The sequence below is a fragment of the Helianthus annuus genome, chromosome 14, assembly GCF_002127325.2.
Source record: "Helianthus annuus cultivar XRQ/B chromosome 14, HanXRQr2.0-SUNRISE, whole genome shotgun sequence".
In the NCBI taxonomy this organism is placed as follows: domain Eukaryota; kingdom Viridiplantae; phylum Streptophyta; class Magnoliopsida; order Asterales; family Asteraceae; genus Helianthus; species Helianthus annuus.
This window is the reverse complement of record NC_035446.2, coordinates 76,726,691-76,798,779: the sequence shown is the minus strand read 5'-3', so window position 1 is coordinate 76,798,779 and position 72,089 is coordinate 76,726,691. Positions and strand designations below refer to the sequence as shown.

Below are 72,089 nucleotides of genomic sequence, written 5' to 3'. Positions count from 1 at the left end.
TTGCTGATTGTGGCTCGAGCATCCTCGGATGAATGGTTCCCTGAGCTTGAATCGCGCCATCCTTTCTTAAATTTCCTCCCGCCACTTGAGCCTAAATCTGAGGGCCGGTTATGTGGTGGTGGCGGCCTTTTGGTGGTGAGATTCTTTTCTATTTATGCGTGGACCTTAGCCGCCGCCATCACTTTTTCCCAATTCTTCGGGAGTCCTTCTGTCCCAGACAGGACTTTTTATCATATCGTAGCACCTGACTGCATACTTAAATTGGGTGTGAATCAGCTGTTCATGAACGTCCCCAATCTCGATTACCTCCTTGTTATAGCGAGTAATGAAGTCTTCCAGACTTTCATCATCATGACGCCAGATGTTCATCACATCCGAAGTGTCGCGGATGGATCGTCTTTGCTGGCTGAAATGAACCAGAAACTTCTCGCACAGATCTATCCATGACGTGATTTTCCCAATGGGCAAGTTGTCAAACTATATTCTTGCAGCGCCAGTAAGGGTCTGAATGAAGAGGTGGCACCACAGTGGTAGGGTCCACCCACCTACCAGCCCTGCGCTTGTAAAGACTCGTAGATGATCGTCAGGGTCTGTCATTCCGTTGAACTTACCTTCAGAAGACGGAAGCTTTTCTTTCTCTAGCGGAGCAAGAGCGATTTCACTTATAAATTTTGAATTCTCCGCCGCTTCAGCAGGACGATAGATCAGATCATAGTTGTGCTCAGCCTCTGGATTGTAAACCGCGCGTGGTCTACACTTGTTGTAATTTGGTTGTATCCGAGTAAATACACTGGAACTTTCTCCTTCACGGTAAGTTCGATCATATTCACTGGTGTGGGAATTTCGCTAAGAACCCAACCTGGTGTGAACTGAAGGTCTCCTATGAGGGTGTGACTCGTCTCGATACTCTCTTCGGCGATTTTCTGACTGAGTATACTCATATCTTGAAGGAGATCTAGAGTAAACCTCCGTATCTTCGAGCTGAACTCGGGATGGACCAGCATGTTGAGAAACATGAGGTACCGATGGTGTCCTAGCATGGGATACAGGCCTCCGTGATTGTGTTTGGGGGCAGCTTGTGCACACAACTGTGTATACACAGCATTCAACGCCCCCTGTGATCTGACATACCAGGAAATTGGAGTTTCTCCTGGGGGCAAAATTGAGCTTATGGAGACCTATGGCTGTACCCCTGGGGTAATAGGTTCATTTGGATGATTGTTAGCAAACTGTGCTTCATTGTCATCCGAGGCTTCTTCTACAATACCCTCAACTTGGGTATTGTTAACGAAGTTTGGCCGAGGGCCGTTTTGACGATGAGTTGAAGTTTCCTCCATTTCTGAATGGAATCAACAGAATGAATCGAAAACGAGAAAAACGGATGAAACAGAAAGAACGGTGGGAGCCAATGAAGAAACGCTAGATAAATGACCGAAATCAAATTATCTAGGGGTTAGGTTCTGCATAAAAGGGGTGGTTCTCTCTCGCTCGATTTGAAGGGACAGATCTTCTTCTCCGGTAAACGCTGCAAAGCAGAACACCGTTAGCCTCGTCAAGGGGAGAAGGGAGGTTCTTTCCTTGACCCGACTCCGGCATGAGAATAAGTATGTGTTTATGAAGAAGAAGAAGTGTTGACGAAGTGTGTGTAACTTGAAGTTCATACCTGAATTATTCTCATATTTATAGCCGGTAATTTGGGCGGGAAAACTCGTTGTTGAAATATTAATGGAAGATGCTAACCCCGTAAGCAGTTATTCTCCTTCCGTTAATTCTCTAGATTGGATTGTGATAGCACACGGATCGCGATTTTAATCGAGGGCTGGGGAGTTGCCACGTGGAAAGTGGGCAAGTGGAGGTTTCTCTCCAATTCCATGCCATCACCGTGATTTCTAGGGAGAACAGGGTGATGACACGTGGCTCAGACGGTTGTAACCATCTGGTGGTGCATGATTGAGTCTTCTAGAAGATTATTGCCATAATCCAGTGTGACTCCTTACTGTGTGGTATCAGCTTAGTAAATAATATCCAAGTCTGGGTATTATTTAAGCGGATGTTTTTGCTGGGATTTTCATCCCTTTGCTATAGAGAAGTGGCACAAGGATTTATGCATTTTCCTTTTAGCGCGCATGTATTGTCTGTCGCCTTTCTTCTAGACTCTTTGTGGGGCCAGTGCGCAGCCGCGCAAGGCCTAAAGAGGGTTGAAAGACGAGGTAGTGTCATGGTCTTAAGTACTTGATATGAGGTTTTTGGGACCTTACCCTTTCAATCCTGGTGCTGATAAGATATACCATGTCCCTCGTACATCCTATTGGTGGCCTGGTATGAAGAAAGACATCGCCACCTTTGTTTTAAAATGTCTCACTTGCTCGAAAGTCAAGGCTTAGCATCAGTGTCCTTCTAGTTTACTTGAACAACCCGAAATCCCTGTTTAGAAATGGGATAGCATTGCTATGGACTTCATAACCAAAGTCCCTCGCACGCCTTCTGGTCATGATAGCATTTGGGTAATCTTTGACCGTTTGACCAAATCCGCTCACTTCCTCCCCATTCGTGAGGATTTCAAAGTTGAGAAACTAGCTCGAATCTACATAGATGAAATCATATGTTGTCATGGTATACCCATTGACATCATCTCTGACCGTGATGGTCGTTTCACGTCTCGCCTTTGGCAAACATTCCAAACCGCTATGGGTCCTCACTTTCAGTACGGCTTTTCATCAAACGGATGGACAGACTGAACGTACTATCCATACCCTAGAGGACATGCTTCGCTCTTGTGTTATCGACTTTGGTGGTAATTGGGATGTACATTTACCTTTGATTTAGTTCTCGTACAACAACAGCTATCACTCCAGTATTCAAATGGTTCCTTTTGAGGCATTATACGGTCGCAAGTGCTGATCTCCTATTTGTTGGCATGAGATTGGTGACGCTCAAATTACTGGCCCTGAGCTTATTCAAGAGACGACGGATAAGATTCTCCAAATCCGCGACAACCTCCTCAAGGCTAGAAATAGACAAAAGAGCTACGCCGGTAAAAGACGCAAACCATTAGAGTTTAAAATAAATACATACTACTGACCACGGGACTCGAACCCGGGTCACCAGTTCCACCATACATGCGCTCAACCACTAGGGTGTGGCCTTCACATTGAACAAAATCCAGCCCTTAAAACCCTTATACACTCGTTTCAATGGCCTGATCAGCACGACCAGACCCCTTTTCAGCACGCGTTTTAGCGGGATTTTTGAGTTTATTTGAGTTTTAAACCATGTTTTAGCATTTATTATCCAACCACAACCTAACCTAACTGTTCCCTATAAAACCCAAGCATAATCCAAGCATTTTACACTTTGCAAATCATCAAAAACACTCTCAAATCTTCCTCTAATCAGCTGTTAATCACAAGTTCCAGCAGAATCATACCAAGTTACAAAAGTATGCATAACTCTCTCATTTCTTAACCTTTTCACTTGATTCTTTTTCCCACTTGCTTGGAACAACCTTAGGAACATTTCCAGAGGTTTTCCATGGAAAACCAAGCTCTGGAATGTCACCAAAAGCCTCCAAAGTGGACTGTTCGTTTCTGTTTTTCATCTAAACTTGTTATTCTTAGTTGAACTTGAGTTTAACTCATCTCAAACCTATGTCCTTATGCTTATAACCTCATCTATGGTTAGTTAGGCTTAAAAACAAGGTTGAGACATGTTAAATTAGGGGTTAAAACCTCACAAACTTTCTGTTTTGTTTAAGGGTTTAACCCACAAGTGATGTTCAAGCCTAAGGTTTGATGATTGTGTGATTTAGGATTAGCTTGGGCTATCCTACTTGAAGCAAGTAATCCACTATATTTTGCACGTATTAATCTACCCTGGTCACACATAATCACCTATCACTCAAAGTCCGCGAGTTCGAGAATAGCGATTGCGATTAGCGAGTACACAGCAAGTAGCATAGCATAAGCGGGTAACATAGCTTGCGATTATCCACGAGTAGCAACGATTTGTTGGTGTTTTCAGATAGATGCGCAGTGCGAATTATGTGTGTCGAAAAGCGAATAACCACCAAAATTCGAAACACATAAACAAATAAAATCATATAAAACACATTGATACGCGCAAAATGCAACATATAAATTATATCAAATATGGCATAAAACTAACCCTTTTTTAGTACTAATGTTGGAAAAAGTGTGCTTTTGTCTTCCTTTTGTATTTTCAGGATTAAATGAGCTCAAATGAACAAAAGAAGCAAAAATACAACTAAATCTAACATAAATACAAGAAAGGAACAAACGTGGCATGCCCGACCTCCCGACAGCATCTTCCCAAAGCAAAACAAGAAGACAGAAGACTGAACACGCCCCGTGCTCAGTGAGCACAGGGGTGTGCCCAAGTGTCAGCAAAAAAGACAAAGTGATAGAAGCTTCTACTGCCCACCACGGGGCCGTGCTCAGCGAAAGAAGCAAAAGTGGATTGCCCGACCCCTCGACAGCATCCTCCCAAACAAAACAAAGGAAGCAGAAGACTGAACACGCCTCGTGCTCAGCGAGCACGGGGCCGTGCCCAAGAAGCAGCAGAAAAGACAAACTAATAGAAGCTTCTATTGCCCACCATGGGTCGTGCCCAGCGGACACGGGGGCGTGGTCAGAGTACTGCAGGCGCATTTATTGTAATTGCGAATTACAATTAATGAAGAAAGAGAGTGTCAGACGGCCACGGGTCCGTGCCCAGCGGGCACGCGGCCGTGCTCAGGCTTCTGTTCACCCTGTAAATAGGAGTGCTTGGAGCCATTTCAACTCATCCCTTGGCACACCACCTCTCTCACACTTCACCCACCACCCACCACCATCACAACACCATCATCCACCACCATCATCCATTGTCCATCATAGAGTTTGTAAGTCGTCTCGGGATCCAAGATTGATCGTAAGAGTTCTTGCCAATCAAAGGCCATGTTTGCCTAAGTCTCTTACATCACTTGGTGAAGACAAGTATCTAGTGTAATACTTTTTATTTTTAATCTTTTGCACTTTTTATTTGGTTTTGTATTAATGACTTTAATAACTAGTTTCTTATGTTGAAGGTGATTCTTCCTTATCGTTTGTCCGTGGTGTCTTGACATTATTTTACTGTCTATATAAAATAAAAGATTTTCACCATTCATATCTCCACGGTCTATATGGAGGTATGTTGGCTACCTGGTCGGGGGGTAAGGGAACGGTTTGGTAAGAGTCTTGCCCTTGTTCAGCGTTTAGAGGTCCTGCAAGGGACCTGGGTCGAATTTAGTAGGATCTCCTTCAATACCCAAAGGTATTGGATGGCGGGGATCCAAAGTCTTTGACCCCCTCATAAGTTAAACTACTATTAATACTATAACCCGGCTATTTAGGACTGTATCCCTGCTGACTCAGACTACTTAGTTGAGGGTAACGTCACCTTCAAAAGAGGGGCCTACCATAATTTGCATTAATAACTTAATTAATTATCTTTCAATAATCCGACCCTTTAGGATTGTATCCTTGCTGACTCAAACTACTGGGTTGAGGGTAACGTCACCTTCAAAAGAGGGGCCTACTACAATAACTAAGATAATCTCTTAAATAAGTGCAAAAGTGCGAAAATAATCAAAGGTTACACTATACACGAGTCGGATCCAAGTGATTCATCTTGTCTATCTGTTTTATTTTTATTTTTATTTTTATTTTTCAGCATTTAGTTAGTTTTATTTTCTTAGTTTTAAAATCTTTTCTAACATTTTGATTTGATTAGACGTTGAGGATAAACCGGTACTAAAAGCTCTTGTGTCCTTGGACGACCTCGGTATCTTACCAACACTATACTACGTCCACGATGGGTGCACTTGCCCATATGTGTGTGTAGTGTTAGTAAATATCGTGTTTTATAAATTTAAAACTTGGCTAAAAAGTGTAAAAAGGGCTTAAAATATATACCTAAAACATATACACACTAGCACGCATCACACATAAAATCCACCTAAAAGCGACAAATATCAGAGTCAGCTGTTGCGGGCTCAGAATCGAAACACATAAAAATCAGCGATTGCGAACTTGAAATCGAGGATAGATTGTCTAAGGCTTTCGTTGAAACAAGTCTACCAAGCCAAGGTGATTCAACTATTCACAAGGACTTTTAGGTACACACTTTGGCCTTCTGGATTGTGCTCTCGCCTCGATTTGGACAAACGACACGCATCCTTCTAGTTACAGCGTGACTTCAAGTCGTTGTAGTCCGTTGAGACTTTGGTGAGAATTTTGTAAAACCAAAATAGAGCACGGAACAAGTCATCAAGATTCGGGTTTCACCCTTGGCTTAACAACTTCGTTCCTGTTTTGATAAAAAAAATAGAGAGGGAAATTTGCGTCGAAGTGCGGGTTTCACTCCTGATTCAACGCAAATTCTCCTGTTTATAGATAAATGATGCGAGTCGAACAAGCGATTCAGATGAGAGTTTGCGGTTTTCACACCTAATCTAGACCTGACCACTCATTCATTTTCGAAGAGTAGTGTGTAGTGATAGTGTAGTGTTCAGCGGGTGCGAGCGAGAATAGCAAGTAAGCTTATGCGGAACCCCTACTGGGTTCGCACAAGTTGGTCTGTTGGTACTTAAACTATAGACTAGGTCGTTTCTAAGACATCGGCCCGGACTAGGTCGAGTCTTGCCTAATTCCCTATAGTTATGGCTCTAATACCAGTCTGTCACACCCCAACCGATGGCAGAATCATCGGGGCGCGGCACTGAGCGAAACAGATTGACCAAGAGAAATTCCATAACAACTACTTTACCGGATAGTTAATATTATGTCCCATACCATAACCCATTAAGTCAAATAATTATTACAGACATCGATATCTCAAAGTCAAATAACATGTTCCGACAACTCAGATATAAATAAATAAATTGTCTTTGTTTCTAGACTCTCATACTTGATTTCCATGAAAGCAAGCAACATCCTACCATCTCAAACACCTATCACATACGTTAAAGTAAAGTCAATACACATAGTGTAAAGGTGAGCATACAAGTTTAATAGTATAATAGAGTTCGAAATCGTTTACGCATAACCAGCATGTAACATGTAACAAAGTGAAAGCTAGTAGGTTATCGATAGAGAAATATGCACAGACGTGACTACGAGTTGTAGAATGCGCAACACATATCCCCACTGGGACACATGAAGTAAAGCCCTTAACAACCCCTGTCCACGACAGGTGCTGAGTCCAAACTATAGTGCTATCGTTGCTAAGGTGTCAGGCAACCATCACTGTGTAAACATAACATACAAGCATTCATCGAATAACACGTAACATGCAATATACGGTCAGGGTATAAATATTGTTTGCGTTGTGTGATCGATTATGATTTGAATATAGATAACGTATGTAACACCCAAAAGGGCGTAAAGCAAAAGGGGATCGAGTATACTCACAGATAGCGTTTAACAAGTAAACACTCTCTTGGATTGAAGGGAGCGCTTGAGAGATTAGCCGGAATAGTTGACGATAGCATAAGCGAAGAACGGCGTTTAAAACGGTGCAAAGGAACCAAGTGTCGAACGGTAATCCGATCGGATGGCAATCCGATCGGATGGTCATTCGATCGGATGTCAATCTGTTCGGATGGTCATCCGATCGGATGGCCATTCGATTGGATTGACATTCGTTTGGTAAGGATGTGTTTGTGTATGATGGCTTTGAAGTTTTCCATGTAGCATTTTGGAAACAGAGAAGTATCTCTACCTTTCAGGTCGTTCGATCGAATGGTAGTTCGATCGAATGGCGATCCGTTCGGCGAGGTATTTCTTAGAGAACAAGTTCACAGCAGGATTATCATCCAATCGGATGGTCTACCGATCGGGTGGCAATCCGTTAGATCTGATTATACATTGAACATGTTGAAAATTGTTAAGTGTTGAGACCATGTGCAATCCGATCGGATTGCGGTTCGATCGGATGGCAATCCGATCGGACGGCAATCCGTCCCGCAACCTTATCGTGTTGCTAACTTGAAAATTCGTTAAGTTTTGCGGTTTGCTCGAGACGATATGACAACGTGCTAAACGACAGAAACCCCATCAGGACCCAAGTGTTCCGATGGAACAGGAATCACCCAAGTCCGATCAGTCAACTGTTCGAGACGGTTGTTCATGTTTAACACTTTAACCCGAAATCAGTTGTCTCTTAGATAGAATTCAGATCTTGGACCAACACATCACTAAGAAAGAGTAGAAGATCAGAACAAGCTCCGATTCTATCGGTTTTGAGTGCATTAAGTGTAAAAGAGTTGAAAGAAAGCTGGAAAACCATCTTTTAATGCTTTTAATCATGGAAATATTCAGATCTATGTGAGAATCATGTTTAATCATGTGGAAGTCCTTCAGATCTGAGTTGTTCTTGGTGGAATGAGGCCAAAACTTGAAGTTCATAAGAACTCCATCATGAGATCACCCTAGATCACCTCAAATCCACTGATTTCATGGATAAAAGTTAAGATTCAAAGGTGAAAAAGATGAAGAAAGGTGTGTAGATCATAGAAGTACAAGATTTAGGTTGAAAACTTACAAGAATCGCGAGAAATCGAGAGAAATGAGTGCTTGAGCGAGCTGGTCGAGTGATGAAGCTGTCACATCACAAATGATGTGACAGGAGGGTATTTATAGGGTTTCCAAAAGAGGAAAGTGCACAAGGGTCGGATTGGCCACCAATCGGATGACGCCTCGATCAGATGGCAATCCGATCGGATGGCGCCTCGATCGGTTGGCCATTCGATCCAGGTGTCTCGCGTGTTGAGTTTTGTCGTTTCGATTTGCGTGTTGAGCGTTGCGATGCTTTTCGAGTGAGCGATGCGATAGATTAATAATATCCACACCAATACTATATCTAACATACAATCATCATAAATAACTTGCGTTCAGTGTCTGCGATTTGATTGCGATTGCGTTTCGATTAATCACCACAAACATAAACATAATTAAACATGCACAAGTAACACATAAATAACACACACATAAAACGATATCCAGAACGCATAATTCGGGTTGCGAATGCGATTGCAATGCGATAAGCGATAAAGCGATAAACAAGCGATAAACCTCGATTATTAATAGATACTCCACATAATACAACTAAAGCAAATAAAATAAAGATTCGATTACAAGCCAAAGAGGTCAATTCAGTAATTAAGCAAGGAGTGACAGATAGCAATTAGCAATCTTTTCTTCCTTTGACTTAAATCTTGACTTTGACTTTGACTTTCGTAACACTAGGTGTTGCAGCCTCCCCTACTTAAGGGAATTTCGTCCCTAAATGAGCCCTTGGCCGTAACAAACAACTGCCGGGTACTTCGACTTCATGTCGCTTTCGAGTTCCCAGGTGAACTCTGCGCCACGTTTGCCTTCCCAGCGAACCTTCACAATGGGAATACGTGAGCGCCTGAGCTTCTTGGTTTCTCGGTCCATGATCTCGACAGACTTCTCCACGAAGTGTAATGTTTCGTCCACTTGTAGATCCTCAAGAGGAACTTGTAAATCATGCTCAGCCAGACACTTTCTGAGGTTCGAAACATGAAAAGTCGGGTGGACGTTACTAAGTTCCTCCGGTAGTTCGAGTCTGTAGGCCACTTTTCCGATCCTTTCCAGAATCTTAAAGGGTCCAACATATCGAGGCGCGAGCTTTCCTTTCATGCCGAATCTGACTACACCCTTCCAAGGTGATACCTTTAGGAGTACGTGGTCACCAACGTCAAATTCAAGGGGCTTGCGTAGTCTAGCGGCGTAACTTTTCTGACGACTCCGGGCTTTCAGCAGATTGTCTCGAATTTGGAGGATTTTGTCAGTCGTTTCTTGCAATAGCTCAGGACCGGTTATTTGTGAGTCTCCGATCTCGTGCCATACAATACGCGATCGATATTTTCTTCCATTTAATGCCTCAAACGGTGCCATTTGAATGCTGGAATGATAACTGTTATTGTATGAGAATTCGACTAAAGGTAAGTATGCGTCCCAATTACCACCGAAATCTATGACACACAAGCGAAGCATGTCTTCAAGGGTATGAATCGTTCTCTCAGTTTGACCGTCGGTTTGGGGATGGAAAGCGGTACTTAGATTAAGCGAAGTACCAAGAGCAGATTGAAATGTTTCCCAAAGATGCGAGGTAAACCGACCATCGCGGTCAGAGATGATGTCGGGAGGCATCCCATGTCGACAAATGATCTCGTCGGTGTAGATTCGGGCTAATTTTTCTACCTTATAGTCTTCCCGTATCGGCAGAAAATGAACAGATTTGGTCAAACGGTCAACGACAACCCAGATGCTATCGTGACTTGATGGCGTGCGCGGAAGTTTTGTTATGAAGTCCATAGCTATACTCTCCCATTTCCCATAGGGATCTCGGGTCGGACGAGTAAGCCAGAGGGTCTTTGGTGCTCGGCCTTGACTTTCAAGCAAGTCATGCACTTCGAAACATAGAGACCGATATCTTTCTTCATGCCCGGCCACCAGTATTTGTAGCGAAGGTTCTGGTACATTTTGTCGGCACCGGGAGGAATAGAATATCGGGATTTGTGGGCTTCGTCCATCAAGATCTGTCGTAGGTCGGTGCGCTTGGGAATCCAAATCCGATCCAGATAATGGAATATCCCATTCGACTTATTCACTAATTGGGCTCCATCGTTGAGAATCCTTTCCTTCTTCAAAGTTCGTTCGGTAGAACAAGCATGTTGGGCTTCACGGATAAGAGCTTCGGGATTATGTTGCGCTTGGATATCACGAATGCTATGCAAATAGCTTCGTCGGCTTAGCGCGTCGGCAACGACATTTGCTTTGCCAGGATGATAACGAATCTCACAGTCGTAATCGTTTACAAGTTCCACCCATCGGCGTTGGCACATATTCAGTTCTTTTTTGCTGAGGATGTGTTGCAGGCTCTTATGATCTGTGAAGATCGTACACTTGGTACCATAAAGGTAGTATCGCCAAATCTTCAACGCAAAAACAATTGTGCCTAGCTCGAGGTCATGGGTTGTATAGTTCTTCTCGTGGATCTTGAGCTGACGAGATGCGTAAGCGATAACCTTGTCTCGTTGCATGAGAACACAATCAAGACCAAGGTTCGAGGCATCACAATAGACAATGAAGTCATCGTTTTCGTCGGGTAAAGAGAGAACGGGATCATTGCAGAGCATATGCTTGAGAGTTTGAAAGGCAGTCTCTTGTTTAGTTCCTCAAACAAAAGGCTTGTCTTTATGCGTGAGAGAAGTAAGCGGCACAGAGATTTTAGAGCATCCTTCGATAAATCAGCGATAATAGCCCGCTAGTCCGAGAAAAGAGCGGACTTCAGACGGGCTCTTAGGTGTAACCCAACTCTTAACAGCTTCGATCTTCGCGGGGTCGATGTGAATACCTTGACTATTGACAATATGACCGAGGAATTGAACCTCCTCCAGCCAAAATTCACACTTAGAGAACTTGGATAGAGTCAATTCCCTTGGAGCAATTCGAGAACCAAACGAAGATGTTGCGCGTGTTCGGTTTTCGACTTTGAATAGATCAGGATATCATCGATGAACACGATGACGAAGCGGTCGAGAAAAGGTTTACACACGCGATTCATCAGATCCATGAAAACCGCGGGTGCGTTGGTTAAACCAAAAGGCATAACAACGAACTCATAGTGGCCGTAACGAGTGCGAAAAGCGGTTTTCGGAATATCTTCCTCCTGAATGCGTAATTGGTGATAGCCTGAACGTAGATCGATCTTGGAGAAACACGTAGCACCTTGTAACTGGTCAAACAAATCATCGATTCGAGGCAGGGGACAGCGATTCTTGATTGTCAGCTTATTTAACTCCCTGTAGTCGATGCACATCCAGAACGACCCGTCCTTCTTTTTGACGAAAAGAACTGGTGCACCCCAAGGAGAGGTGCTAGGGCGAATGAAGCCTTTATCAAGAAATTCCTGGAGCTGACTCGAGAGTTCGCGTATTTCAGACGGAGCGAGTCGGTAAGGAGCTCTAGCAACAGGATTGGCTCCAGGAATGAGGTCGATACTAAAGTCGATATCACGACTCGGAGGTAATCCCGGTAACTCATCAGGAAAGACGTTAGGAAAATCATGAACTACAAGCCTTGTCTATTTCCTTCTCTTTCTTTTCCTTCCCCGCTACTACAATGTTAGCCAAGAAAGCTCTGTATTCCTTGCGGAGATACTTGCTAGCTTGGGTACATGACATGAGTCTAAGACCTTTCGAAGGAATTTCACCATACGCACAAAGTTGATCACCATTGGCGAGCGAGAAACGAATCATCTTATCAAAGCAAACAACTTCAGCATGGTTTTCGCGAAGAAAGTCCATGCCTACTATGACGTCAAAACTACCGAGCTGCATCAGAATAAGGTCGATAGGAAAGACGTGATTGTTGAGTTCGAGAGTACAATCACGAAGAACAGAATTGATAGCGACGGTTCTTCCGGTGGCAACTTCAACATCGAACGTCGAGGGGAGACGGGCGCGCTTACGATTGAGGAGCTTTTCGAATTCAAACGATACAAAACAGTTATCGGCTCCAGTATCAAATAAACACGAAGCATATATACCATTCACAAGGAACGTACCATTGACCATGTTGTTGTCTGCTTGAGCCTGGCGGATATTGATGTTGAAAGTACGTCCGCGGGCTGCTGGTTGCTGCTGCTGTTGCTGTTGCTGGGGCTGCTGATGTTGTGGCTCTTGCTTCACCACTCGATTCGGGCACATGTTTGCGAAGTGGTTGGGATCACCACATGCAAAGCAAGCTCTGGCATGGATCGCGGGTGCAAGAGCTGCTTGTTGGCCTTGAGGAGCAAGAAGTAGAGCTTGTTGAGCAGGAGCTTGACCTTGAGCTTGAGCTGGAGCTTGACGTGGACATGTACGGCAGTTGGCGGTGAAATAGCCATACATGTTGTAGTGCACACAGTATCTGCATTCGATTCCCATTGGGTGGTGATAAGTATAAGTAGGGCAACCGGGTGAGGACCAGTGTACGCACGCTTAGTCGGCGGTGCGTTGGTAACATGTGCCACTACTTGGCGGTGTTGAGGCTGCGGTTGAGCAGGGACAGCTTGTAGAGGAGCGGCAGCGGTGATAGCGCAATTCTTGCTACTGTTGTTGTTGTTCTTCCTCTTGTGACGCGAGGACTTTGAAGACTGCGGAGCGGCGGCGGTTTCAGCGGTTGGAACGGCGGTAGCTTGGTGCAGATTTTTGGAGGCTTTATCCCAGTAACCAAACTTGACTCGCTTGTCGTTGATCTCAGCAGCGAGTAAGTAGGTTTCCTCAATTGTTGTCGTCTTTGCAGCTTGAACGAAATCAGCCACGCAATCCGGAAGAGCGCGGATATACTTCTTGAGGGTGATTCCGGGCGTAGTAACCTGGCCTGGATACATTATGCTTAGCTGCTTGAAGCGAGCAGTCAAACCAGCGTTGTCACCATTCTTCTGCTTGATATGCCAGAACTCGTCCTCCAGCTTTTGGCGCTCGTGGGGAGGGCAGAACTCTTGCATCATACCGTCCTTCAACTCATCCCACATTAGTCCGTAAGCTGCATCATTTCCGCGTTTGTTTCTCTCGGCCGTCCACCAATCTAGAGCTCGGTATTGGAAGACTCCAGTGGCGTTAAGAGTACGGAGATTATCAGGACAGCCACTCTGAAGCAGGGTGACTTCGATCGAATCAAACCATTGGAACATGGTCGTATGCCCATCTTCGCCGGTAACCACTTTCGGCGCATGCTTTGAACTGCTTAAAGCTAAAAGCAGACTTTGACGAATCAGTCCTGGACTCTTCAGAAGACTTGCTACCATTCTCATTCAGTTCGCTAACAATCTGCGGTATGACTTTTGCCATTTGTTTAGCGACGAGAGCAGCAATGTGTTTGTCTTCATGGTTTCAGCGTGCAGATCGGGAATGAAAGGATCCAAATGACGACATTGTCTCCAATAGACATCGCCACAGGACTCAACACTATATAATCGAATCTCACCTCACACGTACTACTATTACTAAAGCTCAGGAACACATCGAAGCACATAAGCCAAAAGAACACGTAAGCACGTATAATCACAGAAGCACATAAGCACATGGCCCACGTAAGCACAAAAGCAAGTAATCCACTATATTTTGCACGTATTAATCTACCCTCGTCACACATAATCACCTATCACTCAAAGTCCGTGAGTTCGAGAATAGCAATTGCGATTAGCGAGTACATAGTGAGCAGCATAGCATAAGCGGGTAACATAGCTTGCGATTATCCACGAGTAGCAACGATTTGTTGGCGTTTTGAGATAGATGCGCAGTGCGAATTGTGTGTGTCGAAAAGCGAATAACCACCAAAATTCGAAACACATAAACAAATAAAATCATATAAAAAACATAAAATCCACCTAAAAGCGACAAATATCAGAGTCAACAGTTACGGGCTCAGAATCGGAACACATAAAAATCAGTGATTGCGAACTTGAAATCGAGGATAGATTGTCTAAGGCTTTCTTTGAAACACGTCTACCAAGCCAAGGTGATTCGACTATTCACAAGGACTTTTCGGTACACACTTTGGCCTTCTGGACTGTGCTCTAGCCTCGATTTGGGCGAACGGCACGCATCCTTCCAGTTATAGCGTGACTTCAAGTCATTGGAGTCTGTCGAGACTTTGGTGAGAATTTTGTAAAACCAAAATAGAGCACGGAACAAGTCATCAAGATTCGGGTTTCACCCCTGACTTAACAACTTCATTCCTGTTTTGATAAAAAATAGAGGGGGAAATTTGCGTCGAAGTGCGGATTTCACTCCTGATTCAACGCAAATTCTCCTATTTATAGATAAATAATGCAAGTCGAACAAGCGATTCAGACGAGAGTTTGCGGTTTTCACACCTAATCTCAACCTGACCACTCGTTCATTTTCGAAGAGTAGTGTGTAGTGATAGTGTAGTGTTCAGCGGGTGCGAGCGAGAATAGCAAGTAAGCTCATGCGGAACCCCTACTGGGTTCGCACAAGTTGGTCTGTTGGTACTTAAACTATAGACTAGGTCATTTCTAAGACATCGCCCTAGACTAGGTCGAGTCTTGCCTAATTCCCTATAGTTATGGCTCTGATACCAATCTGTCACACCCCAACCGATGGCGGAATCATCGGGGTGCGGCACTGAGCGAAACAGATTGACCAAGAGAAATTCCATAACAACTACTTTACCGGATAGTTAATATTATGTCCCATACCATAACCCATCAAGTCAAATAATTATTACAGACATCGGTATCTCAAAGTCAACTAACATGTTCCGACAACTCAGATTTAAATAAATAAATTGTCTTTGTTTCTAGACTCTCCTACTTCATTTCCATGAAAGCAAGCAACATCCTACCATCTCAAACACCTGTCACATACGTTAAAATAAAGTCAATACACATAGTGTAAAGGTAAGCATACAAGTTTAATAGTATAATAGAGTTCGAAATCGTTTACGCATAACCAGCATGTAACATGTAACAAAGTGAAAGCTAGTAGGTTATCGACAGAGAAATATACACAGACGTGACTACGAGTTGTAGAATGCGCAACACATATCCCCACTGGGACACATGAAGTAAGGCCCTTAACAACCCCTGTCCACGACAGATGCTGAGTCCAAACTATAGTGCTATCGTTGCTAAGGTGTTAGGCAACAATCACTGTGTTAACATAACATACAAGCATTCATCGAATAACACGTAACATGCAATAACGGTCAGCGTATAAATAGTGTTTGCATTGTGTGATCGATTGTGATTTGAATATAGATAACGTATGTAACACCCAAAAGTGCGTAAAGCAAAAAGGGATCGAGTATACTCATATATAGCGTTTAACAAGTAAACTCTCTCTGGGATTGAAGGGGGCGCTTGAGAGATTATCCTGAAGAGTTAACGATAGCATAAGGGAAGAACGGTGCGTAAAACGGTGCAAAGGAACCAAGTGTCGAACGGTAATCCGATCGGATGGCAATCCGATCGGATGGTCATTCGATCGGATGGTCATTCGATCGGATGTCAATCCGTTCGGATGGTCATCCGATCGGATAGCCATTCGATTGGATTGACATTCGTTTGATAAGGATGTGTTTGTGTATGATGGCTTTGAAGTTTTCGTTGTAGCATTTTTGAAACAGAGAAGTACCTCTACCTTTCAGGTCGTTCGATCGAACGGCGGTTCGATCGAATGGCGATCCGTTCGGCAAGGTATTTCTCAGAGAACAAGTTCACAGCAGGATTATCATCCAATCAGATGGTCTACCAATCGGGTGGCAATCCGTTAGATCTGATTATACATTGAACATGTTGAAAATTGTTAACTGTTGAGACCAAGTGCAATCCGATCGGATTGCGGTTCGATTGGATGGCAATCCGATCGGACGGCAATCCGTCCCGCGACCTGATCGTGTTGGTAACTTGAAAATTCGTTAAGTTTTGCGGTTTACTCGAGACGATATGACAGCGTGCTAACAACAGAAACCCTGTCAGGACCCAAGTGTTTCGATTGAACAGGAATCACCCAAGTCCGATCAGTCAACTATTCGAGACGGTTGTTCATGTTTAACCTGAAATCAGTTGTCTCTTGGATAGAATTCAGATCTTGGACCAACACATCACTAAGAAAGAGTAGAAGATCAGAATAAGCTCCGATTCTATCGGTTTTGAGGGCATTGAGTGTAAAAGAGTTGAAAGAAAGTTGGAAAACCATCTTTCAATCCTTTTAATCATGGAAATGTTCAGATCTATGTGAGAATCATGTTTAATTATGTGGAAATCCTTCAGATCTGAGTTGTTCTTGGTGGAATGAGGCCAAAACTTGAAGTTCATAAGAACTCCATGATGACATCACCCTAGAACACCTCAAAACCACGGATTTCACGGTTAAAAGTTAAGATTCAAAGGTGAAAAAGATGGCAACCCGATCGGATGGCCACTCGATCGGTTGGCCATTCGATCCAGGTGTCCGGCGTGTTGAGTTTTATCGTTTCGATTCGCGTGTTGAGCGTTGCGTTGCGATGCGTTTCGAGCGAGTAATGCGATAGATTAATAATATCCACCCCAGTACTATATCTAACATACAATCATCATAAATAACTTGCGTTCAGCGTCTGCGATTTGATTGCGATTGAGTTGCGATTGCGTTTCGATTAATCACCACAAACATAAACATAATTAAACATGCACAAGTAACACATAAATAACACACACGTAAAACGATATCCAAAACGCATAATTCGGGTTGCGAATGCGATTGCGATGCGATAAGCGATAAAGCGATAAAACTCGATTATTAATAGATACTCCACATAATACAACTAAAGCAAATAAAATAAAGATTCGATTACAAGTCAAAGAGGACAATGCAGTAATTAAGCAAGGAGTGACAGATCGCAATTAACAATATTTTCTTCCTTTGACTTCAATCTTGACTTTGACTTTCGTAACACGGGGTGTTACAATTGTTCGTCTCGTTCTGATGTTTCCGCTATCGGTTGGGGTGTGACAGTGAATATGTGATTCTAATTAATTAGGATATATATTTATGTTACTAAAATGATAAAGTTTATTATTCACTTTGTAATATGTATGAATGTGATGTTAATCAATTCAAGAATATTAACTTTTTGCATAGTATGAATTGAACAATCAAATCAATATGTGTATGCAATAATTCAGGCTTCCATAATCATTGGTGGGGTCGGGAAGGATGTGTGTACAAGTAATATGTCATGGTTTCATTGCTTGCTTTTATTTCTTACTTTTAAAATCATTAAGCATGAATTTATTAGTTAGAACACTATTTTAAATCAAAACATACATTTATAAAAAGTAAATAGGTATAAATTATAGAGAGAGATGATCAGATCTCTTTATCTATAATTTAAATAAAATTTACCTTTATCTTTAAAATTTATTCATCTTTAAAAAAACCATTAACATTTGGTTTTCCAATTTAGTAATACTTCTTTATCCTTTTTTTATAATTTTTTCTTTTCTCTAAGACTATACTACAAACACTTAGAACACTTACGTTAGAGTCTCTAAAACTCACTTTTATTTTAAACTAGTAGGGTCCCCCTCCCCCCGCGCTATCCGGCGGTAACTCAGTTATTATCAATTCTGTTGGGTTCGTTTCAATACCGACACTCGTTATAGTAACTGAAAGAGAAAACTAAAGAAATAAAGTTACGATAGGCTCAAAAGGATATCGACACATCTTTTATATCAATCAAAAACCTTAAAACCGGATACTGGTTTCTAATATTGCCGATATCGGTACCGATGTTATTTTGTCGAAATCGATTAGATGCATCACATATCGAGACTCTATAGTTTACAATAAAAATAATATATGTAATATTGTTATCGGCATTCGTATAATATACAATACAAAAAAAAATACGTTGTTTTGAATACAAAAAAAAGTAAATACACATCGTCGGTTCCGGTTCTATTTGGGTATGATAGCGGCACGATATTCATTTTCATGAAAAACTGTACCACAATGTTTACAAAGTATAGTTACATAGTTAGATTAAAATAACTAACATGAGCAAGGTAAAAAAAATAAACTAAATGATAAATAATCTTTTATTAAAAAACTCAAAAAGAATATTTAAAAAATTCACAACATTATTCATGGCCAATTTAAATTAATATACGTTTGAAATTACAATGCTTATATGATATTGGCACTTAATATAGCAAAAAAAAAGGAAACTCAATATTAAAGTCCTAATATATACACACATTAAAATACTTTTCTTCATGTTTTCTACCATAACAATTAACAATTGTTTATAAAAACCATTGACAATTGTTTAAACATCTAAATACTTTACATAGATAATGCCAATATCATAAAGTCATCCTCATTGTACTTTATCAAATTCATTAGACAATAAAAAAAGAAAAAAAAGAAAAGAAAACTTACTGTTCAAGTTTCTTTTAATATGTATAATGTATAATATAAAGGAAAAAGTTAGAGAAACAACTAAGGGGCTGTTTGTTTACCTCTTAATGAGACTCTTAATGGTTCAGACCTCTTACTGGTTTCAGCACTTAATGGTTCACACTGTTTGTTTCACGAGCAGATGTCTGCATAGTTCAGACATGTGCCACTGAATGGTTAAGTATTATACAGACTCTAAATGGTTAAGACCTCTAATTTGGATTGTTCAGACATTTGCCTCTGAACGGTTAAGCATTATACAAGCTCTTAATGGTTCAGACATCTTACTGGTTTAGCACTTAATGATTCAAACATCTTACTGGTTCAACACTTAACCATTCAGATGTTGCCAAACAGCCCTAAGACATCCTTTTATTAAAATGTCTATAATACAGAAAAATTGAATAAAAACAATAATGACCCTCTATATTTAGAGAATGACTGACTATCCATCAATCTATGTAAGTTTGTGAGTGTATAAAGCCGATACAACATGATAATAAAGTGTTTATCAGTAAGTTAGAGATAGGGATGGAAAATTGGATGTGAGAGGTTTTTTTTAAATAAACAAAATTGAGAGAAAATGTGTTTTGTAGTTACATTACAAAGCTTAGAGAAAATGTGTTTTATAGTTAAATTATATAGATTGAGATAGAGACCGGTGAGAATGCTCTTACATAGATTGATATAGAGAAGGAATAATAATTTCTATATAAAGAGATTCATTATAGAATCTCTATATTTTAAAAACTCGGATGAAGGAATGATTTAGGTAGTTTTTTTTACTATTCTCTGTGTTTTATTTAATAATTTTTAAAGATCGAGTATCTCTTAAATACCCAAGTGTCAATGCTTCAATATGGAAAGATAATAGGTAATAAGAGTTAATTAAACCGTTAGTTCTTGTGTTTTGTGGAAAGTAACAATATCATTTATTATTACTTTAAAGTAATAGTTTGAGGTTTTAACGTTTGATTTTGTAACATTTTAGAGTCTTAAGGATGATGACCTTTAAAAACTAACTGAGAAGTTGGGGTATTTTTATCATTTCAGAACTTAGTACCAAACTTTGTTGCTTTGGATAAACCACATGAACCAAGCGCGTAATTAACTCTAATAATATTTAAAACACAGTTTCCCTTTTCTCTTCTTATTTAATAAAACTTTATAATTATTTAACTAAAACATTTAATAAAACTTTATAATTATTTAACTAAAACACATTTAGTTAATGATTCTTTTTCTCTTTCCATTCTTCTAGTTAATTACTTTTTGTGTTTTATTTGAAGAACCGTTATAACATAAATTATGAAATAAATATATAATTTATTTATAATCGTAAACTAACACTAAAATGAACACAATTGTATAAATATTTTTTAAAGTTAGTTCAAGTTCACTCACATATTAATGTCTTATTTTTTTCATCTTAAGTGTCAAATTCTTGTCTCAAGTTTCAACACGTTTGGTTTTGTTGAATTGAAAAATATGATTTATATATGGATGTTACTTTAGCAGCCCTTAGCCTTAAGGCTTTAGGATGTTACAAAATCAAACGTTAAAACTGCAAACAGGGCCATAATCGTTACAGGGCCCATAAAATTTTTTAAACTTTTTACATGTATATAAAATCTGTATATTTTTTGACGAATTTTTAAAGGGCCTGAATTTATGATAAAAAAACGTAAAAGGGCCTTACCAAATCTGCTTTTAAGTAGCCCAATCCAATCTATTTAAGTTGTCCAGTCAATTAGAGTATTAAACCCAACCCCAAAAGTGAGGGCGTTATAAAAAGATACAGAAGCGATGCACAGGTCACTGGGGTTTGAATCCGTGAATCGAATTGTGGGCAGTGGGATTTTTAAGTTTGACTTGAGACTTGAGATGTTCACCTAGGTATGGAATTCTAAAATTCTTGTTTTACTTTAAGTCTTAAGTATTATTGTGTGATTTCATATGTTTATGGTTTGAATGTTTTTTTAATATGTTTAGGGTCTGAATGTTTACTTAATATGTTTAGGGTTTGAAATTTGAATGTTTATTCTTAATTTTTTGTTGAAACTTTGATGTTTAATTGTATGTATATTTTTGTCTAATGTTTAATTGTATGTTTAGACTTTGATTATTTGAATATATTTTTTGTTTAATGTTTAGTAATTATGTCTCTCATTTCTAAATACAAATACCTATTCGGCTATTAAAAACGTAAAAAGAATAAGCTAGAGGCAGAAACAAGAAAGGTGGGTGTAAAACAAAACCGTATATACAAGTTTTTCTCAAAAGAAATAATGTGCATGTGAATGTGGGTGAAGATGATGTTAATGTGAATGTTGATGAGAATGAAGATAATGTTAATGCTAATTAGATGAAGCTAATGTGGTTGAAGATGATGTTAATGTGAATGTTGATGAGAATGAAGATGATGTTAATGCTAATGTAGATGAAGCTAATATGGATGAAGATGATGCTAATGTTAATCAGGGTATTGATATTTTTGATCCTATAACTTGGGGTGGGCTTAATCGTAACTTGATAAAAGAATTGGTTAAGAAAGATCCAAAAGGAGATATGAGTGTTGTTAACAGTCACTTGGATAAAACCAGAAGACGATTTTCTAATATCATGTATACTGGAATTCTATCAAATAGGGAGATGTAGGGCTGTAAAAGAACCGAACATTCAACGAACAGTTCACGAACTGTTCGGCGGGAAGATCGTTTACGTTCGTTCAATTAATAAATGAACGAACATGAACAAGAAATTTCATTGGTTAAATGAACGAACATGAACAAAGCTCTCTTTCGTTCGATTGTGTTCGTGAACGTTCGGTAATGTGTTCATGAATGTTCTACGATCATTCATTTTCCTTTGTTTATGTTGTTCATAAGAGATTTTTACGTGTGTGTGTGTGTGTGTGTGTGTGTATATATATATTATATAGGGTTAGGATCATGTGAGAAGTAGTAGGCTAATTGAGAAAGCTCTTATTTACATTACTATCCTTTTTATGTTCATATCTGAGAACGAGAAATCTCTACCTTCAATCAAAGATCCTCAATACGATCCTCCTGATTTGTGATTTGATTCTTTTATACGATCCAGATCTGGTACGGATTCGATAATTTTCTGAAAATCTTCGATCAACTTATCTTTTGCCCTTTATTTAAGATCAACATAGCTTTTTGTCTCCATGGATTCTACAAGTAATGATGAAGTTGGATCATTATCGCATTCAATGGATGAAGTAAACAGTGTTCAGATCTCTGTGCCTTCCGTTAACTTTGATCACGATCAGCCTTTTTGTGTGAACGGTTTCGAACAGCAAGGTAATTTCAAATTTCATTATGTCGTCTGATAATATATTGAGTTATTTTTTTGAGATTCAGTATATTCATATGTAAATTTATGTATAATGTTACTTAGATAAGTGTGCTTTTTCATATTTGATGTATGTATAGATGTATTATATCTTCTGTTTGCAAAACATTAGATGTTTTGTTATTTGTTTTATTAAGATGTATGCATAGATGTATACTAACGGAATATGTTCTGTTTGTAATACGGTATACATATGTGTATATTTGTTTCTGTATACTAACTGAATACGTACTGTATGTAATATATTTCACATACTATACACATGTGTATATATTTTGTCTATTACTAATTGAATAGTTACTGTTTGTAATTAATCATAGGCTATAGATATTTGTATGTTATTTGTTCTAGCTTTTACAATAAATATGTGTATAGTAATTGAATGTTTACTGAATGAATAGTTTCTTTATGTAAATTTTTTATATACTCATGTGTATACATGTACACTAACTGTATAGGTTCTGTTTTTGACTCACTATACACATGTGTATACAGTGTTGTAAAAGTCGCTAGGCGGTCCCTAGTCGGCCGACTGGGGAGTTGGGAGTAATCGGAGTACTCGGAGAGTACTCGGGGAGTACGCGGACATGGTAAATATAAAGAAAATTAATTGTTATATATTATTTATGTGTTAAAATAAGCATAATTCATGTTAACTGAGTATAATTTAAAATGAAACATGATTAAAGTTCAAATATTCTGAATACAAGTCCGACTAGTCTGAGTACAAGGCCGAGTAGTCCGAGTACAAGGCCGAGTAGGCCGATTTTGACCGAGTTTGAGCGATTAAAAGTCAACAAACCACGTTGACCGCCTAGACCGACTAGGCCGACTAAGTCCGACTAGGCGCCGACTAGGCCGACTAGGCACCGAGTACTCCCGAGTAATCCCGAGGCCGACTAATTGAGACCGCCTAGGAGGAAGTCGTCTCGGAGGGGGTCCGAGGACCGAGTACTCGCCGAGTACTCGGCCGAGTAATCCGACTTTTACAACACTGTGTGTATATATGTGTACATAAATATAGTAACTAAATGTTTTCTTTTTATCATGTGAATAGATATTGTTTTCGTAATTAATTTTTTTTTCATGCAGATTCTATATCAAGTCATGTCTATGAATTCCAAGTGGTTCAAGGTATTGGATCCCAGCCTTTCCTCCTGAAGTTATGCAGTATACAGGAGCTAGGTTTCGTTCAAGAAGCTATCATTATGTATGAAAACTATGCTGAGCATGCTGGTTTCAGTACTCGTTTAGGTACTACATTAACAAACAAACAAGGTGTAATTACAATCAAATATATTTTGTGTTCTAAAGCAAACAAACCGAAGGATCAAGAGGTTGACTCAGGTTCTTCAAACTCTTTATCAAGGCGCACAAATTTCAACGTTACGGATTACAAATCTTTAATACAAGTTAAGCTTGTCAAAAATTCCACAGATTATAAAGTTTATGAGTTTGTTGATGTACACAATCACGGGCCTATTTCTAAACAATTTAGATTTGAGCAAGAAAAGAAGGAAATTGGATGTTGCAACAAAAGAGTTTATTTCCAATTGTCATTTGCCTAGTGTCGGGTCAACGAAAGCATACAAACTTCATGTGGTGTTAAAGGGTGGGCATGATAATGTTCAAGGTACACTTACGGATTAATTACAACCGACTATTCATATATGTATAGACATGTTTTACAAGTTACGGTATAATTATACACATATGTATACTTTAGACCTGTTTACAATCTAAGATGAACAAAACAGTTATACATATAATGTAGACATGTTTACAAGCTAAGATGAACAAACAATTATACATATATGTATACTGTTGACATGTTTACAAGCTAAGATGAACAAAACAGTTATACATATATGTATTATGTAGACATGTTTACAAGCTAAGATGAACAAAATAATTATACATATATGTATAATGTAGACATGTTTACAAGCTAAGATGAACAAATAATTATACACATATGTATACTGTAGACATGTTTACAAGCTAAGATGAACAAAACAAATATATATATATATATATATATATATATATATATAGGGGGAGGTTCATTTGAGAAGAATCTTCTTAAAAGAAGAAAAAATTAATTAATCTAGACCATATATATTTTTGATCAATCGTTGCGAATCAAGATTGCATTTTTGTCAACTTTTAATTAATGTTCTAATTAATAAGGGTAGTATTGACATTTTGATGTAAAATATTAATAAATATCTTGAAGAGTTACTCAATTCTTATTAATGCAACCATAAATTTCTCCTTCACCATCATTAATGTATTGGCTCCTACACAAATTTTATTAGAAGTGACAAAATTATTTAAAAGTTTTGTGTCCTACACAGATTTTATTACGAGTCGCAAAATTATTTAAAAATATTTGAGTCCTACACATTCTGTATCCTACATCAAAATATTGTTTTAATGGTGTATGAAACGTTGAAAATGTAAGATCATGTGCAGGATTATTTTTATTGTGTAAGATGCACAACTATTTTATAAGATATGCTCATTAAATGATTAGAGTTCATTAATTTGAATAACAAAAATAAATAATAGACTCATTAAATTAAATGATTTGTTCAAATTACCTTTATATCCTTTATTCTTTTTATTCTTAATTTTTAATTCTTCTCATTTGAACTCTCCACTATATATATATATATATATATATATATATGTATGTATATATATATATACAGTTTTAAATATTATAAAATTATACGTAAATAAAAAGTTCAGATACGTAAATTAAATTAACCGAAAAAACTGAACCAAATAAAAAACTGGTGGGTTGGTTAATGGTTCTTTTGAAAACCGAAAGTAGCAGGTCGGTTATGGTTATCATTTTTTCCATACCTACCATAACCGAACCAAACCGACATGTAATAAATCTTTGTAGCATTTAGGACTTTTCACCATACTTTTAATATTTGATGTTTTTGACTGAAGATATTTAGTACTTATCAGTTTTTCATACTTATCGGTTTTTCATATCATTTCGTGGTTTTGGTTAAATGTTTGTTTGAATTTATGGAATGTATCATATCACTTTATTTGAATATTCGATAATAATTGGTATTAATATTATAGATTATATGTATTTTTTAATGATATGTAATATACGAATATATACAAATATGCAATAACAATTTATTCCAAGTGAAAAAGAATTAAGCTATCTTTAGCTAAGCTAAATACACGGTTAACCACCCATAACCGACCCGCTATAATCGATCGGTTATGGTTATGGTTATCCAATAACCGACATCGCGGTTATGGTTATGGTTTTTGGTCAAAACCGACCCAAACCGACCCATGCACACCTCTACTAACCTATGGAACCGATTTTGTACATTGTGAAAATAATTGCAACAAGTACCGTGTTGTGGCGAGGGGGATTACATAATGTTATACACTGTAAATGCCTAACAAAAGAAAAAGAAGCGGACCATAAACAACTGATTACAACATTAATTATATATAATTTACAATCAACGTACTAAAGGTGTAATACATTTAACCCTATTCTATTTTTTTCTACATTATTCGGGTCTTCGTAACGTGTACAAAGCATGTCAATGGCAAGCTGCCATTCTGCCTGTTTTTGTCGAATGCTACTCCCTCTTCCTGGTAACTCGTTGAGTTTCTCCATGATTCAATTGTAACACCCCGTGTTCGAAAGTTAAAGTCAAAGTCAAGATTGAAGTCAAAGGAAGAAAAGATTGCTAATTGCGATCTGTTACTCCTTGCTCAACTACTGTTTTGAATTCTTTGACTTGTAATCGAATCTTTATTTTTATTTGCTTTAGTTGTATTATGTGGAGTATCTGTGAATAACCGAGGTTTAATCGCATGTTTTGTTGGTTATCGCTTATCGCATCGCAATCATATTCGCAACTCGAATTATGCGTTCTGGATATTGTTTTACGTGTGTGTGCTATTTATGTGTTACTTGTGCATGTTTAGTTATGTTTATGTCTGTGGTGATTTATCGAAACGCAATCGCAACTCTATCGAAATCGAATCGCAAACGCTAAACGCCAGCTATAAATGATGATTGTATGTTAGATATCGTATTTGTGTGTTATTATTAATCTATCGCATCGCTCGCTCGAAACGCATCGCAACGCTCAACACGCGAATCGAAACGACAAAACTCAACACGCCGGACACCAGGATCAAGTGGCCAACCGATCGAGTGGCCATCCGATCGGATTGCCATCCGATCGGGTCGTCATCCGATCGGTGACCCATCCGACCCTGCGCACTTTCCTCCTTTGGAAACCCTATAAATACCCTCCTGTCACATCATGTGTGATGTCACAGCTCTCTCACTCGACCAGCTCGCTCAAGCACTCATTTCTCTCGATTTCTCGCGATTCTTGTAAGTTTTCAACCTAAATCTTGTACTTCTATGATCTACACAAACTTCTTCATCTTTTTCACGTTTGAACCTTAACTTTTAACCGCGAAATCAGTGGATTTGAGGTGTTCTAGGGTGATGTCATCATGGAGTTCTTATGAACTTCAAATTTTGGCCTCATTCCACCAAGAACAACTCGGATCTGCAGTATTTCCACATGATTAAACATGGTTCTCACATAGATCTGAACATATCCATGGATAAAAGGATTGAAAGATGGTTTTCCAACTTTCTTTCAACTTTTTTACACTCAATGCACTCAAAATCGATAGAATCGGAGCTCGTTCTGAACCTCTACTCCTTCTTAGTGATGTGTTGGTTCAAGATCTGATTTCTATCAAAGAGACAATCGATTTCGGGTTAAACATGAACCACTGTCACGAACATGTAAACTGATTGGACGTGGGTGATTCCTGTTCGATCGGATCACTTGGGTCATGATGAGGTTCCCATTGTGTAGCACGTTGTCATACCGTCTCGATCAAACCGCAAAACTTTCCAAACTTAACAAATCTTCAAGTTGCAAAAGATCAGGTCGCGGGACGGATTGCCGTCTGATCGGATTGCCATCCGGTCGAACCGTAATCCGTTCGGAGTGCACTTGGTCTCAACACTTAACGATTTTCAACATGTTCAATGTATAGTCAGATCTAACGGATTGCCACCCGATCGGTAGACCATCCGATTGGATGTTAATCCTGCTGTAAACTTGTTCTCTGATAAATACCTCGTCGAACGGATCGTCATCTGATCGAACCGCCGTTCGATCGAACGACCTGAAAGGTAGAGATACTTCTGTGTTTTCAAAATGCTACAACGAAAACTTTAAAAGACAAGCCATCATACACAAACACATCCTTACCAAACAAGGTGTCAATCCGACCGAATGGCAATCCGATCGGATGATCATCTAAGCAAATAGTCATTTTTATCGAAACCAAATATTGTCACAATATCACTGTCACCAAGGTAGAAACCACAAACCGCAAACCATTATAGACATGCATTACCCTAACTCTCAGATGAGCACATGTTCATCTTCATTGAGACCTAAAATTGTCACAAAGTCACCTACACAAAAGGTAGAACTAACAAAGCAAATAACATCTCAGATGAGCTGATTCTCATTGTTATTAACGTGACAAAAGCATAAATCTCATTGTTTAGAGCGTACCACAACCTCTAAATAGTTACAAAAAACCGTACAGGGTTTACCAAATGCAACGGTCGATAAAAAACAAAAAGGATAACCACGGTCTCATCGAAAACCGATAAGCTAAACAATCACCATCATGTAACCGGATACCCAACTGTAAATGACGAGGAAAACAAAACGGTAAATCCTAACCAAAAGAAAAAGATCACCAAAATGACAATCGTGTAACGAGCTAAACAGCTGAAAACGGCGACGGTACCAACCCGGAAAACCAAACGTGTTAGCCAGATTAAAAAGCAAAGTTCTACCACAACGTGATGATCGGTAGCCAAAGAAAACAACGACCATTGGTCTAGCGACGTGGCGAAGCTTGAGATTTCCGACCGGGGGTCGAAGACGTATATACCAAAAATTTCTATAAAGCCGAGGGTAGAAAACGTATATACCCAAAAATTTCTATACGAAAACTACATACTCTCCACTACTGAGTGAAAGGTTCGGGGGGTCGGCCGCCCCCTCCCACCCCCACAAAGCTACACCCTTGTCGACGTGGAGTCGGAGCGGTGGGGACGGTGATGGGAAGGGTAGGTGGAACAGTGGGTGTAAAGTGAAACAGAGAAATGACAAAGCATTCCCCTTAAATACCAAACCAACTCATAACACAAAAGCAATGTACAACAATAATAAGCACAAAAAATCACTGAAGCATAAAGTACAATAACCTAATGCATAACCATGTCACAAATATATAATATAAAAATAAATTACACCAACACAAAAATCAGTTAAGAACATTTGTTTACTATTTATAAATAAACGAGTATTAAGTCCCCTGCATTGCGGCGGGGGCGTAAAACCGTGACAAATAGCATTAATGCGACACCACCATCAGCGACAATCAACACTAAAGTTGCGGTGTGTTAATGCGGAGAAATTAGACCGAAACGCAAAATATAGAAAATAATAACTAAGTCGATTTAGGACCCGCACGTTACGACAACCTATCAAACAAGAAAAATAGACAATGTAAAAACGTTGAACCACACATGCACCGTTCCACCATGTTAACTCGCAAAATTTAGAGCGTAGTGTAAAACAAAACGTAAAAGGGTTGAACCACATACGTACGTTGCGCCGTTTTTAACTCGTAAAATTTAGAATGAAACGTAAAGCGGAAGTTTTGAGGAGTATATAAAGTATAGGGGACCAAAGTTAAAAGTAACAAAGTTGTGAGGTTAAATTGAAAAAGATGAAAACTTTTGGTTGAAAGTAAAAAAATCAAAGAGTTATGGATTAAAAGTGTAATGTTAAAAAAAAATTTGAGAAGCCCTCAAAGCATGAGGTACAACACTACTATGCTATAACTTGTTGCTAAATTATAATATGTAAATTGCACTAGCACAAAAATCATTTAAGGACATTTTTTTACTTTATGACATGTATTTTTTAGAGTTAAATGCCCGGATAACCCTGTGGTTTGCCCTTTTTTCACTTTTAGTCCCTAACTTTCTAAAATTACAGCTATAGTCCCCATTTTTGCAATTTCGTTTCCGGATAGTCCCTGGCGCGGATGAGGGTTACTTTTCTTAGTTAAGTTGATGTGAAATGACTATAATGCGCTTGTTATTAAAAATTAACAAATAAAATATAACGGTCAAAAATTAAAAAATAAATGTGGGCCCCACCTAAATTACCACCCACCTCTTCTTCATCCCAACACCCCTGCAACCACCCACCTCCACCATCATCTTCAACCTCATCCACTGCCACCATCACCCTTCTAACTGTAACCCAACTACTCAGAGTATTGAAAAGATGCTTTCGTATCCGATATAAACTTCGGATGCTTAATCAGAGTATTGAAAAGATGAGGCACATGATTCACATATTCCACAACTCGAGCACCACCATGACCATTAAACACACCAAACAAACCAATTATTTCACCGTCTACACAATCGATTCTCGCTTCATAGAAATCCTCCATTGACGATCTCTTTCCCAGAGAACTTGCAAACCCGTAGCGAAGAAATTTATAATAAAAAATAACTTGTTTTAAGATGAATCCGCAACAGGGTTAAGATCAATCGGCGTGAATATGTAAAGGGGATCGGAAAACAATAAGAACACAACGTAAAATTATGCAAACAATATTGATAATATATATGTGTGTGGATAGAAATTTGTTACATGGTTGCGCCTATCAATGTTGAGATCTGATCCCAAAAATCGGAGAGAATATGATTGATAGGATTCAAGAAATATCATTATCTAATGTATAAGTTGCCCTTCAGTCTGTGAAGTTGCACAAAGTTATAAAAGCTTGCAAACTGCCGCAGTTTGTGATGGTGGATGTGCCTGATTGGTCTGAGTAGTTGGGTTACAGTTAGAAGGGTGATGGTGGCTGTGGATGAGGTTGAAGATGATGGTGGAGGTGGGTGGTTGCAGGGGTGTTGGGATGAAGAAGAGGTGGGTGGTAATTTAGGTGGGGCCCACATTTACTTTTTAGTCTTTGATGTTATGTTTTATTTGTTAATTTTTAATAGCAAGGGCATTAGAGTCATTTCACACCAACTTAACTGAGAAAACTAACCCTCATCTGCGTCAGTAACTATCCGGAAACGAAATTGCAAAAGTTGGGGACTGTAATTTTAGAAAGTTAAGGACTAAAGGTGAAAATATGGCAAACCACAGAGACTATCCGGGCATTTAAATTTGTAAAGAAATAAAATTGCAATAATTAAAATAAATTACAATAACGTAAGTACATTTGAGAGTTTTTGACAGTGTTTACAGTATGGTTATAAATTTTTGAGCGTCTTTTAGCGTTGTGATTAATTAAATTAAAATATCTACCAACTATTTTCCTACCATATGAGGGATAAAATGGTAAAAAAAATAATAAAAATAAAAGGGGTAATAGCGAAACTGGCCAAGACTTGGTCAACTTTTCGAAAATGGCCAAGTCAAACGTCTCCATAAGACATTTTCTCAAGACTGAAACGTCTCAAAGAATAGCCACCCACCGAAAGCCACGTGTCCACAAGTGCTGCTGAGACGTTTCAGAACTCTGCTGAGACGTTTCCCAAGCTGAGACGTTTCAGAACTTTGCTGAGACGTTTCCACCTGTAATTCCTTCATCTTCTCCGACGAGTCCTCCGGCCAGCGTCACTTTCGTCGTCCAACCCCTCCACCACCTCCGTTAACCTGCAACTCCTCTCCAACGATAGTTTAACAGTTCGGCAGGGACGACGGACTCATCATCTTCATAGTTTTTTCAAAGTCTGCGAAGAGAAGTATGAAGAGAGATAATGTTGAACATAAAAGAGACATAAGAGAGAAAGTAGTGGTGATGAGAGAGAAAGACTGTCGTGCACTTGTGGACCCGGGCGGAGTTGTTCAGGGCCGGCGGAGGTGTTCAGGGCCGGCGGAGGTGCTCATACGCATTGAGAAATAAAGAAGATGATTTGAAATTTGGGAATATTATCTGTTTATTTGTTCAGACGATGGGGTGGAAGAGGCTGAGGAGTGGTTGGGTTTTTAAGGTGGTGGTGGTGGCAGTGGTAAGGCGGTTGAAGAGAGAGAGAGAGAGTTGAGAGGGAGTGAAGAGACAGAGAAAGGGAGTGGGGGTTGTAGAGAGAGAAAGGGAGTGGGGTGGAAACGTCTTAAAAAGTTAATAGAATAGAGAGAGAAAGTACATGGCAGACCTATTCACTGCCACTGCTACACTCTACATTTAAATAATCACATGCTTCCAAAAGTGGGGTTGTATACATGGACACGTGTCTTTTGGTGGATGGCTGATGAGGAAACGTCTTTGAGACATGTGGGAATTCGTGAAACGTCTCTATGAGACGTTTGACTTGGCCATTTTCGAAAAGTTGACCAAGTCTTGGCCATTTTCGCTATTTTCCCAAAATAAAATTTATAAACTGCCTCAACAGCTCTATAAAGGTAAAAATAAACGGCTAGTTTTTTTAATTCCCCGCCTCCCAACGGTAATACCTAGTTTTGGGTATAAAAACCCGGTTCAGGCATAAAAACTCGTTACAGGTAGTAAAAATAGCCAACTTCACATTTTTTTCGTGTACTATTTGAACTGGTTTCGGGTACGGGTATTGGACTAAATATGTGTGCTCTATATATACCCTACAGGTAGGTCTGGTTACAAGTGTAGAAAACCCAAGTATATTTTTTCATGTTCGGGTTCGTACCCTTTTTTTTTTTTTACTTTTTTTTTTTTTTGTTTTTTTTTCGCCCATCTCTAATGGGAGGTATGGTAGACGTTTCCTTAAGTGGTTCGGATGTTGGACAATATTCTGATTGTTTCATTACTTAGGGCTAACATAGAAGGACTAATGCATACATTAACAACCTTTAAAACCTCTAACCTACACATTAATCACACTTTTCACACCATCTATCTACACAAGCATATGTATGATGAATAAAGTAGTATATTGCATAATTTAGAACACATTTTGATATATATCTCCAAGATGATATACGCACCTCAAGTCCGGTAAAGATAATCATATTCGATTTTAATGTTATACGTACGTTCTAGGTGTTTTTGACTCCACTTTAGGGTGTTATACACAATTAAGTTTAAACTAATTACGGATTATGAAGAATATGTTTTGCATGCTACATTGCTAAAAAAACTAATCCGATATAACGAATAAAGGTGGCGAAGGTTAAAATCCTTCTATACTCTACATGAGAACACCTATAGATTTTACAGATCTAGCTTAAAGGATGATTTACACCTTAAACAATCAGGAATCTATCTTAATCTACAGGAAAGAAAAAAAAAAAGCATACAAAAGTTGAATTACTCTACTAAAAATTTAAAGTCGGGATTGTCTACAAGATAACAAGTAGGTTTCATCTCTGCAAAATCCTTTTCGTGGAGGAAGTTGACAAGATCGTCAACCGTAAAGGGAATGCTGCAAACAGAAAAAAAAATAATAAAAATAAATTAAAAACTGTAACTTTGTCCATGATCAGTCTGTTATAAATGTGGATATGTATGGCCTTATTGTATGCTATTGCTTACCAAGGATCGTCTTCCAACAAAAAAGAGGTATTATCAGCATTCTCCAAGCCTTCTGTATGACCTTTTAAATCGGAAATAACCTGCATAGAGCTGAGAGGATGAGAAAGGATCGTTGCAAAGAGAACAAACAATCAAAGCAAAATAGTAGAAATGGGTAAAAGCAGGTAGGCTAAGGGGCGGGTCGGACTTTTTGACATTCAAATTTCAACATAGTTGACCTGACCTCCTTTTACCTGAATTGGCCCAATTAAAAATAAACGGGTTGGAGTTCACACTTTGGGCAAATACGGAACCTCCAACACTGGAGAGTAAAAGGAATAACCGATGATTACAGTTTTATTCTTACCGTCGGGTCTACACTTGGAGTTTTGTAAATGTCATCCGCGTAGTGTGTGCAAATTTTGTAAAGTTGTTGAACATTTAGAATCTGAAACATGGTTACCAATCATAAAGAAAATGCCATATGGATACTAGTTAAAAACATACATGAACAAAGAGACTTACAGGACAAAGCTCAGTTATGAGGTGATCATACTTAATTTTAGACTTCTGATGTACCACCTGCAAAATATAAATGGTAGAAACTTTTATATACCATAACAATTTGATTAACCGTTAACAAAAAAACGCTTTCCATATGAATAACTATACTTTTGTTAGAAAGCATATAAAACTGCATCTTAAGTGTTTCTAAGCAATAACAGAAGCATACCAGGAATCCGACTGCCTGCCTTGTGTGCTTAAGTTCCTCCCATGACGAGTCTGCATACTGATTTAATGAAACTAGTTAGAACTGTATATTTTATTGCAAATTAAAGCCATATAAACGTGTACAAACTAGAGGTGGTAATTTTGTCTCATTTATATGTAAATGGGTCGATTTGGATTATAGTGACAATGACGGGTTAAATAGGTTAACTATAAAGAAAATGGACCAAATGAAACAAATAGGTTAACGTCATTTGTATTAGTGTGTATGTATTATCTATATTTGTATAGGTTTATTTTAGGATAGATATATTTTGTATATTTTTGTAATTATCTCCTTCCCAGTAGCTGATTTCGGTTACATGTATCTTGTATATATTTCGGTTTATGCTTAACGAGATTCAATAATCCTTATAGACACAGGTGCCTTTGAAAATGGAATCAAATGCATAAAAACCTCATATATCACATGATTAAAGAAAGTTCAAAATTAATGTCATTGTAAGACCACCTGTAGTGGGGCGGTATTTTTAAAAAAAAATTGGAAAAAAACGCCCCAAAACGCCCCACCCCCCACTACACTAGGCGTTATAAGGCTTTTTTTTTTTGAAAAAAAATGGGGTTAGGCGTTTTAATTAAAACGCTGAAGGTGCATTGGGCTTGAGACTAGTAGTTTGACTGGCCAATCACATAATGACTAGTAGTTTTTTTTTTTTTAATTCTAAAATTTACACACACACACACGATTGCATGGGCGTTATTGGAATAATGCCCCACTACCCCACTTTTGCAATAATGCCCATGCTGACTGGGATGACATGTGTCGAATAATTCCCCATGGTGGGGGCATTATTTTGTTTTACCACTACACATGGTCTAATGTAATATTATTGTTTTGTGATCTATTTAACAAACTAATTAGGAATTAAAAACAGAAAAGAATACCTCTTCTGTGGCATGACTACACCATAGCTCTAACTCAGTTAACCCTGTTTTTAGATATTCCCCATGGCTAAATGAGCAGCATTCTCGACGTAAAAGAAGGCTATTGGTTTCATAGAAAGCGCAATCAGTTTATCCAATAATTAAAAGCTTGTCATATATACATCTAAAAAGACAAAATCTACCTGTTAAATAGCTGTACATTAATGTAAGCGAAAACTTGAGCAAAGATCTTTTGATCAAGAATTGTTGGCACCTGAAATAATCATGTTTCATAGGATCAAAATAATAATAAGGGTGTAATTTCTGATCGTTAGTTATGTAGTAAAACTATACAAAATAGCATACATGGTATTCTTCCAAAGTTTTGAGCATGCCATTTAGGGATTCAATGATGTGTTGCCAGAACATAGATGGAGGAGTGTTACCTTTTTCTCTTGCTGTCTGAATTGTTAAGAAAATACAAAAAAGATGAGCACTATAAAATGTAATATTGGGATGAAAAGTCATAAGAAATTAAAACCTTGTGTACCTGGATACAACAAGAGATATGTTGTGACAATTCCTTCTTCAAATTGTCACGAACGAGTCCATATATTTTTTCAACGTAAGCAGTTAGTTGCATCTTGAAAAGAAGAGCTGGCTGCTTGCCCTCCACTTGGCGGACAATTTCAAGGTTGGAATATGACGGGGATTTGCGAAAGCTCTACAAACATCAATCAAGAAAGCTTCAAATATATATATATATAAAATTCACAAAACAAGATATTGTTATTTATAAATGACGGATAATTAGAACTCGATACCTGTGCCATTCTTCCAATAAATGATGTTGGCTGGGGGGGTTTCCCTGAGGCAGAACTTAAACTCTTTTGAATCAAAAACAGCAATGTAGAGGTGGAAGAGAGCCAATAAGCCATATGTTTATTGTCTTCCTCTTTCTGGGAATTATTAAATTATAAGAAAAAATAGTTTTGAATTTTGCAGGAACATGATTACGTGTTAAATATATGATCTCTCACCTGTATTGCAGCACCAAACACAGTGATAAGACGATCGAATACGTTAGTTCTTTCTGCTTCAAATACTTTCCAGTGTAGAAGGCTTTTGTATATGACATATGTAACAACTGGTTTCCCATTGCTGAACCCAAGGTCTTCTGTAGTTGCTTTGATAAGTTTATCAACATTCTCCTGTATCATAAATATATACACAACATACAATTCATTCATGTAATTCAATCACAAGTCTCTATTTATCTAATTGATAAAAAAAAAAAAAAAAAAAAAAAAAAAAAAAAAAACAGAAAACAAAATGACAAGTGAATTAATTAACTCAAGTTCAAACACGTACACGGTGTCTGTCAATAGCTGATTGTCTCAAATTGCTATCAAATCTCTGCATAGATGCGCCACCCTGGTGATCCTGCAAATTATAGTATGATTGTCCTTGAGATTACTTAATTAGACAACGCATTTTGGAAAGTGACGGAATCTTTTGACTTACAAGGTGGTGGCCGTTTTCTTGACCCTACAAGGCATTGAAATATAGATAATAAGATATACTTTCTACATGAATTTCAAATGGGACTTTGCTAATAAATACATTGTGGCATTATTTTTAACCTTAGATGAAAATGAGAAACGCCTTTTGGAAGCTGATGATGTCAGCATGACTTGTTGCCTCAGCATCTGTTCGTCGTGCTCCAGCTCATTTATCTTTTCTTGAAGCCTTATGAAGAAAACATGAAGAACCAGATAACCAAACACAAGTTTAATACTTCATATTTAAAAAGCACAGAAGATGTTTGTGCTGATTATTTAAGGACTGAGAAGCATGCTTAAAGTAATTATTTATATAACCTTTGCGTTGTGGCTTGCAGCTCAAGTATCTTTGTTTCTGATTCGGTGATCTGTTTTAACCTCTCTTCACTTAACTTATTGCTCTCTTCATATTTTTTTTCTGCTTCATCAACTTTCTGTTCCAGTGAACTAACCGTACCCTTCAAGGGTTTCAAAAAACATGAAATGAAATAAATCAAATTGGGACACTGGTCAGCAACTACAAAATAATCAATTAAATATGTTTGACTTCATAAACTCTACCTTAAGTTTCTCATTTTCAGCAGTTAGCTCATCAACAATCTCCTTGCTTGAAGCCTCTTTATTCGCACGCGCTTCCTCAAGTTCTTTCTTTGCAGCCTCTCGTTCCTTTTCCAACAGTTCTTTAGTTTGTTCGGATTGTTCTTGCATCTCCTTTATAATAGACTGCCATTTTGCATTTTCCTGATTTTTTGATTCCTCCAAACCAGACTACAAAAGTAACAAGCGTAAGAACCATGCATGCAAACGATAGTAAAAATAATCTGGACGGGAAAATAAACAAAATGAGCACATAATTACTAGAATACAGTTAAATCAGCAGCATACAAATACTTACTCTAATGCGCTTCTCCACCTGTAATCGCCACGTCAGCTCTTCAACCTCCTTTTCCAATTTCGATTTGGCTTCTTTTAGACTATCAGTATCCTTTGCTTTCTGCACAACAGAATAAATTTTTAAGCTGTGCTATTATAGTAATGTGTGATAAGATGTATGTTCTTTTCACGTCATAGTTATCAAATACGCTAGGCGCACTCTAGGCGCATAGGGCTCGCCTCTCGCCTAGGCGAGAAGCGCAAAAAAAGCAGGGCCTGAGAAAAAAAGCGCAATCAAATAAAAACATTAAAAAAACAAAGTTATGAACCGAAAAAAGCCAAATCCTCAAATTCCAAAAGTTTTCAAATATCATAAACCTTAAAATAAAACCAACATTATTATGAATCACCAAAATATCCCAAAACCAAAACTGTTAAGACTTGAAAACAATAAAGTTCAGACTTCAAAAAGTAAACAAAATTCAAAACCAAATGTTCTTCAACTTTAAAGATCATCGGAGTCGGAGTCGTCATCCACAGCAATTGCCTTGTCTTTTCCAGCAGCATACACATACGTGTAGTATTTTTTGCCAGCAAAGAACTGTGAATGCTGTGGATACGTCTTATTTGTTATATACAGAACATGAATGAATGTTATATAAAGATAATATATATCTCTTAACTTTTTGAAATTTAAAATATATTTAAAAATATATACAGATTTGATGAGATATGATTCTAAAAGATTTAAAATTATCTGTAAATATAATCTGGGTTGTTTAAAAGATAGGGTTTTAAAAAAAAATAACGTTGCTTTTTTATCTAGGAGACAAAAGCGGTGTATGGTCGCCTTGGTCGCCCAGGTCGCCCAGGCGATCGCTTTTAACAACAGAGTTTCACGTGATTGTGCCGTTCACAGATTTAAATTAGATTCAGAGGATCTGCTGAACATAACTGTAGAAATTTCAGTCTGAATTAAAAAATTAATTAATACAAACCAAGGTGTTTTTTCAAACAATTTCAAGTGGAAACATGAACTATGAGAAATACAGTTACCTGTCTAAGGAGCCTTAGTTCTTTACGTGCCAGTCTCGCTCTCCAGAATGATTGACTGGTTATTGTGGCTTTTTTCAACTTACAAAAACGGTGTTCCGCCAGATATTGTCGGCATTGTGTCTGCAAGTTGTTCATAGAGTGTATAAGTTTGAGAAAAATTCATTATAGTGCATTATACAAACATTTGATTACATCAATTTAAAATAAAGACAGCCCGTAAAGGTCATGACAAATCTTACTGAATTACATATTAACCTATATCATTAACAAACTATGAAGATCTTGGTAAATTTCAATTCTCAAATGTCAAAAATGTTATAAATAACAATAAAGCAGATTAGGATGTATGTCTATAAGACATTAGACGTCGATCTGCATTTATAATCTTTAATCAGTCTCATTTTGGGAATTTGGGCCTACTACAAGATCTTTAGGGATAAAAAAACTATTTAAGAGGAGAAAAGGATAATGACTCGTCAATTATTTCTAAATTAATCACCAATTCTAGTAACCTGAAGGATGACGGCTGCTGTTTCACGCCTTTTATAGCGATACTCATTTCGTGCAGCCATTCCACGCATTCCATTTTGAATCTTGATAGCCGAAGAGGATAGAACTTTGAAAGCTTTCCTCTTGAGAAACATACGTCCATCTTTCTGAATTCTTAAAGAAGCCACTTCTCTCTTTCGGGACTCATAATGACGACGTCCAACTTGCCCTGAAATCATTTATTATGAGAAAAGAATATCAAGTTCATAAAATATGCTGACGATAATACTAGTATATACCTCTACACATGGATTGTAACTGTATCGATGAAAACTTTAATGAGTTAAACTTCTTGCGTGCGGAATACGTGAGAAATTTTCTCTGAACTTTGCTAGCAGATCTTCCCAAAACTTCACTTCTGCGAGCATCTAGTTCTGCCATCTGACCAGCTCGTAGAAATACTTTTGTTTTACCAATCTGAAACAGTTTAAATCAGAAACATCGCAACGGTGAGATTATTCTCACAATGAATTCTGGGCAACACAAGCCAATGATTCCACATGCTAAGGTACCTGATAACCTTGAAGATTTGCCTTCTCTAGAAGCAGCCTTGAAGTTTTGATATCGTCATCGCTGCAATTAATATCAGATAAGTTAAATCTGATTCCAAACAGCACAGATAAAAAGTCGATGCAACCACCTTTTTTTCACATCATCTGGTGAAAAGATTTTGAAGCGGCTAATAAACTCTTTAAAAGGTTTACGAGTAGGAAACCCAGCCATGCTGATCCTAATCGCCTCCATAACTCCCTGTATGACATGAAGTTGTGGACTTAAACATATGTGTGTGTTTAATATTGGATATATGATAAATCCAAGGTGTACAAACTTACACCACACCGTAGTTGTTGCAGAATGTTTTGATTCTCAAAGATAGAAGGCTTTAAAAGATTGTTCGGTTTCACACAACGAATGTAATGTGGCTCTGTGTGACTGAGTGTCTCAAGCAATGCTTGTAGTTGTTGCTGTAAATAAGACAAATTAGAAACTGAGCTGAAATTTGATGTATGTAGTGTTGTATCAAAATAATATTGTACCTTAAACCGTGTACCAATTGATGAGAACTTTGACGCTTTAGACGACTCTTCTTGTGGAGGTGGGAATAAGTTTGATACAAAGGAGCATTTTGAAGCATTCAAGAGTGCCTGCTGCTCTGCGACAACATAGTCCTTGTTCTTATCCAAGAAAAACTCGGTTTGATATGTGACCTGAGACATATCATTGTAAAAAAAGATATCATGTTATATTGCCGTTCTTTAAGTATCTTTGGGATTTGAAATTTCGTAATTAATATATACAAAACTAAAAATGGTTACCTCTCCAGCATAATGATCAATGGTAAATGCTGAGTTGGAAAGCTTTGGCTTGCTAAACCGTTTATGATCTTTGAATGTCTGGAAAAGCTTTTCCGCAAAAGTTTCATGTGTAGATCTTGGAAACATACTACATAGGGATCACAATTTAAGGTTAATTCAAGGCATATAATGACTATGTTCTAAGTTCTAAAATTTCCTCTAAAAGAAATATAATGGTCCATAGGCCAACAGGAACGAAGAAGGTCAACTTTAATCGAATTGATGACGTAACACCAAGAAGGAACAACAACAAATATATAAATTTCTAAAAGTCATGCCAGTTTTATGAAATGTCTACATACCAAGCCTCGTCCAAAAGAGCAAGGATTCCTCCTGGTTTCTATAGCAATGAAAAAAAAAACAGTTAGATTAATAGAGGGGCATGATACATACTGCAACATTTTTACGCAAATAAAAGATCTGCATAATAGACTATTAAATCAGACACGGTAAGCTTTTCGTACCAATGCACAAGTTGACAATGTTAATTAGCAAACAGACTTCACTATTAAATATTTTAAGCACATAAAAGATCTGCATAATAGACTTAAATTTTTTGTTAATAGCAATCATAGCGAGCGCTATAGCGAATAGCGTAGTGAAGCGCTCATGTGTTGCTATATAGTGGTAGACGATTTTTGTAATTTTTTTTTTTTGATAAAATATACATATTAAATATTTCTTAATTTTTCTTCTAGTGTATCGCTAAAAATGAAATAGCGCTCGCTATATCATCGCTATCGCTACGTAGCGTAAAGGTAGCTTGTCGCTATCGTCCGCTATTGCTATTGTCAACTATGCTTTAAACATGCACAGACCTTCTCAATGAGATCTAGAATATCTTGATTGTCCACAAACTCTATATAACTCCAATCGATTTCCTCCTTAGTATATTCCTCTTGCTCCATTTTGAAAACATGCTGATGAAATAAATTGATATACCCGCTATCAGCTCAAACTGGTATGCTTGCTTCAAGAATTAACAGCTTAGTAATAATTTATAATTCTTATTTACAAACCTGATTAAAATGTTGCTGAAGTTTCTCGTTAGTCAGATTGATACAAAATTGCTCGAAACTGCATAGGTCGTTATGTTTTATATTATCCCACTTTAAACATTCAAATCAATAGGATATATAACATGATAGGATATAACACAGTAAACTTAAGAGTTGTCAAAGTAAAATAAAAAAACTATCGGTTCAGAAACCAAGGTCTTTCATGCAGTGATCTGCAAGATATAACCTATGATGAATGATGTAAACAAAGGCGTACCAGTTAAGCACCTGTTTGTCTTGAAACTTTCAAATCCATAGATGTCGAGGACTCCAATTAAAGATTTTGACTCTGGATCTTGACCAATAGACTCATTAATCCTGCCTACAATCCTGATTCATGCAATAAAGAACATGAGATATAGACCAAACCGAAAGTAGTTAGAAAAATGACACAATAGCAATCTTCCATGCAGATCAAGTGTACCAGTCAAATAATCTTGTATAAACTATTTTCGCCAAAGCATCTCTATTCAAAGCTGCAGCCAAGGGATCAAGCGATTTTTTGATGCTCTCATCACGAGTTACAATAACACGTTTGCAAAAGGAATCTTGAAGAGCCGCCTCATCACACCTAAAATGACATGCATATCACAACATTACATTTGTTTATAAAGATTTATAAGATAATACCTAAAAATCAGATTTAGTAAAAATAATAGTTACATGAAAAGTTCTGCGGCAGTTTTTAGATGAAACTTGGATTGATCATCCTTAGGTTTAGATGAGTCAGGTTCTTTGTCCTTGACAAATTCAATATTGCCTAGGTGGAGAATTGCAGCCACAATACGAAATATAGCCTCCTGTAAAAATGGAAAATCTTTCGTTGAGGTTTTAACCAGGTGATTCATAAATCATAAGTATAAGCAACCACACACACACACATATATATATTCACACACACACTATACCTGTTCATCAGAAGAGATTCCAACAACATCCATAGCCTTTCTTGTTGCGAGATATTCTTTAGACTCATCCACCCCACTCAATTCGTAGCAATTTGTTTGATTAAGGTAGTGAAAAGTCTGAGGCTTACCCAATTTGTACTTTTTAAACACCTGTGATGCACATATAAACTGGTTATAAATGCTATGATCTCAAGAATGCGCGATTGTGTCGAAGATATTTTCCAAAGTACTAAAATACAAGAGAAAAAGCACAAAGACATAATAAGATAAAGTTACATACAAATAAAACTCAAAATGTTACATCACTACATTAATGCTCCTTTATAGATGCAACCTCTGACTTTGGCGCATACCAGATCAAATTACTAATACTCCACAATAGTTTGCACATAACGTTTTGTTTCAATATCCACAGGTATGAATCATTTGCTTGTCTCCATTGATGAAAAATAAATATTAAACTCCAAAAAGAAACAAAATGCATTAATGTAGAAGAATCTTACATCTGGAGGTGCTGCACATATCATATAAAAACAATGATAATTTCTCTCAGGGTCGGAAAGTTGACAAACACGTGATCGCTCCAGCAAATAAGTTCTTATAGCAGCTCCAGAGATCTTTCCGCGATCATTAAACTGGATTTCGACAAACTTACCAAAACGACTGCCATAAAAAACCTTCAGTTAACGAAAAGTACTTGACCAAAAAGAGGATGCATTCAGCTTTGACAATATTGCCTAGCTTAAACGAAATTTTCACATGTGAAGGTGTAAGCACCTTGAGTTATTGTTTCTGACAGTTTTTGCATTCCCAAATGCTTCTAGAACCGGATTAGACTGCCAAAAAATGTGAAATATAATTAAACCAAACTTCATTAGTATGGAAGCACGCTTTATATTCATCATTAGCTGCATGCACCGTATACATAAGTTTATACTAAACTTTGTATATTTCTCGAATGTATATTAAAGAATAAGCATCAGTAGTGGTGCTAAAGATTAGGATATCAAAATATAATATTACATAACTTTCAAATGAATACTTCTTACTTCTAGAACTTGCTGTTCCACACTCCTTTGTCCCTGAGCTCCAGGGCGACCGCCCATATAGGCAAGATACTGCATAAGATTTTTTGTGCTTTCTGTTTTACCTGCTCCACTTTCTCCACTAACTAGAATTGATTGGCTTATTCCTTCATTTACCATCTGCCTGCATTCATACAAATCCTATCATAAATACAACATTTTTTTAAAAAACTGGTAGTATATCAAAGACAAACAACAAGAGTACAACACATGCCTGTAAGAAGCATCAGCAATAGCATAAGGATGTGGACTCAGTTCCCCAAGGGCTGCCCCTTTGTATTGCCCCATCATATGTTTGTCATATAAATGAGGTATTCTTTTGAAAGGGTTCACAGCTATCAAAATGTTGCCAGTATAAGTCTGGAAAACAAATACATAGGTTTATCTCTAATATGAGTTACTAAAAGAATTCGCAAATTGCAAAGGGGGTATGGGTTTGTGGGAATGAGGTTAACACCCATATGTGGAATCCTCCATACCTACATAAAGGGTGGGGTTTAGGAATCCATACCTCATTCCCATTCCACCCTGTTGTCTAACTCATACTTATGACATATACTCACATAAATTTCATCCATATTATATCGACTTTTTAAATTCTCCAGAACACCAGGCTCATGGAGATAAGCTAGCTTTGTCATATCATCCACTCCACATGAAGGAGCCTCCGGATCTTTAGGATACGCTTGGGCTGATTTAATGACAATCTGCAGGAGGACATAAATGCATCAGGAAACCATAAAAAGAAGTTTATTCTTGTCAAATATCATTGTGATACAAGTCAACTCAGTGTATTACAACCAACCTTTTTTATGCCAATTTGTTGTGTCAAGTGATGTTGCATTTAGTATGCCAGTTCAAAAAACCCGAAACTAACGATATCCTATTAAATATCAATGTCCATTAAAGTATTGATTTTCCCCTACCTTTTGACAACTACAAACCAGTACAACATCTCCTAAGCGAAAGCCTTTGAGGCGTGTTCTATACAAATTTCAGATGTTGAACCTCTTTTCCAATTCAAGTAAATATCACTACAATTATTTGGAATTTGTTATATTCAAATTTCATGTATCTATATTTTTGTTAGTTTAAGGAAAGAGAAGTAAATGATGCCCTTCTTAACGTTAATGTCCACATTTATTTTTATCTTTCCCACCTCTTGATGAGGACGGTTTCTGTTATTACGGGTACATGCTAAAAGCTAAAAGTATTTTGGAATCAATCAACCAATGCAAAACACTATTTGCCTATATTAACCATGAACGGTGGACTACATGCCCTTACAGTTAGCCGTCCCGATTACCATTAAAATTGTTAAAATACCATACGCAACACTATTGAACCTCTATGAATCGTCATCATTAACGGTTCCAGGGATATTTAATCGATCATTATAATAGTTTATCGACATGTTATACCTGTATAAGGTAAGAGTTAGATATCCCGATTACCATCAAACTGTTGAAATACCATACACAACTCTATTCAACCTCTATGAATCATCATCATCATCATCATATATATGGTTTCCATACTAATAATCACTATAACGTTTTATCGACGTCTGTAACGTAAACTGCTAATAAATTGTTATATAAATCTAAGAACAAATTCAGCAAAGGAGAAACTTACTTCTTTCCCTGTTGTAAGCTTAACTTTAATATCAGCACCTTTAATTTCCAAAACATCACCATCTATCCAAGCTACCTCAGGATCCTCCACCCAAACTTGAGACCCCACTATTATATTTGTTGCAACAGCCTGCATAACAACAAAGTGTATAACCTCAACATGAACATTAATCAGCACAACATACATAAACAACGATGACGTCATCAACAAATTTACCATTTCGAAAAACAAGCAAAATCCAGACCAGAAAAACCCTAATTTCGGCGTTCAAAGCTGGAAGGTTGCCAAAAACCACCCTAGAAACGTAGCTGTTTTGTTGTTTTGCGAATGTACATAAACAACGTAGATAACATGCATCCGGATCGTTCAAAGTGTGTTTAGGGTTAATAAAATGATGATTGAATCAATGAAGACGTAGAATTGGGCGGGATGATACATTAAGGAAATGTTGCAGAGGTTGAGATTATTGAACAATGACCTCCGGCAACGTTTCCGGCGACCCATACATTAATATTTTGGCGGAATTTGTTATCTCCGATGACGTGTTTTGGGGTTTCGTATTTTGTATTTCTGAAGAACAACGAGACGCGACCCAAACGAACAAGGTGTTAACGACTTCGTAATTTGTTTTCCGATTCTGCCCTTCTCCCGGGATTCTGTTTTCACTGTTTGTCTCGTTCGACAAATTTACAAACTCACCCCCTTAAGTTGTATTCTTTTAGTTTTTGTTGTTACGTAACTTTGCATAAAGTTGTGCATTGTTTGGTTGTTTAGGGGAAAAGAGTGGTTGAAAATCAGAGAACGAATATAATATGACGAGGCCATTTCTATATTATGGATTTTATATTTGGAGAGAAAACGTTTTAAACACTAGAGGCCTAGAGTTTAATCTAAGCTTGAACTTCAACTCGAGTTAACTAATGTTGACGAGACAGCATTCAAGACCGAGATGGGACTTTTCTGCTATACTAAAATGCCTTTTGGCCTACGCAACGTTGGCGCCACGTACCAAAGGCTAATGGATAGTATGTTTGGTGATGATATTGGAAAACATGTTGAGGTTTATATGGATGACCTGGTGATTATGAGCAGAGAGGAAGATTTGATGCTGCAGGATATTGAGAAAACTTTTAACACGTTGCGCAAGGCCAACATGAAGCGCAATCCGATCAAATGTTCATTTGGCATGGAAGAATGGAAGTTCTTGGGTTTTATAGTCACCAAAGATGGATTCAAGGTCAACCCAGAAAAAGTTCCCGCAATTCAGCGCATGTCGTCGCCATCAACCATAAAGGAGATGCAAACTTTGGCTGGCCGGCTTGCCATGTTAAATCGATTCCTCGCGAATCATGTTGCAAAGTCTTTCCCATTCATCAAAACCTTGCACAATTGCGTTAAGAAAAACCAATTCCAAGGAACACCAGAAGTGAAAAGTGCTTTCAAAGATATGAAGGAATGTTTAATATAACTCCCAACTCTCACGGCGCCACGAAATAAAAAGCCATTGATGCTATATTTATGCGCTTCAGATAAGGCAGTGGGTGTGGTACTTCTCGTTGATCGAGAAAGAGTACAAACTCCAATCTATTATGTTCGCACGCTCACTGATCCAGAAACAAGATATTCGATGATGGAGAAGTTGGTTTTAGCCCTTGTACACGCGTCCAGACAATTGCGCAGATACTTTTCTGGCCATGTCATAAACGTTCTCACTCACTACCACATCGGGCACTCCTGGCGAAGCCAGAGATATCAGGACGATTGGCCAAGTAGGCCATTGAGTTAGGAGGGCATAATTTGGTTTACGAGCCGAGACCGGTGATCAAAGGACAAGTACTCGCTGATTTCATCACTGAAGTTCCAAATGACAAAGCCAAAGAATGTGAGTAAATCCAGAAGCCTATGCAAACAACTTCCGAAGAAGTATGGTCTTTATATACCCATGGGGCGTCAAATGATGATGGGGCGGGCGCAGGCTCGAGATTAGTGAGCCGTGAGAAGCACAAATTTACGTACGCCATACGCCTAGACTTCAAAAGCACGAACAATGAGGCAGTATATGAAGCTTTCTTGGCAGGGCTACGTTTAGCGGTTAAGATGGGGGTCAAAAACTTAGAAGCGCACGTCGATACTCTATTGGTAGCAGGTCAAAGAAACGGTCTTTACGATGAGAAGGGAGACGTCATGGCGCTGTATCTCGAACAAGCCAAGTCATTGATTCAAAAGTTTCAATCATTCAAAATCGTTCATATCAACAGGAGTAAAAACAAGCCAGCAGACGCACCTAGCAAACTCGCCTCCACAAGTTTTTATCACTTGGCTAAAGATGCGCGCATCGAAGTTCTAAAAAATTTGTCGGTTCCATTACACCAAGTAAGTGTAATTGAAATGGGTTCACCGTCTTAGATGTCACCCATCATTATGTATCTACAATCTGGCATACTCCCGGCGAACAAAGCAGAAGCTAGAAAAATTCCAACACAAAGTGTTACATTACCAAATATATGATGGCATCTTGTATCGAAGATCTTATTTGGGGCCACTGCTACAATGTGTAGACCCTGAAGACGCAACCTACCTTATCCCAGAAATTCACAAGGGTATCTGCGTAATCCATGCGGGGTCGCGCATGGTAGTGGCGAAGGTAATGAACGCAGGGTACTATTGGCCTAGGATGCACTTGGATGCGGTTAAAATACTGAGAAAATATGATGCGTGCCAACGTCACGCACTAAATATGATGCGCCCCAAAAATGCTTTGATCTCAGTTACAACCGCCTAGCCATTTCAAAAATGTGTGCCAACGTCACGCACTAAAACGCAGTGGACTGAAAACACCTAAAACCATGTTTTACCTAAAACGCAATGACCAAAAACACTTCAAAAATGTGTTTTTCTAAAACGCAATGTCTAGAAAACACATAAAAATGTCTTAGTTCTAAAACGCAATGGCCTAAATACACCAAAGAAAGTGTTCTATCTAAAACGCATTAAACCAGGACAATAGTTTTGTTTGTGAATTGTCTGAACCAGGAAGTAGAAGATCAAAAATTGTCTACGAATGCAGTTTTCCAGAGGCAATTTACAGAAAATTAAAATTTATCATGCTCGACCCCAGCCAGGGGCTCTGCCCCTTGGATCCTGCTACCAGGGGCGCTGCCCCCGGACCCCTGCCAAGATCGTAAAACGCAATGACTAAATCAAAAACCCAGATAGTCAAAATGAAATTAAAGAATTTCGTACATGGATCGAAGCCGATTTCTTCAACGATTGACGAAATTTGAATGATAGAAACACTTATCAGCGATTGAATCGAACGGATCGAGTGATTATCTTCAAAACTATGGGAAAAAACGAGATTTTGAATGAAATTAAATTGGATTTTCTTCAACAAAAAAAAAGGTGAAGAACACGTTGATCGGGTGTTTGAATCATTGATTGATGACGAAAATCACACTATAATGTAATGATTATTGAGATAGTAAGTGAAGAAAATGTTGAAGATGGTGGGTTTTGAAAATAATGAGTTTTAAAGTTAATTGGGGAGAAGAAGAAAGAAGAAAGGATAGGATTGACTAAAATACCATTTCTCTTTATTTTAAATTTTGCCACATGTTATAATCCTATTACTTCTTATCCTTCCTAGCCAAAATAAACTTTTTATTTGATCCCTACCCTTTTACAATATTCGCGGAAATAAAAAGTAGTTTGAAATTCTGATTGTATTATTTTATTGTTTATACTAGGTTAGTTCCCCGTGTGTTACACGGGTTGAACAATCTAAACTATATAATAAATATTTCTTGTAAATGCAAACCAAAGATGGAGACATTTATATACCAAATTGATATAAATGAGTTAATATATTTGAGTTTGTTCCCTTTTCGTCAAACGAAATTTAAAATTTATGGTTAGATAATTTATTAAAGAGTAAATTGCCATTTTAGCCCCTGAGTTTTTGTCCAAATTGCCATTTTAGTCCAAATAGTTTTTTTTTCTCCTCTGGGTCCCTGACTTTTCCTTTTACTTGCCATTTTGATCACATTGTCTAACTTAGGTTAAAAACCAGGTTATAATTAGGGGTATTTTTGGCATTAAATTATTATGAGGTTTATAAATTATGTTGTAAACTACCCCTGGTTATCACTACACAATAGTTATGCCAAAAATACCCCTGGTTATAACCAGATTTTTAGACTGAGTTAGTCAATGTGATCAAAATGGCAAGAAAATGAAAAAGTCAGGGATCCAGAGGAGAAAAAAAAACTATTTGAACTAAAATGACAATTTGGACCAAACCTCAGGGACTAAAATGGCAATTTACTCTTTATTAAAAAAATATGTTTAGTTAATAAAAAATTATGAATTTTTTCCTATAAGAGATTAAATTAAAATTAAACTAAATAATAATTATCTATAAGAGATTAAACTAAATAATATTTAATATGAGAGTTATCTATAATTAATTAAAAGAAATTAATTAAACTAAATAATAATTATCCATAAGATATGGCCTAATATGATGACAAGTGTCCCAAAATTGGTTTCTTTTATTATATAGTATAGATATTACTTTATTTTTCAAATTTAAACTAGTAAAGAAATTATCATTCCATAGTAGCATACAAAAAATATATAGTTTGTTTAGGTGAAAGTTGAATTTTAGGTATGATTTGTTTATGGATTATTAGTGTAACATCGTTTTCAAAAGTGAAAACTTGTAAAGAACAGTTATAAGGTAGTTTGTTTATCTGTTCTCAACCTGACTCGATCCGATTCGAACCGTTCCAAAAAAAATTATTATATAACAATAAACAAACGGACATCAAAAAAATTTTCGCTCTTAGAAAAAATTTTATGGGTTCATCCGTGCTCAATGCTCACAATTCTACTTTACAAAGTATAATTTATTTTTTGATTTTTTAACTATTTTATTATTATTATTAATTATTAATATAATTAATTTTGAACGTATTATCATGGTGTTTTTTTCTTATAATTTCTAAAGTACGGCGTTTTATAAAATTCCGAATGTGTCGTTAAGACAAGTTTATTTTTATCTAGTCTCGATGTTTTTTTCTCGATACTGAGTTGTGAATAGTAACACTCAAATGATCGAAGTACAAATGTACATGTTATCAATACTATAATGCAATGCTTTACAAAACTTTGATAGCGAGTATAAATGATCTTTTTGTTGTTTACCATGACAAACCGAAACGATATCCTTCAAACAACTTTAGTAGAGTCAGGGGCGCAGCTTCCTTGGGGCGGGAGAGGGCGCCTCCCCCCCCCCTGAACTTTTCGACGCGTAGTGTTATGAACAGTACCTTCGTATAGAAATTTTTAGGTATACACGTTTTCGCCCCCCCCCCCCCCCCCGAATTGGGAAAAATCGACCCCTCAAATTTCGCCAATGGGTAGAGTACCAGTATTTATTTTCATAGTTTTCGGTATAAATTTCGTTTTTACATAAGATATGGCGTGTGCTTTTTTGTATGGTAGGCTATAGCAAGTGCCCATAACGTACAAGTTTCGTGACGAACCGAATCAATTACGACCGAAAAAACCACGGGTGCTGATATCGGTATAATCAGAACGGTTACTGACATTGGTTTTTATATTTTTCAATCGATGCCATACACATATTAATGTCCTTTTTGGCATATTACGACTTTATTTTTTGGATTTTCTCAATTACTAGACCGAATATTAGTACCGTACCGATAACCGTTTGAATTCCTGCCGCAACAGGTGAGGAATTCCACTGGTTAAAACTAATAAGTCTAGAATTGTTAGACAAGTTTAAGAATAAATCAAATGTGACGATCACCAAAATTCTTCTTGATGACGACAAATGTAAGCTTCAATGCCCGTCTAAAAAATTATCAATTTTTTATAAAGATTCCAGAAAATCAACATACATAGAATAACATTTTCTATGTGGTCAAACTAAAAGACCCAGTAATTTGGCAGCAAATATGTTGCAATGAGAAGTTTTCAACAAAACAAAATAGGGCACCAAATGTCTTTACACTTGACTTCTTCATTATTCCCATATCATATGACTTGTTCTTGACTTTTTCATTATTCCATATCATATTACTTGTTCTTGCCCATATTTTGTACCAATGCTAATAGGACTCCTATATATATGTATATGTTAAATTGTTCTCATCATATACATTCATACAATCATACATATAAGTAATAACATATACTTGCTTTACTATAAAATGTCTACCCTTAGCTACAATGACCTATATCGGCTTTTCAAGACGCTCGACCAAAATGGAGATGGTCTTATCAGCCCCCACGAGCTCCAATGGCTTCTCGATACCATGAAAGTGTCTTCAAGCATCGATGATCTAGAATGCTTAACCGGGAAAACCAGTCTTGGTTTTCCCGAGTTTTTGGAGTTCTATGATACGATCACAAAACAAGAAAAAGAAGGGGAGAATGAATCAGAAAATGATCTTTTCAAGGCGTTTGAAGTGTTTGATAAGAACCGTGATGGGTTCATTTCTAATGAAGAGCTCGAAGAGGCTTTGTCAAGATTGGGATTATGGGACGAGACGGGTCACATGGATGTAAAGAGTATGATCAAAGCATATGATGACAATTGTGATGGCTTTCTTGATTTCCAGGAGTTCAAGAAGATGATGGCTTAGAAACATTTCAATTCACATATCGATTTCGTTAGTTAAATATTATATATATACACATCAAATTTATCATATATATATATATTTACATTTGATTAAAAGCTAGCAAATGCACTTGAATCATGCTATAGACTTTATTAATAACATACAAGAGGTCCACCCGAACCCATGTGAAACAAACATGGCTTGATCTCTCACTTCTGGTTTTCACCAACTCCAAGCGTGTTCTTGACACTATCGTATGCACTGTGAGCCATGTTAGCCACCTGCTCTCCGGTCTGTAATCAATCGTCGCAAACGAAAAACAATATCTCCCGCGTTATTACAAGAAAATAATAATCTAAGAACTGAACTGATGGGGTGGTTAACCATAAACCTGTTGGAGGATGCCAGAGGCCTCTTCCTTGCGAAGCGGAGCCTGACCCTCGGTTGCCTCGGCAGCATCAGCAGCCTTATCTTTAGCTTGGTTGGCTGTGTCTTCGCTGCATTTTCAGCTTTGGCCTACATCCAATGAAATTAAGATTGTAGAATTGTAAGTGAAATTTGGCATGTATGTATGTATGTGTGTTTTAAAATACCTCAGCCTTGCCATAGGTTTCTCCTGCACTCATGTTATTCGACATTTTTAGATGTGTTGGTAAATGGGGACAGTGAATCTGGGTTATGAAGGTGGAAGAGAGGTATATATGGTGAAGGTGGAAGAGAGGTATATATGGTGGTGGTTTACAAGTATTATCATATATGTCAATGATGTCATTGAATCTCTTGAAGAGATCAAAATGAGCTCAAATATTTAAACCAAGAATTTATAAATTAAAGATGGTATTTCAAATTTATTATGTAGAACATGCATTTGTGTTATTATCCATTAATCATAATACATCTGGAAGATGTTAGACATTTTATATGGACAAAGCTTTTTTTTAATAGCTAAATGTTTAACTCATCGGGTATTGAACTCATGACCTCTCCTATCCAAACACCTACAGGGTTTCCCTCTACCACTAGGCCAAAGCCTTAGTGGCATATGGACAAAGCTTATGGTGTAAATACATTTAATGATGTCCAAGTAATTGCTATAGAAAATGACTCTTGTCATCTCCTATCAAAGAAGCAACGATCCTTGGTCCAGAAGTGCCATAGTTAAATACGAGTTGTGTTAATATATCTTGGTAGTTATACACGCACATATGTCATTAAATTCATTGACAAGATATAACTCGTGTATAGTGAAGAGATAACGTAACGGGTATAACATATTTTCTATACCTTAGGGTACAAAAGATATGGGTTTATATTTTGCTAACCCATTGAAATAAGTTCGGTTAGTTTTGTAAATGCATTGAATGTAACAAAACAAAGTTGTCATTCTTATGATATTTATTTACAAGAAGAAGCACTAGAAGGCTCATATGAAGATCATACAATGTTGCGAACAAGATTGCACATTAAGGGATCAAATGACAAATCATTGGCTACAAAAGCTTTGAGAAACACTTTCGAGGAAGATGGACAAACATCACTTAAAGGATACATATTAAAATGAGGGGGGCTTTATTCAAGTTGCACTCTTTTTTCCTTAACTAAGTTTTGTCTCATTGGATTTTCTTAGTAAGGTTTTTATGAGGGAACATACCTTATCCAAGAGTAGTATAGGGGGGAGATAATACGCATTACACGTTGCACTCTTTTTCCCTTAACTATGGTTTTGTCTCATTGGGTTTTCCTAACAAAGCTTTTAACAAGACAGCATCTCCAAACGTATTATGTTGATAACCAAGGGGGTGTTATAACTGGTTATCAATACCTAATATAGATTAAACTTCTCTTAGTTTCTTCTCATATATTTGCTCCTTGTTGTATTTCTTGTATCACACACCAATAAATGAAATATCATTTTTTTTCTTTTTATTATTATGTTATTGTTTTGTTATTAGGTTAGTTTTACAATAATTAAATGTTTCTATTTTAATTAACATTTTTACAGTATTTGCCGAAATAAAGAAAGTAGCTTGAAATTCCGTTATATTATTTTATTGTTTATATATTACTTTATTTTTCAAATTTAAACTAGTAAAGAAATTATCATTCCATAGTAGCATACAAAAAATATATAGTTACTTAAAGTTTAGGTGAAATTTGAATTTTAGGTATTATTTGTTTACGGAATATTAGTCTAACATCGTTTTCAAAAGTGAAAACTTGTAAACAGTTATAGGTAGTTTATTTATTCATCCTTAACCTGACTCGAACCGGTCAAAACCGGTCCAAAAAAATTATTATATAACAACAAACAAATGAACATCAAAAAATTGTCACCCTTCAGGAAAAATTTTATGAGTTCATCACTGCTCACAGTTCTACTGTACAAAGTATAATTTATTTTTTAATTCTTTAGCTATTTTATTATTAATATTTTATTATCCATATAATTAATTCTGAACGTATTATCATGGTGTTTATCTCTTATAAATTCTAAAGTACGACGTTTTATAAAATTTCGAATGTGTCGTTACGACAAGTCTATTTTTAGAGTTAATTACATAGTTAGTCCCTGTGGTTTGCATAAAATAGCGTATACTTAGGTACTAATAGTTTAAAAACACCTTCTGGGGTATTAACTTTTCATTTTGTAACGTTTGAATGTATTAACTTCTAGGGTATTAACATAGTTAGTTCTTGTGGTTTGCACAAAATAACATATTTAGATACTAATAGAATGTGATTTTAAACCTACAAATAACATTAATACCTCCAAACGTTACAAAATGAAAAGTTAATACCCTAGAATGTGATTTTAAACTATTAGTACCTAAGTATGTTACTTTGTACAAACCACAATGACTAACTATGTAATTAACTCCTATTTTTATCTATGTCTCGATATACTTTTTTCTCGATACTGAGTTGTGAGTAGTACAAACGTACAAGTGATCGAAGTACAAATATACATGTTATCAAAGCTAATTCATATTTACTTTTTTTCTAATACTATAATGCAATGCTTTACAAACTTTGGTAGCGAGTATAAATGATCTTTTTTGTTGTTTACCATGACAAACCGAAATGATATCCTTCAAACAACTTTGGTAGAGTACCCGTATTTATTTTCATAGTTTTCGGTATAAATTTCGTTTTTATATAAGATATGGCGTTTGCTTTTTTGTATTGTAGGCTATAGCAAGTGCCCATAACATACAAGTTTCGTGACGAACCGAATCAATTACGACCGAAAAAACCACGGGTGCCGATATCGGTATAATCAGAACGGTTACTGACATTGGTTTTTATATTTTTCGATCAATGTCATACACATATTAATATCCTTTTTGGCATATTGAGACTTTATTTTTTTGCGTTTTCTCGATTGCTATACCAAATATTGGTATTGTACCGATAAGGTTTGAATTCCGTTAAAACTAAAATTCATAAGTCTACGAATTTTGTTAGACAAGTTTAAGAATAAATCAAACTAGTTATAAAAATTGTCGGCGCGTTGCGGCGAACTTATTTTGTTATTTAGTCTGTGTTTATATGTGTTTGAAATCAATACAAGCGCGTTGCACACGGAACCGCTGATAAGAATAAAAAGAAAATGTAGAAAAAAACACTAAAAAATAACCGAAAGAAAATCAACTAAAAAGTTGTATGGTAATGATGTTGTTCAGTAGAAACCCATAGTCAGAGAGATGAGCAAATAGTAATGGGTACCGGTACCGAATTTCCTGAACCGAAAGATCCTAAGTACCAGTTCGGTACTGACGTTTGGCGTTCCTGGTACCGGTTCGCTACCGGTTTTTATATTCATATACCGATACCGTAACCGGGGTATCAGTTGGCACCGAGCTCATCCCTACCCCTGAAACTAAAAAAATAGTGTACGATATCGTTGTTCGTACGGTACCCGTGATCAGGGATGAGCAATGTGACACCTGTGTCACTTCAACCATCAAACAAATGCCAAACCAATGAAATATTGTATTTCATACTTGGGATTTGTAAAAATATGTGTATCATTTGCACATATCAACTCTTGTTCGATTTTAAGCTTTAAATCGCTTTCTGGAGGGTTATACGCGGTCTGATGCGTAAAAATAACCAGTTTAATCCAACGAACACTCTGAAATAGTGAAATAGGCTTAACATACCTTAAATAACCTTTAAATAACTTAGAAATAAGTTTTGAAGGCTTTGGTATGACAAAATCAAGTTAAATCGCTTACAGGGACTAAATTCGACAAACTACGAAAGTACGCCGAATTGAACTGTAACAGGCATTTCGGAACATGACCATGAGTTAAACATACCATAAATATCCTTCACATAGCTTAGAAATAGGCTTTGAGGGGTTTGGTATGCTAGAATAAACTTTTGGGTCATTCAGGGACTAAAAGTGTCAAAAAGTGCACAAGTTTGCACTTTCGCGCATAACTTACGTTCTGAATACATCCGGACATCCAAAAATTTATGTAAGCATCCTTATATTATGCCTTAGTGTTTGGCATAAGAAAAATCCATTCGTCGCGCAATTTGGATCGTTTTTCGCGCTTATACGCATTCCACAATGTTTAGGCATCATTTTAAGGCCTTAAAGTTGGCTTTACGGGTCTTAGAAGTGTTGGAAATGGCTTAAATATGCAACAGGGACTAAAACTGTCAATTCTGAAAGTTTGTGCTGATCAGACAAGGCCAGGCGGCCCGCCTGAGTTTTGTGTGTATCCTAACGCGGGCCGCGTCAGACTCCCAGACCAGATTCAATGTTTCTGATCCACTTGCAGCAGCCTTTCGATCACCCAAAGGGCAACGACACGTGTCAAAACCCTATGGTGGGGGCAAAATAAGCCACCACAACTTTGCGACAAGTGTACGGATTGGATCGTGGCACGATATTCAAGAAACGATCCTAACGGTCTTGCTTTTCCTATAAATACCCCCCCCCCCTTTTGGTTAAAAACCCACAAAATCTGATCTAAAGCTCTAAGTTGAGGCCTTTGCTTCATACCTGAGCTCCTGGATCGAGATTAGCTTTCGGGGACCCTTCGTAAGTGTTCTTTCGTTCTTTTATTCGCTTTTCGAGTCCGAAAGTCAAAGTTTTGTTTGACTTTCTACGTTGACCAGCCTATGGTCAACACGAAGTTCGTTGGAACTTCATAACATGAGCGTGATCACGATGGTTATAGTCCGTAGTGACTATACCTACTGATTACCACGTTATCTAGGCTCAGTGACGAGTCGGAGTTTCGGCCAAAATGCGCATTCTTGCGTATTTTGTAACCAAACTACTCGTGAGTATCAAAACCGTTTGTTTTGATACCAAACCTGTTTTCTAAACTTAGTTAAGCATGTGTTAACATACTTAGCTCGTCACTTTTAGTATAGTGCTTATATAGGGTCGTAAGGTAAGCGATCTAAACAATCGTTTATACTTTCGAACCCGACCCATTTGGTCAATCATTAGGATCCGACCAAACACATTAGGTGACCATAGTTGTATAGGGAATAACCTTCCGAGGTTATACCTTATGGTCACGATGTTAGGCGTTCCAAACGCGTTTTACGCGAACGACGCGTTAAGATAGCATAAGCTACCTAAACGGGTCGTAATGGGTTGTAAGCACTTAGGTTAGGTTTCATTTTAGTATATAGGCTTTGTTAAACCATATTACACGAGTCTCCATACTCGTTTGGTTTACGAACCCGCATACTGTCCGATCCTCCGATTTAGGTCCGGTATATTAATATAACTACCTACTAGGTGTCGTTTGATATCCGTGATCTCTAGCATTGTTTGGTTGTTACTCAAGGACTACTAAGCAATCTCAGGTGAGTACATAGTCCCCTCTTTTACTGTTTTCAGCTGTTTCGGGGTGAAGCATGTGTACCTATCTGTTATTTTCATGATTTCAAAGTATAATTGATTATACATGTTAGTATTTATCTTTTGACAAACTAAATGACTATCTATGGTTTAAACACTGATTTCTCAAAGATTACAAAATTAATTGTTGGAATAGTACTTATTTTGTTCACCAGACCGATTGGTAGTATGATATAGCGCTATAGGACTAGACACCCCATTCCTGTTGTCATGGAATGTCTGAAACCAATTTGTTTCTCCATCCAAATAGGGATTTCCTTTGTGGTATCCTTATAGTCTCAAAGGTGTAGTTTGATGCACTAGGTCTGAATGAATTCTTAAATCGCACCTTTAAAGTATATTTTGATATACTCCCAAAAGTACAGTTTGATATACTCTCATGTGTGGTAATTGTACAGAACCAACATATATATTTTATCAACAAACCAAAACATATTTTTAATATGTTATTTACAAATCCAAAGTATACTGTTAATATGCTACTATAAGGTTATTCGTTTAACCTTACATTATTTTACAAAGCATAACTTTTGATTTATTCAAACACTTTGTTTTGTACATTTTTACTTGTGGTTTAAGAAATCTCATTTCACTTACCATACATAACTTTTGTTTATACATTACATGGTTTACATTTAACTTGAGTTATACAATAACCTTGGACTATTGGTTTAAACATGAACATTCTATATTGGTGGTTTGGATTGCGTAAGTGACTTAAGTAACGAGGCGTGTGTAATATGATACAAGCATGGTGGATACGCCGCTGGTACTTCCTATATATAAGTGTTTGTATGGTATTACATATCGTAGCGTTATTTGAATCATTTCAATTTAAGTCATATAACACTTCATACAAATAACATACTTTTCATAAGACATTGTTTTACAACAACTTATCTTATACAAACTCATTTTTACTAGGTTATCCATTTAACCTTACATTTAATTATACATATCATCTGATCTTATCGTTTTTCAAATGATTTACAAGACAAAGCAAATTACAAGGTTCATGACTGACTGTTATTAAACGTTCTCTTTAAACTCAAGTCATGAATCCTATATTCACAAAACCTATGTATCTCACAGGCATTTTTATGCTGACGTACCTATTTTTACACATGTTTCAGGTGCTGTCTTGAGATGATTATTGATACATGCTACATTTAGGATGGACTCGTGCCTTAGCAACTTTAAAACTTGGAAGATCATAGTTGTACTTATTTGATTGTATTAGAACAATGAGTTCATTTAATCAATAAAACAATATTTCAATTTCCATGTGTTATGAAACAATGATTCTGTTACAACACTCCCCGACGTTTCCGCCACGTTTTGTTGTTCCACGTGGTCGGGGTGTGACAGAAAAGTTGGTATCAGAGCCAATGGTTATAGGGAATTAGGTTATTAGTAATGCTTTGACCTAGTCTATAACCTTCCTAGGACCCTAACGCGAGTTTACTTGCGTTTAGTCATAAAACAATACCGTCACCTATCCTTAGGCGACGACCACGGCAAGAACATAAATTTCAAAACCGCTTTGAAAACTAATCATCTGTTCTAGGATGATTTATTACTAGGTTTTGAACCCTATGTTATAAGGTTTTGAACCCCTTTGAATTTTCAAAACTCTCGTCAAAGTTTTGAGTTCTAAATAATGTGAACACGTGCAAACTGTAAGGGTGGGTGCCTGTACCCTGAGTTTTCTGTCTAAGGCTAGAGTGTTCGTACAAATCCACATAATCGGACCAGTCATTCTTACCTGGGAACTCTTGGGGTGAGTGTCCACTTATAGGCGAGCATGTCTTCGCGATACATTATTTTTGACCTATTTACTTTGATTAATCACCAGGGTCGTTTGTTGCTTTGTAGTAACAAACAAATGACCACTATCCTCGCTTTCATCAGATTTGTTTCATCTCATTCTTTTTGTCTAATTCTCTCACTCGTTTCCTCTCATGTTTCCTCTTTTAGAATGCCTCCTCGACGCGACAATCAGAAGGCGAATGCCGAACTGGCGGAAATCATCGCGCAGCAAATGGCTGCTGCCTTCCCAAATCTTTATGCTCAACTGATTCAAGCCACCAACAACAACAATGCTCCATGCAATTTCAAGAATTTTAACTCGGCTAAACCGCTCAAGTTTAGTGGTTCTGTGGGAGCAACTGGGTTTCTTCATTGGTTCGAGAGCATTGACAATACTTTCCGTCACGTTCAGTGTCCTGAAAATCGCAAGGTCGAGTTTTCTTCGAGTGTGTTTCAGAAGAGGGCTCTTACGTAGTGGAATGGGGTTATGAGAGACCGCGGTGCTGAGGTTGCATTAGCACAGACTTGGGCTGAGCTTAGGGTCCTTATGATGAAGGAATTCTGTCCTTGTCATGAGCTAAGGGCTCTAGAAAGGGAATTTGATGATTTGAAGCAAGACAGTGGGGAACATCGAGCCTATACTGACCGCTATGAGGAATTGAGCTTGTTATGCCCTGCTATGGTTACGCCTCTGGATAAGGCGATTGAGAAATACATTAATGGTCTTCCTGACGTAGTTCAGGATATCGTTACTGGCAGCAACCCTACTACTGTCAGACAAGCCGTTGAATTGGCTGCCACTCTGACTGAATCCCATATCAGGAAGCGCAAGCTGTTTCGGAAGGGCGACTTAAGACCATCTGACAAGACTGCTCATGTGGAACCAAAGGAAGAAAATGCTGAGGTGTCCAAGAAGAAGAAGCGCAAAGCCTCTCAAAACTACGCTGTAACTGCTCAAGACAAACAGGTTGCACCAAACCAGCCAGCACAACCTCGCAAAAGACAAAACTATGTTGGTACCGCCCCTTTGTGCAACAAGTGCAACCGTCATCACCTAGAGCAAGAGCAGTGTCACAAATGTACCCACTGTGGGCGGTTGGGACATTTGATCAATGTTTGTCGTTATGCAAATCAAGCTGCTGCAAACCCTGCTGATGTTCAAGCACGGTTCCCTCCAGGGTCATGTTATAACTGTGGTGACCTTACCCACTACAGGAACAATTGCCCAAGACTTGTTAACATACCCCCAGCGTGTGGACGAGTGTTCAACATCAATGAGGCAAACATGAACAATGATGCAGCAGTGAACAATTAGTGTTTTGTATTTCCTTGGTTGTTATCTTGTGACACTTCAAGACAATTCGGTTGTTACATAAATAAAGATTTGTTGTTTTTATTTCTGCAGAATTTATGCGTTTGTGTGAATGCTTGATGCAACCTTATGATGTCAACCCAAAGACAAACTACTCGTATGGTTCTGTCATTTTATGATCACTTGTGATCTCCCCAAGAACCTTAAACACTCGTTTCTTTTAAGAAACAAAGCTAAACTCTTATTGAGAATCCCTCTATCTTTATAGATAGATCTTTAAAAATCATTAAAGTGCCAAATGCAATCCATGGATTGGATTCCTAGTGTGCTTTAAATATCCATACCTAAAGGTAACAAAATAAAGAATCAAGTTAACTAAATTTGTGCTTATGTGCTTTCTTACATGTTTTGTGGTTGTATGTGATCCATCCAAATCCTCATAGAATCTTTCATATCTCATACGAGAGATTCATAATAGGATATCCAAAGATACTATCTTAAATCCTTAATGGACTTCAACATTGAAGTTAAGTCCCTCGGGCTATAAAGTATTGTTCTATAATTGGACCTCTTGAATGGTCTAGTTAAACAAATTGATTTTGAAAATCTGATTAGAAATATCATGTGATGATGTAACTAAAAAAAGATCCCTTAAGTGGTCTATTTAAGGAGATCGTACGACGGTCTAGTTAAGAAGATCATGTGTTGGTCTAGTTAAAAAGATCGTTCGTTGATCTAATTAAAAGGATCCTTTGGTGGTATAGTCGAGTCGCTTCATGTTTATTCAAGTAATTTTTCCTACGCATTATGAAATGGACTGTGCGGACTGTTCAAGGAATTACGTAATTATGGAAGCCTACATAATTATGGAATTCAGTGCACAGGAGCCACAGGAAGCTTCGTCATGTGTTAAGACCTAGTGACAAGAATAATGATACGGGAGAAGTCTTGGACCTCGACCAATGTCATTTATTCTCGCACTCCCCCAATTCTGATCTCAATCACACACCAAGTTTCCTATGATAAGCCTTCATAAGAAACGTTCTTCTGTCCGTAGTCCAAAATTTCATGTTTTACTATTACAAGGAATTCACTTTGAGGGTTAAAAAATTCGCTAAGAGTCCTAACATGGCCCAGAGTTGTACTTAAGGGTTCAATGGATCTATTATAAGGCGAAACCGTCACAGCTGTCCTCACAAGTTTCCTCCAGAATTAAATTTCGGGACGAAATTTCCTAAAGTAGGGGAGACTGTGACACATGTGTCACTTCAACCATCAAACAAATGCCAAACCAATGAAATATTGTATTTCATACTTGGGATTTGTAAAAATATGTGTATCATTTGCACATATCAACTCTTGTTCGATTTTAAGCTTTAAATCGCTTTCTGGAGGGTTATACGCGCTCTGATGCGTAAAAATAACCAGTTTAGTCCAATGAACACTCTGGAATAGTGACATAGGCTTAACATACCTTAAATAACCTTTACATAACTTAGAAATAAGTTTTGAAGGCTTTGGTATGACAAAATTAAGTTAAATCGCTTACTGGGACTAAATTCGACAAACTATGAAAGTACGCCGAATTGAACTGTAACAGGCATTTCGGAACATGACCATGAGTTAAACATACCACAAATATCCTTCACATAGCTTAGAAATACCCCCCCCCCTTTGGTTAAAAACCCACAAAATCTGATCTAAAGCTCTAAGTTGAGGCCTTTGCTTCATATCTGAGCTCCTGGATCGAGATTAGCTTTCGGGGACCCTTCGTAAGTGTTCTTTCGTTCTTTTATTCACTTTTCGAGTCCGAAAGTCAAAGTTTTGTTTGACTTTCTGCGTTGACCAGTCTATGGTCAACACGAAGTTCGTTGGAACTTCATAACGTGAGCGTGATCACGATGGTTATAGTCCGTAGTGACTATACCTACTGATTACCACGTTATCTAGGCTCAGTGACGAGTCGTAGTTTCGGCCAAAATGCGCATTCTTGCGTATTTTGTAACCAAACTACTCGTGAGTATCAAAACCGTTTGTTTTGATACCAAACCTGTTTTCTAAACTTATTTAAGCATGTGTTAACATACTTAGCTCGTCACTTTTAGTATAGTGCTTATATAGGGTCGTAAGGTAAGCGATCTAAACAATCGCTTACACTTTCGAACCCGACCCATTTGGTCGACCATTAGGATCCGACCAAACCCATTAGGTGACCATAGCTGTATAGGGAATAACCTTCTGAGGTTATACCTTATGGTCACGATGTTGGCGTTCCAAACGCGTTTTACGCGAACGACGCGTTAAGATAGCATAAGCTACCTAAACGGGTCGTAATGGGTCGTAAGCACTTAGGTTAGGTTTCATTTTAGTATATAGGCTTTGTTAAACCATATTACACGAGTCTCCATACTCGTTTGGTTTACGAACCCGCATACTGTCCGATCCCCCGATTTAGGACCGGTATATTAATATAGCTACCTACTAGGTGCCGTTTGATATCCGTGATCTCTAGCATTGTTTGGTTGTTACTCAAGGACTACTAAGCAATCTCAGGTGAGTACATAGTCCCCTCTTTTACTGTTTTCAGCTGTTTCGGGGTGAAGCATGTGTACCTATCTGTTATTTTCATGATTTCAAAGTATAATTGATTATACATGTTAGTATTTATCTTTTGACAAACTAAATGACTATCTATGGTTTAAACACTGATTTCTCAAAGATTACAAAATTAATTGTTGGAATAGTACTTATTTTGTTCACCAGACCGATTGGTAGTATGATATAGCGCTATAGGACTAGACACCCCATTCCTGTTGTCATGGAATGTCTGAAACCAATTTGTTTCTCCATCCAAATAGGGATTTCCTTTGTGGTATCCTTATAGTCTCAAAGGTGTAGTTTGATGCACTAGGTCTGAATGAATTCTTAAATCGCACCTTTAAAGTATATTTTGATATACTCCCAAAAGTACAGTTTGATATACTCTCATGTGTGGTAATTGTACAGAACCAACATATATATTTTATCAACAAACCAAAACATATTTTTAATATGTTATTTACAAATCCAAAGTATACTGTTAATATGCTACTATAAGGTTATTCGTTTAACCTTATATTATTTTACAAAGCATAACTTTTGATTTATTCAAACACTTTGTTTTGTACATTTTTACTTGTGGTTTAAGAAATCTCGTTTCACTTACCATACATAACTTTTGTTTATACATTACATGGTTTACATTTAACTTGAGTTATACAATAACCTTGGACTATTGGTTTAAACATGAACATTCTATATTGGTGGTTTGGTTTGCGTAAGTGGCTTAAGTAACGAGGCGTGTGTAATATGATACAAGCATGGTGGATACGCCGCTGGTACTTCCTATATATAAGTGTTTGTATGGTATTACATATCGTAGCGTTATTTGAATCATTTCAATTTAAGTCATATAACACTTCATACAAATAACATACTTTTCATAAGACATTGTTTTACAACAACTTATCTTATACAAACTCATTTTTGCTAGGTTATCCATTTAACCTTACATTTAATTATACATATCATCTGATCTTATCGTTTTTCAAATGATTTACAAGACAAAGCAAATTACAAGGTTCATGACTGACTGTTATTAAACGTTCTCTTTAAACTCAAGTCATGAATCCTATATTCACAAAACCTATGTATCTCACAGGCATTTTTATGCTGACGTACCTATTTTTACACATGTTTCAGGTGCTGTCTTGAGATAATTGTTGATACATGCTACATTTAGGATGGACTCGTGCCTTAGCAACTTTAAAACTTGGAAGATCATAGTTGTACTTATTTGATTGTATTAGAACAATGAGTTCATTATCCTATATATTAAAAAAGGAATGTAATGAACAGTTACAAAGGGCTCTTTAGGGATTTCATATCAAACAGTAAATACGTGTCGTCTCTTGTCCAATAAATAAAGACTTTGTGCAACAAAGAGAGAATGCAGCATCAAAGGTGATGGAGTCGGACACCGCGGCGCGCGGATGAGCTGTGGCGGATCCACGACGGCGAGCAGGGTTTGTGACGGTACACGAGTAGATGACGGTCAAGCTGTTAGGGTTCCGACCAAGTTCAGGCAAGTTTCCGGTAAACCCTATTCTCTTGCATGTTCGCTATTTGGATAGATCGGCTATCAATAAACCTTAATCGGACGAGTTATGTTGATATCACCAGTAGGTAACATTCAGTGAGGTTCCGGCGAAGATTCGGTGTACGAACTTGAAGATGCATGTTCCTTTTTCGAGGAGATCGACAAACCCGAGGTTAGATCCCGTGATTTAGTGTTATTCTGTTTTAAATTATGGTACCTGATGATGGTTTTTTTCCGGTCGCATCAGATGTTGTTGGCTTCCGACGACGAAGAAGACGCCGGACAGTTGCGGTGCATGGTGGTGGTATGGCAAAGAAGATAAAACCCGACTTTGTGTTGAGACCATCAATTTTCTTATCAGAATGGTAAGCCAATTTCAACCCTAAGTTAGGTTTGTTGCTGCTATTAAAGATGAAATCGATAATATTGATCAGGTACTCATTGTGATGGGATTTACAGTAGAAAGATAGAAAGAGCAGCTATACACACCTTCAAGGTATCATTTCATTTTTTATATATTCCAGTTATGTATGCTGGTTCAGTTTTGATGTACATCGAGTCAATTGCAGAAGGTATCCATGTATGCTTTTGTATATATGCAGAATGTATGTATCCATGTAGATAGTGATCTCAAAATATATCCATGTAATTGGTTGGGGTCGTATTGAATCTTCCATGTTTTTGATTGTTTAGACATGCTTATAAGGTGTTTGATCAAATGCCTATGATTTTTTATATTATTTTGTTAATTTCTTCATAGGTTATGTATTGAATGTTTGACATGAATGTATACATCTGTTTGGCTTGATGAATAACATCTTCAAGGTATCATTTCAGTTTTTATATATGCTGGTTATGTATATTGGTTCAGTTCTAATGTACATCGTGTAATACATTCCATTTTCATGTTTTTAATCAACAAGTTTCACAATTTCTTGTTTTAGTTTCAGGGCGACAATAGGGTTGTGGTTGTCGTTATTGGTGGTCGTCAAAGGGTTAGATCCGTTTTCCAGGGGCTAGGGTTCGACAATGAATCACTGGGACGACAATGTGTTCTTCTCTGGTGACTGGCGGTTCCGCGATTCAGGACTCCCTTCTCCGCTCCTTTTGCGTGTCTTCCGCCATAAAAACCTATATCGGTAGAGATCCAGCCACTGATACACTGCGTAGGGTAACACTTTACATCTTTTTCTCCAAATGTTAGCGCCTATTACAATCGATTGACATTTTTCTGTTGTTTTTTCGTATTTTTTTTCACGTTATGTTGTGATTTGATTATCATACTAATACCTGAAGAGTGATTTTGGAATTTGGTGTTGGCAGTTCATCTTATAGACATCTGGTACGAAATTGGTTGTACAAAAATCCAGGCATGAAAATTCTTGATTTCATATAAATATATGCTATTTTGCTAGAAGTTGTGGTTAAATTTGAATCTTTTTTTATTGTTATATGTTTGATTTCAGATTATCTTGGTTTTTTTAGATTTAATAGAGTTATAGTGTCATTTAACTTTTTGTAGGTCAACGGAAGATGGGTTTGTAATGGATGTTTGTGAGGTATAATCATGATCTCATAATCTTTGATTTGGAGGTTTCTATTGTTGGAATTAATGATTGTGTTTCTTTGAACTGTGTTGCTCAGCTGAATATAATCGGGATTTGTAAATTGAGTTTTGTTATACTGATTTTAGGGAATGGGATGGACAAATTTTGTATTTAGATGTTATCCGATTTTGGATTATTACCAATCAAATTCCTATTAATACAAGATGATAACGATTACTATGGAGCTTTGTTTTGGTGATAGTAAGACAGAAAGCCCACCACACCAGGTTTTTTCGAACCCGATCTGGCCTTTATTTCCACTGAAAACCTTTTCGTATGTGCGTTATGTCATTTTTTGTGCGATCTCAGTGATCTTTATGTTTCTAAAGCAATGTGTATGATTGGAAAAGTACTACTTTTGTACCATATAAGTCAGTTAACATGTTTTATGGTGTAAACTGTCTGTTAGGTTCACCAGCATATGTAATGTGTATTTCACAAATTTAGTAGTAAGTTAATGTTAGAAGTTCTGTTGTGATTTTAATAAGCAAAATGACCAATAATTATTTTTAAATTATTTCTAAATGTTTGTTAATTATCATAATTTCGAACTATTTGTAGCTCACCTTATATCATAATCAAAACTACTCTCCAATATAATAGTTCAAATAAGACAGACTTGATATTGGTTTCGAAACCAGCATATGACAGCTTCAATACGGATGTCGATACCATATCACGGTTTAGCGCAGCGCAACGCGCGCGGTTGTAAAACCTAGTTTAATCAATAAAACAATATTTCAATTTCCATGTGTTATGAAACAATGATTCTGTTACAACACTCCCCGACGTTTCCGCCACGTTTTGTTGTTCCACGTGGTCGTGGTGTGACAAGCAAATGGTACTGGGGTAGCAGTACCAAATTTCTCGAACTAAAAGACTATCAAACTCAATCCGGTACCGACTTTTAGCGTTGAACCGGTATTTTCGATACAAGTACTGGTTGACACCAAACTTATCAAACTTACAAAGTAAAAAGAATACCAATTATTATAATATTTTATTATAATATAATATATAAAGAATACTGTTCATTTCGTTTAGATAGATAATATATAGATAATGTGACGGTCACCAATTATTATAATATTTTATTATAACATAATATATAAATAATATAAAAAGTAAATAGAATAATAATTATTATAATATTTTACTAGGTTATAACCCCGTGTATTACACGGGTTGAGTAAATAAATTTATATACTAAATAATAAAACGTTATATCTTTAAAACTTCCTTTATTGCACGGGTTTAATAAATATAATTTTATGTATTAAATAATAAAAAGTTATATATATAATAACCATATTGTACGGGTTGAATTAATTTAATTTTATATACCAAATAAAAAAATTATATCTTTAAAACCACATGTATTACACGGGTTGAATAAATGTAGTATTGTTTACCAAATAATAAAATAATACATCTTTAAAAACTTATTTATTACACGAGTTAAATAAATATAATTTTATATACCAAATAATAAAAAAGTTAGTAAATGTAATTTTGTATAGTGAAAATTAAAATATTTAATATACTAATACAAAGTTTAGTTTTCGTGATAAATAATTTGTTTTATTTAAAATGTTTTAAATTAACAATTTACAATTTTGTATAATATTTTATTAGAAAAATAGAAGAATGGTATTCGAAATTTAAAGTAGGATAAAATTTAATATTAACTCATTATTCACTTATTTATTTAATTAATATAAGAAAAGTTTGGAAGTGAGGCGAGAAAATCATAAAATAAATACTTACAATGAACGACATGTGTCACACATTAATGTTTTATTATATAGTATAGTATAGATAAAATTTAGATTGATATAAATAGATTATTTTGTTGTAGCAAAATTTGTTAACGAAGTCTCAATAAATTTAACCCATTATTTAAAACTTCATAAATGTATAAATGATAAATAATATTAGTTAGAGTAAATTATGATTTTGGCCCCCGTGGTTATATCCCTTTTACTCTTTTAGCCCAAAAAGAATTTTAAACATCTGAGCCCCAACGTCTTTTTTTCTAATCTTTTTGGCCCCTAACGTCTTTTTTCTAACCCTTTTGGCCCCTAACATTTAATAGACGGGGTTAGTGTTAGGGGCCAAAAAAGTTAAAAAAAATGTTAGGGTCTCAGATGTTAAAAAATTCACGTGCATATCTAGAACTGCTCTTTTTTTCTCTCCTTTTATATAAAAAAGAATAAGAAAAATTGTTTCTGGATTAGATTAGATATGTATAAGCCTTAATAGGCATGTAAATATTTATTAACTAATAAAATCAAGTTATGGATAAAAAGCGTTTCTGGTTAACCCGTTCTGGAAATTAGATGTGTAACCACTTGCACACCTAAACCAAGTGTCTTTTCATTATTTGGTATATAAAATTAGATTTTATTCAACCCGTATAATATATAAGTTTTTTAAAGATATATAACTTTTTACATCATTTATAATACAAAATTATATTTATTAAACTCGTGTAATAAATTGTTTTTATACATATAAATTTTGTATTATTTTGTGTATAAAATAGGTTCAGTTTGTCATTTTCCTTCGGAACTAATGTATATGTTTGAGACATTTTTGCACGACATGAATAGTTATCGGCAACAACAAAGATGCTTTATGATGAATATATGGTTGTACTATGTTTTTTACTATTATATGTCAAATACATGTAGTTTTTACTTACTTTTAGACCCTCAAAATAGTTAGTCATCCCAATTGTAAAAATACATGATCTCACAATCACCTGTCAAGGTTTGCTCATGAATGAAAACGTTTTGTCATCGATAGTAACCTAATACAAGGTTGAGGTTAAATAAATAATATTATAAATGAGAAGGAGATTAAACTAAATAATAATTATCCATAAGAAATTAAACTAAATAATATTTATGAAGAAACACTGAACTAATTATGAGGATGATTAGTTTGGTTTATGTTTCAATCATGATGGTTAATCTTCTAATGACTTTTCTTAGCTTCTTCTTGATCCACTAATCCTGCAAAACAGAACACCGTTACTCGTTAAGAGGGGAATATGGGGGTTTCCCTCTTAACCGGGCTCCGGCGTGAGGATAAGCGACTGCTTTGGGAGGATAATTAAGTATTAAGAGTGAGAGTAGGGGGAATGGAATGTTTAACCTGTGGAGTGAGGTCTCTATTTATAGCCGGAGAGGTGTAAGAGGATATGGGCTGATGGGCCTTGGGCCGGTAATCGACAACGTGATGGATATGCTCTTTGTCTCACTGGTGTCGACCGTTAGTGGCTTCTAGAAGTTCTCCGGCGCTGGCGCGCCCTGATTGGAGCCACGTGTCATTGTTGTCGGCCCTATCGTCTTTCTGCCATCAACAGACAAGTGGAGATCGTGGGACAGATGTCTCCGTCCTCTGATTGGTGCCACGTAGGCGTCCTTAAGTACTTCTCGTTCTCTGCACGTCAGACGATCGTGGCGCACGATTGAACAGAGCCTGCTGGATGTTCATTGGCTCCTTTTCTCTGCCACTTGTACCTTTTGTACCTTCCTACCCTGGTCTCGCGCCGCAAACTTTCTGTGAGTTGTGCGGGTTTACAGGTAATGAAGGTTCTTATCAGATTGCTAAGTATCGTAATTGTTCTCTTCTGACTGGCCCTCGCACCTCTTCATGGGATGTGGCGGTAATCACGCGAGATTGCCTTAGCAAGAGAAAATGCTGACTAAGGAGTATGGCCCTTTACGCAGCCATGATGAAGTTTTGTGCGGCTTTTTTGGGGCCATACCCCTTCAAGTCCCCCCAGTCCAGTGCTGCACCATGCGCAGGGCAAGTGGTTGGAGCTCTGGACTTAGAAAAAGAAAAGTATAGAGGTTGCTTGTTTTGACCTTACAGACGCGTGCGTATAGGAGTTGATGATTATTACGGCGCGACTATATTATCTGTTAGGTGATTGTTACCTAATAAGGACGCGCGGGTATCTTGTCTACAAGGTAAATTGCGCGCCTATATGTGACTTCTTTGGTAAGTGTCGTGGAATTTGGGCGGGAAATTCCTCGAAATTTGAATTTTGATGATTTGGTGAGATAAGTCTCTGATTGTGACGCTTGAGTTGACTCCTGGCACGGATGTCATCATGCCGTCTGTGACGGTTCCACTTTTTGTCAGGAGAGTGAGGCCCACGCGCGCGTGGTAACCGTCACCCCAGCTTTTACGCATTACGTGGCATCTTCTCGTTGGTCAGCTGAACGGCGGATGCGGCACGTTTACCCATCGCATTAAATGCGATGGGTATATATATTCGATAGGGGTGAGAGGAACGAACTCATCTTATGCTCCTTCTACTCGTTTCTCTCTAATCTTCATCTTTTCTTCAAATCTTTAAACCTGTGTAGCAGTTCTTCAAGTTCTTCATACCTGAGTTTCTTGAATATTCAACGACTCTTCAACAAAACCGATGGCAGAAGAACATGTTGAAGATAATCCCGGAGATGAGGGGCCAGTCCCGGTTCTCCGGTGGGATTTAGGTTTGTTTGAGCAAATCGTCAGGAGTTTCCGGTTTCCACCGGAATGGGATGCAAGGTATTCGGCCCAGAATCAAACGGCCGCCGATGCGCCGCCAGGTTATATTACGTTATTCGAAGATTTCTTCCTCCAGGGGAATTTCCGGCTACCGGCGACGAACTTTATGGGAAATATTCTTCATTTTTATAATTTCCATATTTCTCAGATGAGCCCTCCTGGGATGGTTAGGGTTCGACATTTCGAGTTCTTATGTTGAGCCCATGGCATTGAGCCTACTGTAGAGAAGTTCCGAGCCTTTTATCAGCTCATCCGGACTATGGGCTTCTTTTCTTTTGCCAGCCGTAGAGCTGCGAGGAAGATCTTGCTGAACCCACCGAAGAGTTTCCATGATTGGAAACCTAAATTCTTCTTCATTCGCGAGGAGGTGCTCCCGATCGCCATGCCTTTCCGAGACTGGACTGAGCCCGTGTTGAAAGAAGATCTTCCAATTCCCAAACATGAAAGCCGGTATCAGCAACTTACTCCAACCCCTTACCGGGTATTTGGAGAAAATGTCCTCGTTGCGGCGCGCATGAGTGACCGATGGTCGCCTGATAGTGAGGAAGTTCCTGTCTTGAAGATTGGTGATCAAGGTTAGTGATTTCCTTAATTTCCCTGATTTCATGCTTCACGCTTTATTTTATTCATACGATTTGATGTGTAGAGGCGCACTTGTATCAAGCTGCTTTCGCTACGTTTGGTGGGTCTATGGGCGTGCGCCCACTCCGGGATGGGGAGGAATACTGGTATGAGCAGATAAGGAGCAATTTCATGTACCCAGCTGCTGATGCCTTCGCCGAGCCACCCACTGCAACTGAAGGTGCGCATATACCTAACCCTCGACCCTTGCGCTCCGTGACTTCTGCTGGGAAAGAAGTTGTCTATCTTTCCAGCGAAGGGTCAGTGGGATCATCGAATGGAGAGTTAAGTCCATGGTATCAAATCTTTGCAGGTGTGTTGCGCGATTTGGGGATAGACCCTGAAGAGAAGAAGAAGCCTGGGAAAAAGAAGAAGGTTATCACGCTAGATCCTGAGGTGATCAGCAAGGGAGCTGGGAGTAGTCGCGCGACCGCTACTGCTACTGACAAAGGTACTTTCCGCCTTCGTCAAAGTAACCTGGAAGACTATGTTATTATCAGTGATTCACTCGAGGGTTTATCGCGTATAGGAGAGAAGAGAGCCGGAGCAGGAGGCTCCAAAAGTTCAGGGAGCGCGGGCTCCCGTAACCCGGATGCTAGGGCTACCCCGTTGTCTGCTGCGCAAGAGGGGGATGATGAAGAAGAAACACCAGAAGAGCCTGCGGTGCAGTTGATGAGGAAAAGGAGCCGGGAGGCCGCGCTTGGGGCCACTGTATTGCCGAAAAC

At 37.5% G+C, this 72,089-nt stretch overlaps 3 protein-coding genes and 1 long non-coding RNA gene across 4 annotated transcripts; 3 read left to right on the top strand and 1 right to left on the bottom strand.

The window, feature by feature from the left end:
* The first annotated feature begins 20,801 nt into the window (after positions 1–20,801).
* LOC118486501 lies at positions 20,802–23,967 on the top strand. Its single transcript, XM_035982985.1, has 3 exons — positions 20,802–20,917; positions 22,124–22,347; positions 23,492–23,967. Exons 2-3 carry the CDS (start codon positions 22,212–22,214, stop codon positions 23,965–23,967), a joined length of 612 nt encoding a protein of 203 aa, XP_035838878.1. The 5' UTR covers positions 20,802–20,917; positions 22,124–22,211.
* Positions 23,968–32,645: 8,678 nt separating this feature from the next.
* LOC110908459 (myosin-6) lies at positions 32,646–44,900 on the bottom strand. The gene is made up of 38 exons (XM_035982721.1): positions 44,766–44,900; positions 43,694–43,837; positions 43,341–43,490; positions 43,095–43,250; positions 42,823–42,881; positions 42,549–42,708; positions 42,046–42,195; positions 41,801–41,937; positions 41,562–41,708; positions 41,366–41,467; positions 41,099–41,156; positions 40,898–40,999; positions 40,382–40,419; positions 40,041–40,167; positions 39,762–39,932; positions 39,558–39,689; positions 39,365–39,474; positions 39,237–39,297; positions 38,964–39,141; positions 38,688–38,893; positions 38,176–38,295; positions 37,142–37,240; positions 36,808–37,014; positions 36,565–36,704; positions 36,328–36,433; positions 36,209–36,232; positions 36,056–36,127; positions 35,725–35,895; positions 35,509–35,643; positions 35,235–35,408; positions 35,051–35,146; positions 34,888–34,958; positions 34,706–34,805; positions 33,765–33,821; positions 33,557–33,613; positions 33,399–33,479; positions 33,053–33,132; positions 32,646–32,942 (listed from the first exon to the last, which is right to left on the bottom strand). Exons 1-38 carry the CDS (start codon positions 44,898–44,900, stop codon positions 32,828–32,830), a joined length of 4,428 nt encoding a protein of 1,475 aa, XP_035838614.1. The 3' UTR covers positions 32,646–32,827.
* Positions 44,901–51,001: 6,101 nt separating this feature from the next.
* On the top strand, positions 51,002–51,453 carry LOC110906768 (probable calcium-binding protein CML44). The gene has a single exon (XM_022151845.2). The coding sequence runs from the start codon at positions 51,002–51,004 to the stop codon at positions 51,434–51,436; it is 435 nt and encodes a 144-aa protein (XP_022007537.1). The 3' UTR covers positions 51,437–51,453.
* Positions 51,454–64,611: 13,158 nt separating this feature from the next.
* Positions 64,612–66,008, top strand: LOC110905479. The gene is made up of 3 exons (XR_004878573.1): positions 64,612–64,739; positions 64,815–65,063; positions 65,512–66,008. It is a non-coding gene; the product is annotated as an uncharacterized LOC110905479 (long non-coding RNA).
* The last annotated feature ends 6,081 nt before the right edge of the window (positions 66,009–72,089 follow it).

Bases quoted from the DNA above. Each gene is read 5' to 3' on its own strand.
- LOC110906768 (XM_022151845.2), top strand. From the start codon at position 51,002: ATGTCTACCCTTAGCTACAATGACCTATATCGGCTTTTCAAGACGCTC.
- LOC110908459 (XM_035982721.1), bottom strand. From the start codon at position 44,900: ATGCAGGCTGTTGCAACAAATATAATAGTGGGGTCTCAAGTTTGGGTG. The intron at 42,882-43,094 runs GTAAGAAGTATT...ATTTTTTGGCAG, and splicing joins TGGAACAGCAAGTTCTAGAA to TCTAATCCGGTTCTAGAAGC. The intron at 42,709-42,822 runs GTGCTTACACCT...TTTTTATGGCAG, and splicing joins GTCAGAAACAATAACTCAAG to TCGTTTTGGTAAGTTTGTCG.
- LOC118486501 (XM_035982985.1), top strand. From the start codon at position 22,212: ATGGATTCTACAAGTAATGATGAAGTTGGATCATTATCGCATTCAATG. The intron at 22,348-23,491 runs GTAATTTCAAAT...TTTTTCATGCAG, and splicing joins GAACGGTTTCGAACAGCAAG to ATTCTATATCAAGTCATGTC.